The following is a 72,089-nucleotide window of genomic DNA, read 5'->3' on the forward strand; positions in this document are numbered from 1 at the left end:
ATATGTTTAGAAACATGCACCAATGTCCTATTATATGGTTAAAATAGGCTACTTTTAAATAATGCTTGAAATTTATAATTTACGGTAAAGTACAGTACTTCAGCATAAAATTGTCGTACCTTTCTTACCTTATTATTTTTATAGATAGTGCGCACAAACAATTTCACATAACACTGAAAAAAAATGCTTCATAGGCCTATTCATAATTCTACCAGTAAATTTTAGTTCAAATTTACTTTTTAGTTCAAATTTACTAAACATTGTTCACGTCCACAATGCCATTTAACATTCAAACAAATCATTTCTTCTTCAACACTGTCAACTCCGTAAAGCATGCATGATGATGCTTGTCGGAAACAACATTATTATACTGAAAGTCAGCAGAAACATGATATTTGGCCAGATCGACGGCAGATATTTAATATCAATCTAGGCTTCAGCTCATAATTACGTCAAATTAATCCACCTGCAGTCGATTCAAATCCGACACTGCTATAATGTCGGCGCGTTTAGACTTATTAATGCTACTGCCGTACTATTTTATTAGAAAGTACTTTCATTGTCGAATATAGCCCATAAGGAAGTTAGCAGATCTCTGACTCGTATTACTTTGACATAAGCGCGCAGTACTTGAAACCTAGAGCCGAAGATTACAAATTATGACTTTGCATGGCAAGCGTAGCGACCATATTGATTTCTTTTATCCCTTTGAAGCATATTTTTTATATTAGTCAGCAACATACTGAATGAAGAAATCTTTTGTACAACGGGACGAATTAATCTTTAATTCGATTTCAGATGAACATTATAAGTTCCAAAATAATTTTGTTCCTTCAGTAAATGTCGTAAAAAATTGTGTGCGACAGTGTTAGTTCGTATCTCGTACAATTAGTCAAATAGTTATATGCGTAATTTTTTTTAATTTGTACCGTACTTGGAAAATCGGAACACAAAAGTTAGCAAATGTGATCATGTAGTACGTATGCAATTGAATAGAAAAAATACCCACTCACCATGCACATTGACATACAATAGAATACTCGTAGTACAATCCTGCATGTTCTTGCACCGGAAGACAATATCTTGAGAATCTGATTTTTAAGTATTGGCGTTTGCATTAGTTGCACACTGTGCTCAAATATAGCATTCAAAGAAAAAGGAAGATTATGTTCAAAAATATTCAAAGCCATGGAAGAAAATCCATTGTTGAATTTTAAGTTAATATTTCATATCGACTTATGTTACAGAGTTGATATTTATATGTTGTGTAGTACAAAAATAATTATTTAATTTCTTATGTACAAGGATTTGTAATTATTGAAATAAGATATTTATTTGAAAGCTACATATCATTGAAACTGCTTTATAAATAAATTTATAGGCCTAAAAATAGTAATCTAAGTTAAAACATATATTATTTTAAATTAATGATTTAATTTCTTTTGATTCCTTATAATTCGTCCTCGCATTTCGAACTGGTTGGATCCTTATCCATCGCGACAACAATGTGTTCCATTTGTTATTCATAGCTTAGACTACGTGACTAGCAATTATTGCGTGTAATATTTAATATAAAATAAAATATAATTAAGAAGACATAAATGTATAATATAAAAGAAATGAAAATCATTTGTAACAAAAGCATAAATTTAGATTGAGGAAATTAACTCTGTTTTATTGCAGACCAGTGTTGCCAACAGTGCGATCTGGATCGTACAGGTACGATAATTTGGTGATATGTACGTTCGTACAATCCAGCGCACGGCTAGTACGCAAAATGTACGTTCGTAACGGCATATATGAAAAACATGTGAAAAAGAGGTTTTTTTTTTTTAACTTTTTAGAATATACGACATTTGGAATTTTACATGCGTATACTTTTCTGCAGTATTACATTTCACTTATTCATTGTAGTTTCTGCGTGTAGGACTTCTGCGCTACAAGCGCAGTAGGCCTACAGTCCATTGGCGCAACACAGATTTCTATAAACAATGCTCTTTATGTCTGCCCAGATCTAGGCGATTTTCGTAGACTATTATTATAGTGATGCGTTAGAAAATCAAGTAGGCCTATTACTTGTGGCTATTGAAAAATGATGCGGACAAAGATCCTTCCTTCATTTAATTACAGTATTCCAAACGTCTTAGAGATAATTATATTCTGTCCAGTTCTCTCAAACGTCTCAACATAATTACTAAGTTAGTTGCCAGTATTGTTTTGGGAACCCTGGAACGGAAAAAGAAAATAAACATATTTGCTATACACGGTATACAAACAAAGGAACCGCGAACTGTCTGTAACATTATACCCTCGTGCTATTCTCGTGTTTTGTGGTTGTGCACGAGTAGTAAGAAATCAGGTGTCATTGTGATAAGTTCTGACGTGAAACAGTGGCAATGGAATCAGACATAATGATAGTGATCCTCATAGGGTATACTTCCAAAAAATATACTTCCGATGTAGGACTTAAATATAGAAGAGGAAAAAAGATTATATAGATAATTATAGTAAACTGCTCTTAAATTTACTTAAAGATTGGTTCTGCGGTGATGAAACGAACTGTGAAAGGGCTAGTTATAGGTTCTGGTTATTCTATTGCTGTTCCTTTTGAGGAGGAAGATTATGCCTTCCATTTGTTAGCATTGTCATAAGGTAAGCAGAAAACAGAGTGCTTAAAAATCATTTTGTGCGAGATCGTGCGTATTTGCTTGCTTTCCGCACAAAACCAATACGCGGTAAGTGTGAAATACCACATTCAGTATTCCCAACGTAACACACGTAACAATTTCCCTCTTCTTACCGTTTAAGTGCCATATTTATTTTACTGCTTTAGGCTTTTAACATATTATTTTTAGAGACGTTTAACATAGTAATAATTATAAATTGGAAACTTACCACTGCAATTTCACCTAAATTGCACTGTTAATTATTGTTTTTAAATATTTGCAAAAATTTACTAACTCTACAACGCCACAAAAGTTACTGCATTTGTAATGCAAGTAACATTAAGGAAGCCGTGAAAAAATCAACAAGAATCCAGATGCCGATGTTATTACTGCAATATGTTATATAAATAATATTGTTAAAATATTAAATTGAAAAATAAATCATTACATAACCTTACCGTTTGTTTTAAGTTCGCATTTATAGACTGGGGGAAAAAAAGACAGACGTATATCACGGCCTGCTGGAATATAGTAAACACAGAAAAAATTTTATAGCAACAATGTTGAAGATAGATATTTTAGTTTTTAAAAGTTGCCGTCATTGAACAGAATCCAAGATGGAGATTTCATTGCAACTAATTAGAAATTCCTCTTTCAGGTATGTAATAAACGATCTTCGCACAAAATAATGTACGATACACGAGCGGTATGTTTGTTTTCATGTTCTCGGAAATTAAAAGAGCTCAACTACGTTTCGCTTTTTCAATCTTTTCCTCGAACATGAAAACATCAACATACCGCTCTTGTAACGCATATTACTATTACGCATCCATATTTAATTTTTAGCAGTTATTTCCTTATAGGAATTAAAAAATTGTTTAAATAGGAAATTGTCAAAGCGGTTTAGGTAAAATAATCCAAACAGCCTAGTTTTATTTGTGGTGTACGACTCTCCAATGAAAATTACGTAATTTGGAATCACTTGTGCGATCCAGTCAAGCCGCAGGGTTGGCAACGTTGCTGCAGACACTATTGCTGTGTAGGCCTTGACTTAACCAAGACAAGGAGAACACATGTGCAATGCGACGACGGGCGGGAAGGAGCGTCATAATATAATACGAATAATAGAACAAGTGAGAAAACATGCTTACAAGATGCCATATCCGCCGAAGTGAGATGCATGATCATGATATTCATTTTTCAATTACACAACACAGTAGTTTCACTAAAATTAATTTTAAAAATAATTCTTAATGAAGTAGTTTAGAAAACATCCCCAAAAAAACACTCTGAAATTTATCTTTCCCCTGAAAATCTCCGAAACATTTTTATCCCCCCAACCCTCAACCTGGAAAAGTGTTTTCCCCCAAATTTGGGGGGGGGACCCCAAGTTGGCAACATTGCTCTAGGGCTCTCGATCCAACGGAACATTCCAGCGAAAATTCTGATACAAGTTGAAAGGATACCAATGAGAAGGCCGTGAGGCAATAGTCTCTGGGCAGGTACACTGACGTTCAAAGGTATCCGACCTACGATTTTGTGATCGTGTAAGCGAACTTTCCAACCACGGGATAAGTCAGAACTAGAGACATGAAAAAAAAAAAATGACAAACTTTGAAACAGTTCAGCTAGTTCTCATTAGGTGGCATCATTGTTGGAACGGTTAAAATGTGTCAGAGAAAATAATTATTATCATAATTGAGGCATGTAGTTGCAAAATCAGATACATCACTTTTTTTTCGAAAATGAGTTAATGTTATATTTCGTATCTTCATATGATTCTACAACTGCTATAGCACTGTTATGCTCCAAAGCCAGATATATCACATGAATTTGTATGATGAAAGAATAATATTGGTTGCAAATCCTTGGTTCCTTGCAGACGTTTTTCCTTGATCGTGAAAATTATGTTTTAGTTATGTATCTGATTCTGCAACTAAACGCCTCAATTGACAATAACAACTGTTTCCAGTTAAACGCAGTGTTATTTCCACACCTGTGGAATAACTGTTAGCGCGCCTAGCCGCGAAACTAGGTGGCCCGGGTTCATTTCCCAGTCGGAGCAAGTTATCTGATTGAGGTTTTTTCCGGGGTTTTCCCTCAACCCAATATGTGCCAGCAACTATCGGTGCTGGACCCCGGACTCATTTCACCGGCATTATCACATTCATATCACTCAGACGCTAAATAACCTAAGATGTTGATAAAGCGTCGTAAAATAAACTACTAAAAAAACCAGTGTTATTTTACAATCGGTTGAGTGGGATGAAAAAGTGAATTCCATAATGCGGGAACATTTTATCTACAATTGGCAACAGCGACTATTATCTTCGCTATCTATTAGAAGCAATAACTAAAGAATCCACATTTACACCAACAAATTAACGATTACCATCGATTAGTCGGACCAGATAGCGTTGAACGTCAGTGTACCTAAAATCATGCCAATGGAAGATCATGACAACCTGGTGGTGCCATCTAACTCGGTAAAAGAGAAACCCAGGTGGCCTCAGTGTATTTGAACTGCAGAGTGAGGGAATTTTCATTTTTCACTCTAATCCATTCAATGTTACTCTATTTTATCAAAACACTCTGGTCAAGGATGATCAGAGTGTTTTGATAAAATAGATACCATATAAAATAAATGAAATAGATACCATATTGAAGTCTTTCATTCATTACAGTGTCCATTTCTGTGAATCAAACAAAATCCACTTTTCTCATATATTTTTTGCCTCAGTAGTGACCAACTCGTGCTCTTTGTGCAAGAGCAAAGAGCAGTGTTCGCTGCACACGAGCAGTTCGTCCGAATGCTTGTAATGTTAACGTTGCTCTTTGTACTCATGAGTGCACACACTGCTTCGTAAGAACTGCTGAGTTGGTCACCATTGGAATATCTGAATCTATTTTACTGGCCTTACCAATTCCATGTCTCCATTTAGCAGAGGTCTATTAAATATTAATTTATTTAGTATTTATTTAGTCGCGTACAAAGCCACATTCACGCACACACAATTTGTTTTTAAATATTTGTACGTTATTATAGATTACAATTTAATCAAAATATTTTGTTAATCACTTCTCAAAATATTCTTACGAACCAAGCGTGAAATCTTTCAAAATATAACTCTCTAAGAATAAATATATCAGAATCTCCTAGACTGTGTGTTTCTTTTGATGGATCCATAGTTTTGAAAATCGTTTCCCATACAATGTTACCACAGACTCTAGTTTGCATTTGTCTGCAGACAATCTTGAACCTAGACTAGTTTTCCTCAAACTGCTCTCTTGAAAGTAATTCTAATATTGCTATTGGATAGAAGTGCTAAACAATGAAATTATGTCTTTTTTACATTTTTGTTGCCGTGTAAAATTTTTGAACGTTTCATTTTGGATTTTCGTAGAAGGAGAATGAGTGTGTGGATAAGATTCAGTATAGTTCTGATAGATGGTGAATGTACTTATATAAACTGAGAGAAACTGTAAGTCGTTAATATTAAAAATCACTACATACGGCATTTGGTAGATTATATTACTGACATTTTTCGTTATGTTCGGGGTTGGTGCTAAAATGTTGGTATCGGGCAGCACATAGACCATATAATAAAATATCCCTGGCCGCACTAGGACATGTTTATACCATTAACTCCTCGTCTGGGCCACATCTGGTCTCTCAGCGTTAATTTGTAGATGTTTTTAACAGAGAAAAAGAGTTTAGGAACTATTCCGTAAAAAGTTAGCCTACAGTACTGTACTATAACCGATTGGATTAATTTCTAGAAGAGTTGTACTAAACTCCCTTATGATCTAACATGACTGTAGTGAAAGAAGTCGCATATTACTGGTAATCTGCTAAAGAGTATGCTTTACGATAACATAAAAGCTTTTTTTCCTTGATTGTTAGTATTTTCACCTGATGAAAGTATATTTCAAAATAGTACTGAAATGATTGGGTGGCATCATACAGTGTTTAAGACGAGTATATACAGAATGTTAATGAAAAACAAAGTATTGTTTCTACTGAGAACAGAGGCATGGTGGGCGTATAGTCTGAGACAGGAATCCTGTGGTCACCGACTTATAAGTTTCTGGCACAGAGCTTTAATCTAAAAATAAATTTTGTACTTATGAAAATAGTAAAGCGAAATAGGGTTATGGGTATAATTTGTATTAGATTGAGTACATATTATTTTCTCAGTGATAGAGAGAAACGTATTTGGTAATAACCCATTAACAGTTTTTTCATTATTGAGCATTATAATCAGCAAAAGTTATAGACTCTATATAATTAGAAATGATTGCACGTCATTGCATTAGTGTTGTAATAGGGATTTATTTGTTAACAATTGATGCGATAATATTTTTTTTATTGTTGCGAGGTATTTTTTATAATAAGTGATAGCTTTGTCATTTAGTTAGAGAGTGATAATAAAACGATTGTAAATAGGTAGTTAAAATTTGGTCATATTTTAGCGTCAATAATTTTCCTCTTTCCTGCGTACGCTATTTATTACGTACTGTACATTTAACCGAAATAACCTACGAGAAGAGTTTAAGAAATTATTGCCGACAGTGCCTAAATGTAACACCTGATACAGCACCAAATAACGGTACGTGAATTTTACTTTTTGAATATATTACACAACAAAAGTCATGAAAATATTTTTAAGAAATAATAAATATTGTAAGTACTTGTAGTCGAATTGTAATTATATTTTAAAAAGTGTATAAGTCAAAGACAATAGAAATAGGGAGGTTATTACTTTATTTATTTTAAATAGCAACCTGTGGATGTTCCAACATTTACAACAAAGATAATTGATTCGTGTGATCTTGTTAAGACGACTTTTAACGTGAAAAGTTATTATGAAATGAATAAAATTTTACGAAAACATCAACATCTGTCGTTACTTCCATAGCAACGCAATGATATAGTACTTCACACTACTCTGATTTCACTTTCTAAGAAACGGGTATGGTGTTTGCTAGAGGGATAATCTTACTGTCTTGCATGAATTATATGTCTTACTTCTCTTATAAATAGATCCATACTAACGGCTTTCCATCGAACCAATTCGGGTGAAACACAATAGTTCCACTGAAATACAAGTATTTCTTTCTTGAATAAATGCAGGAAAATAAGAATTAATAACGTAACACATAAATTGCATTAACTGTATTTCAGCTTTCATTCATATTCACAATCTTTATAAATGAGCACAAACTCCATAAAAATCTAAAACTTTTCACGCAATTACAGGAATTCTATAAATCGCCTGTCACTAATTTAATTAAATTCTATTGGGAAAATATAACAATACGAAGGAAGTACATTTTTTGACGTACAATTCACTGAAATCTCAAATACACTATTGGGGTCGTTGTGAGGAACAGGGAGGGTTTTAAGAGTAACTGGAAAGATAGATCTTCAATTCACTTTGCCACAAAGGTCAACATTAATACTATGTTCTGAAGAAGTTCTTAGACTACAAAATTGATTTTCTATGATGTAACGCTAGATTAATAAGACATTAACAACAATATTAGCGTATTTTCAATTGAAATAATTTTCACATAATACGAACGAAGGAATTATATTATATTATATTATATTATATTATATTATATTATATTATATTATATTATATTATATTATATTATATTATATTATATTATATTATTAAACTGTTACAATACACGAGTGCTAGTACTAATTGAAAGCAACACCGGTGTACGAGGCCACCCAATCCTTGAGAACGGCTACATTAGTGTATACACCAGGAAGTTCCCAAAGTCCACAACCAAATCCCCATGACACAATTCCAACCTGCTTGCCCTCCCGGGCAAGAGGACCACCAGAATCGCTTTGGCAGGAATCTTTGCCTCCATTGGGTACTCCTGCACAGATCATGCGAGGTGTTATACCACCAAGAAGAACGTACTTAAGATTACACACTTCAGAATCGGTAATATTAATCTCCACTTGATGGAGCTGGGATGGTGAAGGACCACCTGATATGAGAGTTCCCCACCCGCTGACGACAACGGATGCTCCCGTAGGTGGCGCTACTGAAGTTAATGATATGGGCTGCATGGACACACTGTATACGAAAGACTGTGATACCTGAAACATAACTTTCTCATTACTCACATAAAAAATCATGCCTCCCTTAAAAAGAATTTATAGCCCACAATCTTATTTTTTTTATTAACAGTGAACTGTAATTCATGTCAATAACGTCAGGGAGTTAATCTTCGACATTAACTCGAACAGAAAAGTTTAATACAATCTTTGCTCGATTTTTGCTTACGTTTCTAAAAATAATTATTTTGAAATGAATCTTTATATCAAATGTCCAATATCCACAGTTAATTTAAAAGACCAATGAATTCTGATAATAAATTACATACTCTAAGAATTTCAGTGTTGTCCCTCAAATTTGCAGAAATTTGATTCGAACAAATGTAAATTTTCATTCCTCAGGTCAATTCTAAATTGTACGGAACCGTGATAACCCTGTAAATGCTTTTTGCCTGAGGTCAACAGATATATGTACAGCTCGCGTGTATGTATCTAAGCGATGGAAGAGAGTACAAAATCTGTGAACAAAATACAAACACAAACAATTGCGTTTAAAGACAGCTTTGAAAATGTACTTTTTTAAATAAATTTATGATTAACTACTTTAAAACTGAAGTAGAAGGCAACTATTTCAAATTATTCGAAGGAAAATGCTGTTTGCAAATTTTTAGTAGGTTATTTTGCGACGCTGTATCAACATCTCAGGTTATTTAGCGTCTGAATGAAATGAATGTGATAATGCCGGTGAAAATGAGTCCAGGGTCCAGCACCGATAGTTACCCAGCATTTGCTCATATTGGGTTGAGTGAAAACCCCAGAAAAAACCTCAACCAGGTAACTTGCCTCGACCGGGAATCGAATCCGGGCCACCTGGCTTCACAGCCAGACGCACTAGCCGTTACTCCACAGGTGTGGACATGTTTGCAAATTCTCTCTATAGCTTGAAAAAAAAATAAAATAAACAGCATACCATATATAGTATTGATCACAACATCTATACTAATAACCAGGGAAAGGATTTATATGTAAATACATATTTACTTATAAAGCTAATATAATTTATATTTTGCATTATCTTTATGTTTCACAATGTGTAGGGTTGAAAAATCCTACTTTTATTTTCCATATTTTTCCATATTTTAGAGTTTAGTACATATTTTCGTTAATTTCCATATATTTTCCATATTTCATATAAAACAGTCCATATTATATTAGGTTTAACAATAAAACAAAACAAAATTCCATTAACTTTTAAAAATACATTTCAACAATAGAGATTTAAACACATGTTCAGTAATCCCTTTAACATCAGAGTTATTTGAAAATTAGCAGTCCTATCAACAATGGGAAAGTAAGTTACAAAACTGTATTAATTTAATTTAAAATTTTTAACAGACTTCAGTTGTGCAGCTCAACAGTTAAATGCCAGTCAGAGTACACATAGGTTCAGTTTTGTAAATCATACTATAAAGACGGTAAATATGCCAAAAGTACGTCATTCAGTCAATTTAAAATCAAAACTAACAAGTTACATTTCAGAATTTAAAGAAGATGGTTTATCAACTGACAATAAAATATTATTTTGTAATTTGTGTCAGTGTGCAGTATCATCTACACAAAAGTTCCTGGTGCAACAACACATTACAACTAGTAAACATCAGGCCAACAAACAACTAAATTCCAAGCAGAGACAATTGTTTTTAACACAACCAACAACATCGAATGTAAGATCTGAGTTTAACATCGACCTGTGCCGTTCTCTCATCTCTGCTGATATTCCTCTCTACAAACTAAAGAATAAGGTCTTCAGGGAATTCCTTGAAAAATATACTCAACATACAATCCCGGATGAGTCAACACTTAGGAAGACGTATGCTCCATCCATCTACGATGAGACAATACAGAAGATAAGAGATGAAATTAAAGATAGTTCAATTTGGGTTTCCATTGATGAGACTCCCGACAAAGAAGGTAGACTTGTTGGTAATGTAGTTATCGGTTTGTTAAGTGAACAATATTCTGAACGAATTCTTTTACATTGTGATGTTCTAGAAAAGTGCAATAACAAAACTATAGTTAAACTGTTCAACGAAGCTATGGGTATCCTGTGGCCAAAGGGTATTATGTACGATAATGTGTTATTCTTTATTAGCCATGCTGCCCCTTATATGGTCAAAGCTGGACAAGCATTATCTGTTGTATATCCTAAATTGACTCATTTTACTTGTGTGGCGCATGCATTTCATCGTGTGGCAGAAGTGGTCAGAGACAATTTCCCTAAAGTAGATTTGTTGATTTCATCAGTGAAAAAAGTATTTCTCAAAGCTCCCAGTAGAGTTAACGTGTTGAAAGAAATGTACCCTGAAATTCCATTGCCACCAAAGCCAATTTTAACTAGATGGGGTACATGGCTAGAAGCAGTTGAATATTATGCCGAACATATAGACTCTATTAACAATGTTCTCCTTGCATTGGACTCTGAAGATGCAGTCTCAATTGATACTGCGAAAACAGTTACCTGTGACATAAGTGTGAAGAATGACTTAGCTCACATTCAGCATACATTTTCATGCATCATAAAAACGCTCAAAAGTCTCCAAAATAGGCACCTTTCACTATCTGAAAGTTTTGAAATTATAAATAGTACTGTGGAACAACTGAATCGTGGTAGAGGTAAAGTTGCAGATGCAGTAAGAGCTAAGGTGGACACTGTACTTTCAAAAAACCCTGGATATGAAGAACTAGAAAAGGTTGTTGCTGTGATGAGTGGTGAATCAACAGTGAAGATTAACTTGGACTTATCCCCAGCAGACATTGTGAAATTGAATTATGTACCAGTTACTTCTTGTGACGTCGAACGCTCTTTTAGTCAGTATAAATCTATCCTCAGAGACAATAGAAGAAGATTCACTTTTCAGCACTTGAAAGAAATGTTTGTAACCTATTGTTATGGTAACAGACAATAAAAATTGTGTTTTGTTGAAACTACATTGGAAGATAAGGTACGTCCATTATATTTTTTGTTTAGTTTGATTAAAATGTACCAATATTTAACGTACATAGTCATTTTTTTATAATTTTAAGTCCATATTTAATTCCATATTTTGGTAAAAATCCATATTTAATTCCATATTTTGGTAAAAATAACTACATATATATTTACATATTTCATATATTTTTAGTCCATATAAATCCGTTCCCTGCTAATAACAAATCTGTAACCGAAATTTTTCTGGTAATTTTCGCTTTTTCAAAAATAATTGGTGTTAACATGTATAATTATTCATCCTGAGACCGAAAATCGCTTTTTTGAAAAGTTTGTTTGTATGTCTGTCTGCCTGTCTGGATGTTTGTTGCCTTTTCACGCGATAATGGCTGAACGGATTTCGATGAAAATTGAAATAAAGATTAAGTTCTTTGTAACTTAGATTTTAGGGTATATGGCATTCAAAATACTTTATGTAAAGGGGCCTGAATTAAATAAATCGAAATATCTTGCTTATTATTGTTTTTTCTTTTTTTTTGTGAAAAATGTTACATAGCAAAAATTTCTTTGAATAATGATTTCCGATAAGTTTATTCTATGTAAAATTCTGATAGGACTGATATTTAAAATAACAATACAATACATTTTCACCGCCGCCTCAGATTATAGCGTCGTTGTTCTTGCAATAACTCCTATGTGCAAAATATAAAATTTTTGAGTAGGATGAAAAAACACATTTATTCATTCCATGGCAATGGTACATAGGAAATCTTGAATTCTTACATTTTCGAAAGAAAGAAATATAATTACATAACACTACATATGCTGTATCACTAGTTAAGTTATTTGAAGTGTTCAGAACCATAGTGGGCCAAGCGCCATTTACTGAAGACATAGAAAACAAGGGTTAAAATTAAGTTATTACCATAATTCAATGGAAACATATAGCAAGTAATATAAAGTATACACATTCAAACTAAATGATATGTCAATCTTCATTAAACTATGGTTGCATGTAATAACAAATAAGAAGCATGTTAAAGGAATTGTCATTGCACCAAATGAGTGGTCTCTGGACCAAAATGATCGCATTTTAATTATTTAAATACAATTTAAATTAAGTAACACATTAAACGATTTATCCTTCTATCAAACATTAATGTTCCCTGGACCAAATGTCCTATTTTAATTATGTAATTACTTTATATTTACTTCTGACAGGTGCAGCGGAGCGCACGGGTACGGCTAGTTAACAATAAAGCCGACACGGTAGTCTGGTGGCTTGGGCGCTGGACTTATAATCCTATGGACTCGGGTTCGATCTCCGGCATATTTCAGATTTATAACTTCTGTTGAGCCATCTCGTGGTCCAGATAACACAGGGGCAACCTCCGGTCCCCCTCTAGCATTCCAACAAATCTCCACAATCATCTCATTTCATCGCAAATGTAGCGTAGACTAGCCTCGTATGGCGCACCCTCGACTACGTCTCTGTCGGTAAATTGGTCTAAATAACCGGCTTCATATGAGTGAATGACGAATAGTCAAGTACCCGCCATTAGTAAAAACATTAAAAACAATATAAATGACAAAGGCCTTCCACTTCCCTAGTGAAAACGAGTTCGGTGAAAGGACTATTCATTGAAACACAACAGACTAGGCATTCATTTTCTGATTACAAAGTTGTAAGATGACTTTATTTTAATTTTATTTTATTTTTATTTTAGTAGGTTATTTTACGACGCTTTATCAACAGCTTAGGTCATTTAGCGTCTGAATGAGATGAAGGTGATAATGCCAGTGAAATGAGTCCGGGGTCCAACACCGAAAGTTACCCAGCATTTGCTCATTGTGCGATGACACAACTCGCGTGTTTAAAATTTCACGTTTATCTGAGAAATTATCTTAAACAGAGTAAAATGATATTTGACTTTTTCTTTTGCTCCCTACTACAGAAATAATTCACCAAAATTAATGACATGACTTACAGTTCACCCCATATACTAATGTCAGTCACTTGTTTGAGCTGAAACAATGAGCGATTTGAAGTCGGTAATCTTACTGTGGCTGAAAACTAACAATATCATCAAGATCAACTTTTACATATGTAGTCCTCTCGATCCAAGATCTGGGGGAATAGCTCGTTGAGAAAGAAAACTGAAGTCTGACATTCATTGATTATCACTAATGAAATAATCATGTACGATTAAAATACTAAAATGCGCACCTTAATGAGAGCGATGTCATAGTCATAATTTTGGTACTGGGGATGGATAATTACTTGTTCAACGGAGTGAACAGTACCACCTTCCTCCCTGATGCTCGAACCTACACGAATGGTCATTTCATCCATTTCCTTCCTGTTTACAGAGAGAAGGCGTACAATATAGCTGAACTATGGCCATAACGAAACACTTAGATTAGAAACATTTGCTGCTGGAGGACATGGGTACTCACCCACTCACACAATGACCCGCAGTTAAAACAAAGTCAGGACTAATGATGGAGCCTCCGCACCAATGGACAGATGCGAGTTGCATTGATACCTGCGAAAGAGGATATCTGATTATTCTACAGTCAGATGATGTCTACTTCGAACACTGTCGGTGATTACCGAATGTACTTCAAAGACTTTAATGAGTAGGTATTACATACCTGGTACGGGAAATCTGTGATATTTGCAGGCGAGCCACCGACGATTCTACCGTCCAATGTGGGCCTCCAACCTCGAGGCACAACGGCTATACATTCATGGAAAGGTAAAAAATTAAATGCCGCGTAATATGTTATAATAAAATTATTTATTTTGTTATTATTCTTATTAGATACATTTACTTACCCAGACTGTAGGCCAAAAGCGACGCGAACGCAACAATGCTCTTCATGTTGTTTACTTGAAGAGAAACTGTTTAATATGCGGCAGTCATGTAACCTATCTGATATTTATAGCCGGTTAATGCTAATCAGTAGCAAATAGCATTATCTTATTTTCAATATTCAGAAACATCGCCAGAGTGTTGAAAAATGCATCTATATCTGCATATAGTGATATCTCTACGTCCTGAACAAATATAAGTAGGACTAATAATGAATTCTCTCAACTAAAGAAAAGAAATTTGATGTCATACTCTTCTGATAGAGATCTATCACGTGTATTTCACGGCGAAAATGTTTTCAAACACTTCAACAGGCATTAATCGAATGAAATGAATTATTTACGAGTTGCACATTGTTTTCTTTCGAATTGATGTAACTGAAGATAAGTAACGATTGGTTGCTCCTCCACTAGATGATTAATTAATAATTAGTGACTTTTTATAATAACAAAAAATTATAGTTCACAAATATTGTTGTCAACCTAGCCTAGTCCTATTGTATAATACAACTGAATCGTGTATTTAAGGAAGGAACTAAGTAGAAAAATGTTATTTTTTATTTTCACCTAAATTACCTAGTATGACCCTATGCTTTGGTATAAAAAAATGTCACCCTTCTCTTTACGGATGAAGTAGGATAATAATAATAGTAGTAATAATAATAATAATGATAATAATAATAATAATTTCAAGGCTAAAACAGACGCATCTTTCTGAGAGCGCAGTCACATGGACTACCTTCGCGACCGCCAGCAATGTGTATACCATGACAAGTGGTCTTGACATGCCTCACTTTGACTACTGTGACGTTTCATATAGCGACATAAGTGCTGAACTTTCTCAAAAACTTTAACGTGTCCATAATGTCTGCGTCAGATTTATTTTCAATATCCGCCGACATAATCATATAGCGGAATATTTTCTACGACTCTCCTGCCTCGGCTTAAAGATAGACGTTTAGTACATTCCCTTTGCCTGCTGTATCGAATTTTACATGATTCCACACCCAACTACCTTACCTCTCGGTTTACTCTCCTAGCTTCACATCATAATTGTAATACATATTCACAGCACATTCTGTTGTTATCAATACTACGTCATCAGACACCTCTCTACTCAAGTACTTTCTCATTAGCCATGGCCCGTATTTCATTGGCAAATATTGGCAAATATTGACTCCTCTGATCAGAAAAACGTATCATCTTTACGAAAACTCCTACGAGACAAAGAATTTGATTCCTGGTGTACGTTGACTCAGAAAGGAAAGGGAGTCATTCTATATAAAGAATACACCTGGTAATAAATGGCTATCTAAACCGAATGGATTGACCAACAGCGAATGGAAGGACGCTATTAAGGTGACTGCCAAAGTATGTCCAGTACGTGCTCTACCAGGTAGGTCTTAGAATGGAACCCACTGCCGACATTGTCGGAGTGAGAAAGAAACAATTGCTCACATTCTGGGAGCCTGTCCTCATGGAGAACTACTGAGGAATAGTCGTCACCACAAGATTCGATCCCTCCTAGCATCGGCCCTACGAGGAAAAAACTACCAAGTAGAAGAGGAGGTCCATGGTTTGTCCACAAATGGGTCTTCAAGGCGCATTGACATCATCGCTATCCCGACAAGATCACCAAGCGGATTCATAATTGATCCAACTGTAAGATGGAAATGTACGAAAATCAACCTACTGAGGTACATCAGGAAAAATGCGACATATACGACCCCACTATACCATATTATAAGGAAAAATATCATCTAACGTCGATCGAAGTTATTGGATTACTGATTGGGGCTAGAGGAACCATCACAAAAACATTGTAAGCAGTTTGGTCTAGGACAAACTCTTGTCACTGAAGTATCTATGTCTACAGTGAAGGGATCTATAAAAATCTGGGACAACAAATGAAATAACAATAGGTCTACATAACCTCTTTTAAACTAGTGGCGTAAGAGCAAATATATAAATATATTGAATGTAATTTAATGTGGTTATTCCCAATTTAATTTCCAGGTTTCCAAATGAAACGTCAAAAAGAGATTTAAGGGAAGCATGGAATAAGGCATTAAGAAGAGAAGGATGGCAGCCAACGAAATATTCAGCAGTCAGCTCCAGAATTTTCGTCCTGAAGATATATACTTTCAAGACTGAGAGATGGAGTAATTCCTTCAGAGTTTCTGTCATTTCCGAAATACTTGCAAACTAGCCCAAAACTTTCTCGAAAACCTACACAATATTGTGCACATTCAACCAATATAATGGAAGAAACATCTAGTACAAGTAGGGATGATTATAATGAATCATTAGAACACAATACACATTTGGAGCAAACAGTGCAGTTGTCAGATAATTGTGACAATGATATGTTGAATAACAATGACCTCAGACCTCGTAAAAGAATGTTGGAACATAAATTAAACGAATGTAATAAAAGTTTAATTAGTGCTAAGAAAAAAATTAAGGTGTTGCAACAGAAAGTGAGGAGGCAGAATAATTTTACAATTAAAAGTAATAGTGAAATAATTGCTTATCTAGTGGAGAAGAAACTTCTAACAGAAAGTGCAGTAGACTTCTTAGAAAAAAGTTTACCCCATGGTGTTTACAGTTTTGTGAAGAGAGCAGTTCAGGAACATGATAATCAAAATAATGCAAGTAATGTGTATGATGTTGACTTGCGTTCATTTGCATTAACTTTACATTATTACTCGCCTAAAGCTTATGAATATGTTAGGTCTATCTTCAACAACGCTTTACCAAGTCCACGGACAATACGAGCGTGGTATATGAAAGTTCACTGTGAACCAGGTTTCAGTCAAGAGTGTTTTTGTGCTATTGAAATGATGCGAAGTTAAGAGACATTGTTCGTAGTGTTTGTATTTCAATTGATGAAATGAGTCGGGTGAACATAAAGACTTTGATGGGGTTAAGGTAATTGGATATGTTGATATAGGAACAGAAATTGAAGATGACAGTTTGCCAACAGCAAAAATGGCATGTGTTGTTATGTGTACTTGTGTTAATATGTCATGGAAAATTCCATGTGGATATTTTTTTATTCCTTGTCTCTCTGGTAATGAACGAGCCAATATTATTACACATGCTATTCAGAAGTTGAGTGAGCTGGGAGTAGATATTGTAGCTGTTACATTTGATGGGGCACCTAGTAATGTTGCAATGGCAAATGCTTTGGGCGCAAATGTGAAAGATGTAAGCAATCCTAAAGTTAGCTTTCCATATCCATGTGAAGATGGTGAAGAGATACAGATTATTTTGGACGCATTTCATATGCTAAAGCTTATACGCAATTGCCTTGCACAAAAAAATAATAATAATTCATGCCAATGGTAGACCCATAAAATGGGCATAGGTTGACGCTTTGTCTGACTTACAGTGTAATGAGGGCTTACATCTAGCCAATAAAGTAAGTAGTAAGCATGTTATTTGGCAGCAACAGAAAATTAAGGTTAGGCTCGCAGCACAAACTTTTAGTAGATCTGTAGCTAATGCAATTGAAAATTGTGGTAAGGTATTAAATCTTGAACAGTTTGAGGGCTGTGAAGAAACTGTTGTTTATATTGATACTGCATTTGATATTCTAAATTTATCCAATTGCTTTGGCAGGGATTCAAAAGCTCCGCTCAGGAACTCAAATGAAGGACTATGGAGGCCTTTCATTGCTGAAGTAATATCATACCTAGATTCTTTGTCTATCAATCAGTCCATGAGGCAATCTGTTCTCCTCTGCAATAGAAAAATGGGTTTCTTTGGCTTCAAGGTATCTCTACTCAGTGTTCAAAATATGTTTGATAAGTACATTTCTAATGATGATGCAAGATACCTTCTAACTTACAAACTGAGCCAAGATCATCTTGATTTTTTTTTTTTTTTTTTGGTTTAATTAGGCAGCGAGGTGGATGGAATAACAATCCTACCTGTCGTCAGTTTAAATCTGCCTTCAGAATATTAATAATTAGGAATGAAATAAAAGACAGTAAGTCTGGTAATTGTGTAGGCCAGAATGAAGTTAATATATTGCATTTAATTAGCACTTCTACTGCTAGGGCCCGTCAATTCATTACATTCCTTGTGTGGCTTCTCTGTCATTGTATGCAGAAAATGTAATTGAGTACATTGCAGGGTATGTTGTTAAAGGTGTACTTAGAGTTCTCCTTTGTGAACCATGTAAAAATGCCTTGGTCTCTAACAAATTGTGGGATTTTGTTAAATTTAAGGTTGAGGGAGGGCTTATCAATCCATCTCCAGATGTTGTAAAAATATGTAAATTGACTGGAAGATTATTCAGAGACAGTATGTCATCAAATTTAAACATTTTGATTCAGACAAACATTTCCGTGCGTATAGCAAATCAAGCAATGGAACTTGGCATTTTTGACTCACTAAAAGGCCATGTATTAGATCTGGATCCATGTAATACACGTAAATGACACTAAATATCGACTTACTGACGAGAAAATTACGATCACTGCAACTATCAGAAAGCACAGTTTCTTGGTTTTCCTTTTATCTCAGCGAACGTCAGCAGTGCGTTTCCATTGGAAGTCGAACATCCTCATGGCGTATCGTTGATTCTGGAATCACACAGGGATCTGTTCTATCACCACTACTATTAATTATTTACGTAAATGACATCCCCTCGACTCTACAGCGCTGTTAGCATCACTTTTACGCGGACGATTTACAAATCTATAACCATACAACCCCTGACTCACTCAATGACGCAATACACAATCTTAACGAGGACCTTGAATATATATCTGATGGGCCAGAATGTTTGGTTTGACTCTCAATGCAAGAAAATCACAAGCAATCCTAGTAGGACATCAACATTACTCCTGCTTTTCCAGTCAAGTTAAACGACACAATAATCTATTTTGCTTCCTGTGTTAAAAACCTTGGAGTTTACTTTGATTCGCATTTAAACTGGAATAACCAAGTAACCCATATTACCAAAAAAGTGCTTTCCATCCAACATTCCCTAAACAGCATTCGAAAATTCTTCCCGCTATCACTCAAGAAAATACTAGTGGAAACACTTGTAATGTCCCACTTCGATTATTGTGATTTTCTACTGACTGACCTCAATGTCAACCAGTCGCAAAAATTTCAATAACGTGTTCATAATTCTTGTGCTCGCTTCGTCTGCGATGTCCGTCGCGCTGACCACATTATCCCATACTTCCAAACTCTAAACTGGCTACGGCTTAACGAACGTAGAAATTTTCATTCTCTTGTTTTCCTTTTCCAAGTTCTTCACACTTCTACACCTACCTACCTTGCCTCCCGTTTCAGTCACTTGTCATCATATCATAATCTCTTCACACGCACGCAAAATAGCCGCATACTAGCCATACCAACACATAAGACATCATCGTATTCATCATCATACACAATCTTGCTCTCTCGCTTGTGGAATACCCTACCCAGTGACATCAGAGACTGTCGGAATTTAGTAGCGTTCAAAAGCAAAATTATTAAGCATTTTCTTATTACGTAGAGTAGGTTTAATTTTTACTTAATTAATTAAAAAAAAATGTTTCTCTCTTTTTAACTTTTACAATAAACTGTCTAGCTTTTATTAATCAGTTAATCTTTCAGTGCTTTGATTTATATTGTATTTATAAATGTAATATTAATTGTAATTATAATTGTAATTGTATTCTTAATGTTGTAGATGTAATTCCCTGGTAGAGGGGAAGAGAAGGCCTGATGGCCTTATCACTACCAGGTTAAATAGATAAATAGATAAATAAATAAATAAATAAATAAATAAATAAATAAATAAATAAATAAATAAATAAATAAATAAATGTAAGTAACCTTGTTAAAGTCCTATGCAGCAGTATCTGAAAATTCGCATTCATTATCGTGCTCGTGAAGAAAACAGATGTAATACTGAGATGTATTACTTATAATAGGTTAGCTATATTTAATCATTTGTGATAAGTAAAAAATTGTACACTGGTCATAATAAATAATAGCATCATTGCATGGCATTGTGAAATTTAATTTTGAATTAAAAATGCTTCAAATGGTATGTACTGTATTGTGTTTCATTGCCATGCCCACTTTCTTTCCTTTCATACAAAGCATCGTAATCTAGGTGATCGCAATATGGCGGCGAAGCGTACTCTTTGGCTTCAGTTCCTCGCCTACCGTTGCCGATCTAAATACTATATATCTGTGGTCTATTCACTATCCGCCTTCGCGCGTGTTCCAAAGAAACGCCGTAAGTCAGTGACTTAGTTCTATTCTTCATCACATAAAGCTCTGATAGCCTTCGATTCTAAAAGCCTAAGGTAACTTTAGTTAGAAATACAGTATCTTTGTAGGACAGAATTAGACTGTTGCGGAATTTTGTAATAATTTGTTTCACGTGACCAAGTTCTCTATTATTATTATTATTATTATTATTATTATTATTATTATTATTATTATTATTATTATTATTATTATTATTATTATTATTCGGCTTCTAGTCGTCATGAAGAGCAGTCGACTTTTTGTGTAGCTCCGCTGTTTTCACAGTGTTTAGTTGTTACTACATTCGTCTGTGTCCTCATTTAAGGCGCTTAGTTAACTGCGTACAATGCCGCCTAGTAAAGATACATGTTCTAAATGTAGCGCTGCTTTCTTCGGCAGACAAAAGTTCCTAAAGTGTGTTGGGCCTTGTGGCCTAAGATTTCATCTTGATTGTTTAAATATGAGTGAAGTGGAATACGATTTTTTCATGAAGGGAGGTATTTCCTCCTTCAAGTGTGATGAGTGTACCAGTGCTGCGAAGGCGGTTCATGGTGATAACACTCCTGTGAAACCGACCAAGAAGACCGATAAGAAGATCATCTCGCCTACTAGAGAACTTGAACTACCTAATTTACAAAGTAAGGAATCTCTCTCTGTTCAAATAGAGACGGTACGATTGAATGGTGAATCCATTCTAGATACTTTAACAGTTATTCTGGAGCATGTTAAAAATCTTGAAAAAGAAATGGGTGAATTAAAGAGCGAGAATACTGCCCTCAAATTACAAATGGCCGAGATTTTGGTAAAAAATTCCTGTCCTTGTAAGCCTGATCAGATTGTCCCAAAATTGGGTCAACAGTCCACTGTTCACCCGGTTACTAAATCCTACAGTAGTGTTTTGTCTGACACTGTTAATTCTCGCAATCATGCGAAGTCTGCACCGAGTACTTCATTTGCTCTTACTCATCATAACAGTAATGAGGTAATCTCTGCTGTCGTACGCACAGACGATAGCACTGTTGCGTTATCAAATAACGTAGACTCCGATGGTTTTCAAACTGTCACTCGCAAAAAATTTAAGAAACGAGATCCTAAAGTTGGCACTCTAACTAATAGCAACTTAGAAATGGCTCCAGAGAGAATCAGAACCAAATCTCTTTTTGTTTCTAGATTTAGTTCTAATGTAAACGAGAATAATATTAAGGATTCACTCTTTCATCAACGTAAATTAAGGTCTCTCGAAATAACTAAATTGAAAACAAAATACCAGTCGTATTCCTCTTTTCATATCTCAGTTGATGAGAGGGATTTCGAGTTAATTAATAATTCTGATGTTTGGCCTGCGGGATGCCTCATTGCACCCTTTTTTGGTAAACTTAAACCTGAGCAGCATTTTGCTCCACCAGGTACTTCAGTTGATTCTAGGGTTAATGCCTCTTAATATTATTCTCTAACTCTCAATGCACAGTTCTAATAATCATCTTGAGATATTTTACCAAAATGTTCGTGGTCTTAATACAAAAATTGATGAAATTTTTCAAAATGTAGTAAGTAATAATGATATCATTATCTGTCTTACTGAAACATGGTTATCTGAATCAGTATTAAATACAAACTTATTCCCTAACAATTATACTGTGTTTCGAGCAGACAGAACGTATGAGGACACCAATAAAAAAAGAGGTGGGGGTGTCCTAACAGCGATTAACAACCAGTTACCTTTTACCTGTCGGCGATATGATTTAGAAATTATTAATGAATGTGTTTGGATTGAAATTAAAATGGCTGATGGTATTAATTTATTAATTGGAAATCATTACTTCCCACCTGATTTCGGTCATAATCACTTAAAATCTTACCTCAATTTTCTTGAAAAAAAACTTGATACTCATAATTTTAGAATAGTAATTATTGGTGATTTCAATTGTCCTGGTATGGATTGGTCAACTGGTTTTAATCTTAATGATATTCATTACTACTCTAAAATCAAGTCCAGTGATTTATATTCCTCGTCTTGCCTTTTGGGATTAAACCAAATTAATTTTACTGTCTCAAATAAAAATCTACTTGATCTTGTCTTTACTAATATTATTAATAGTACAGTAAAACTAGCCAATCATTCTCTAGTTTTGGAGGATTCTTATCATCCATCTATCTCCATTAATCTTGAAGTGTATTTGTCGCTACCTGATCACTGCCAATCTAGTACCTTCATAAATTATTCTCAAGGTGATTACTTGAAACTCTATTCCACTCTATACAATCATGATTGGAATTCCATATATCAAACTACTGATGTTAACGTTGCTGCTAACGCGTTATCCCAGATTATGAACAAAGCTATTTCTCTTGCTGTTCCTGTCACTTTCGTAAAAAAATCGCACTATCCTAAATGGTTTTCAAATACCTTGCGTATACTTATTAGGAAAAAGAACAAAGCACATAGAAATTTTAAGAAATTCAAAACTGATCACCATTATCAAATTTTTTCCAATTACAGAAAACAAGTTAAAGCTATGATTAAATCTGACAAGTTTAAATGGTTACAATCCATTGATGAAAATTTGAAGAATGAACCTAAGAAATTTTGGAAATACGTAGAATCTTTTCGTAAATCCAATAATTATCCCACCGAATTATTAATAAATGGGATTCACATTACTGATCAGCAAGAAATTGCTAATGCATTTGCTAATCAATTCAAATCGATTCAAAAACAGCCTAATTCTAATCTCTGTTTGTTGGAGTATAATTCTACTGACTTCTTATCCTTACCTAAAATTACAGTTGAAGACGTTTCATTAGCCATAAAAAAGCTTAAACCTAATAAATCAAAGGGCACTGATGGCATTCCTAATTTTATTATTAAGGGATGTTCTAATATTCTAATACCCGTTTTAACCTTTATATTTAATTTAAGTTTATTAACCGGTACATACCCTATGCTGTGGAAAGAAGCATCCGTTATTCCTATCTTTAAGAATGGTAAAAAAAATGTTGTTTCCAATTATAGACCTATTTCAATATTAAACAATTTCTCAAAAATTTTTGAAAAAATAATCCACAAACATGTTTCATTTTATGTTAAGAATAAAATTAATTCAGCACAACACGGTTTTACTAAAGGTAAATCAACAACTACAAACTTAGTATCCTACCTTAATCTTGTTATGCCTGTTGTTGAAACCCAAGGTCAAATTGACTCAATTTATATCGACTTTAGCAAAGCGTTTGATGTTGTACCTCACAATATTCTGATAAATAAATTAAAAAACTTTGGTCTCTCTTCTAACTACGTGAGCTGGTTTGAAAACTATTTAACTAATAGACAATGTTGTGTTCGTCTTGGTGATTCTCTCTCGGACCCATTTAATTGTTTATGTGGAGTTCCCCAAGGATCTACATTGGGCCCTCTATTATTTTTATTATTTATTGATGACATATGTAAAAGAATAAGTTCAAACTACCTGTTATTTGCTGATGATCTCAAAATCTTTCGCTCAATAAATAGTTCTGCCGATTGCCAAACTCTTCAAAATGATATTAACTCCATTGAACTTTGGTCTGACATTAATGGAATGAAAATTAATGAAACAAAAACTTTTGTCATTTCGTACTCTCGAAAAACTACTTCCATAAAATTTAATTATTCTCTTAATAACGCCTGTATTATTAGGAAAAATTCTATAAAATATCTTGGTGTACTACTCGATTCTAAATTATACTTTCACGATCATGTTCAATATATTTATAATCATTCAATAAGAATGCTTGGTTTAATAAGGTCTATAACTTATTCTTTTTCTACTCCTGAGTCACTATTAATTCTATACTTTACTTTGGTTCGCTCTAAACTTGAATATGCATCTGTAGCCTGGAATTCCATTACTTCAACCGATTCGGTTAAATTGGAAAATATTCAAAGAAAATTTATTTCCCTATGTGCTTTTCGATATATACCCAATTCCACTGACTTTAACTATGATATTACCTGTAAATATTTTAACTGTTGTAGCCTTTATGCTAGACGTCTAAATCTTGATTATCAATTTTTTTGCAAAGTTATCAAGGGTGATATTGATTGTGAGTCTATCATAAACAATATCAGCCTTCGTATTCCTACAAAAGGTTTAAGATTTCAAAAAATTTTTTATAACCGAAATTCAAAATCACTTTCTCCAGTCTGTAGATGCATAAAATATGCCAATTTGCATGGGCACAATTTAGATCCTTTTAAGGTTTAGTTTCGTTTTGATTATTAGTTTTTACTGTTTGTACACAATTGTATTCATGTATGTTTTTGTTATTTATGATATTATTTATTTTTGTTTTGCACCTTTGTATCTTCTGTTTGTGTATTGTGCTGAACTATAATTGGCCTCTGGCTGTTGTTCAGCACACAAATATTAATAATAAATAAATAAGTAATAAATAAATAAATAAATTATTATTATTATTATTATTATTATTATTGTTATTATTATTATTACTGTTACCATTATTGTTATTATTATTATAATTATTATTATTATTATCATAGTTACTATTATTATTGTTATTATTATTAGAAATATTATTATTATTTTTTTTTTTAATATTTTACTTAATCAATTATATGGTACGTTTTCGCTATGTAGTCTCTTATGCCTTTTATCCCGTCTATATTCTTGTATTTATATAGCCTACTGTACATTATACTTCAAGTGATTTCGTTATCATCCAAATTGCTTATATTCTTATTATGTTTTCTATGCGTCTATAATTGGTACATGTAAACGTCGAATTTATCTCTAGTAATTTCCATGTTATATAAGTTGTATATCCCCCTTGTTTTATATTATGCAATTAATCTTGATTATATTTAAATTGTTTACTTTATTTCATGTAATTACTTAAGCGTCTACTTTTGTGTTGTTTGTTCTATTTATGTATTTAATGTATATGATTAAATATTGGTTGAGTGGAAGAGAAGGCTTTATGGCCTTAAATTTGCCAGACAAAATGAAGCTATTAATACATATAGCACGCAATGAGAGTTACCGTATCATGCTATCATAAGAAAGTGTCTAGGTCTGGGAGCATCAAAGTGATTTAAGATTACACACTCACAGATTCACGCAAGTAAAACATAGTGAATATTACGGCCTTCTCTTATACTCAAGCAGGATTAAAACTTGCTTACATACGTAGTTGAACAACAATTGGATCGGAATTATGTAATTACATACTGATACGATTTAGGTACATAATGAGATCGAAGGAGATAGTTATATAAAAATTTACCTCATAAAATAAAAATAAACATAGTGGAATACATATTAATGTTGTTAGAATCAAATAAGAATAACACAAAAACAGAAGCCGATAATTCAATAAAAATGTACACAGTAAAAATAAAAATAAACACATTGGAATACATATTAATATTAGGTTACAAGTAAGTAGGATTCACATAATTAAACTAAAAACCGACAATTGAATAAAAAGTACACAATAAAATAATAGACTAATAATAATGAAAGAAAACACAGTAGGATACATTTATTGGTGTTAAGTGATAAATAAACAACATTTACATGATTACACAATAGAAAAAGGAACAAACTATAAAAATACAGTGGAATACATTGCATTAAATATTTGCAACGCGTTAGGTCTGACAACTCATCATAAGATTTTTTTCTAATTTACATTTAAAATAAATTAAAGTTCGGCAGCCCTTGACTTCAGGCGGCAGAGAATTCCAGTGGCGAGAAGTATCAACAGTGAAATATGAATAATAAAGAGATGATGTGTGGAGTGATATTTCTAGCATGTTATCATATTGTGACCGATTATTTAAGTTATGATAACGAGAAAGATTGTGGAATTGGACAAATAAGTAAGAGGGAGCAGAGGTGCGCAAAATTCGGTATAAGAGAGAAAGGGAATGTAACTTTCTCCTCTCATTTAACCTGAGCCACGATAATTTATCGAAAGAAGGCGAAATGTGATCGTAGTAGCGGACATTACAAATGAAGCGAACACACGCATTATGAACATGTTGCAGTTTATGGGATGAATCCACCCTGAAATCACTGAATAAACCGTCAGAATAATCGAAATGTGGGATAATAAGAGTCTGTACAAGCGTCTGCTTTAATTTAGCTGGATAGTGGTACAATCTTTTTAATGAGTGAAGAGTGGAAAATACTTTCTTGCATATGTGTTTGATATGCGTATCCCAGGTAAGGTTAGGTTCAAAATTAACTCTCAGGTTTTTTACAGTTGAACTGAATGGAATGATCGCTTTATTCAGAGTCACAGGAGGAAAGTTCAGCTTATTAATATCGGGGATTAATCTTTTATTCGAAAATAAGATAGCCTGTGATTTATCTGTACTTAAGTCCGAATTGTTCAGACCAAGATGAAACAGATTCGAGATCATTATTGAGTCTATCAATACGGTCACTTAGTCTATCAGGACTGGCGGAAATGTATAATTGAACGTCATCTGCATAAATATGATATTTGCAATGTTTAAATGACTTAGCGATATCGTTAATATAGAGACAGAAAAGCAGTGGACCCAATACCGAAACCTAGGGAAATTCTGACTCTACTGTCTGCCAGGAGGAGAACCGATTATTGAAGACAACACGCTGCTGGCGGCCAGTGAGGTAGGAGTGCATCCAGGTGATAACGCTGTCAGAAAAATTTAGTAGTAGATCCATGTCAACAGAGTTAAAGGCTTTGCTATAATCCAATAAAATTAATATTGTTGCTAGTCGTATATCCATAGCCTCTCGTATATCTCAGTTAAATTCAATAAAGCAGTGGGAGTGCTATGCCCTCTTCTGAATCCAGATTGGAAGGGGTAGGTAATATTAAATTCAATCAGATATTTGCTTAATTGCTTATGGAGAATACGTTCAAGAGCCTTTGATAGAACAGGAAGAATGCAGATTGGCCGATAGTCTTTAGGAGATATAGGTGTGTTTACTTTAGGTACTGGAAGCACTAAAGCCGTTTTCCAGAGATTTGGGTAGGTAGAAGTAATGATAGAAGAATTAAACATGTGTGTTATCACAGGAAGCACGATATCGATTAATTTATTGACGAAAACAATGTTTATGTTGTCAGAGCCTTGTGCTGTAGATCTAATGTTTTTGACAGCCTGCCTAAATTCAGTGTCTGTAATATCAGAGAAGAAAAATTTTTCGCGAGTAGGAAGAAGATTGGTTAAGAGAGTATTCATGGTGTTAAGGTTTTGTTGTTTATCAGGTTGTGAGGTGGGTGGTGAAGTAAAATACTGATTAAATTTATCAAGTGATATGTTTGGGATTTCAGTTTTTGCGGTTTTTCTTCTTAGTCCCATGTCACGTAAATGCTTCGAAAGATACCGTGGGGAAATGGAGTGGTCGACAAGACTGAGAGCATGACGGCGTTTGACATTTCTAATGTTTTGCGTTGTTCTGTTCCTAATTTTTTTTATAGCTGTAAAAATTTTCCTCAGATTTATTGTGTCTATATTTCCTGTAGGCAGCATCACGTGACGTCATGAGGTTACGTATGTTATCAGTCATCTATTCAGCAGGACGATGAGTGGCACGCTTGTTCCTTAATGGTGCATGTTTATCAAATATTTGTATCATCATGTTATTAAAAACGATCAATTTTTCATCAACAGTGACTAAGTTAAATATTGTGTGCCATGGCAATTCCATGACGCCGGAAATTAATCGATCGTTTTCGACATGTTTTAGATCTCTGTATGTAATGGATTTCGCTGCAGCTTTCGGGCACTGAAGAGAATACTCTACGAATATTAAGTCGTGTGCGGAAATTCCAGGAACAGGCAACTGCCATGAAATTACAATTCTGTTAGAATTGTTTGTAATAATTAGATCTATTAGGGCTTCAGTAATAGCTATATGATAGGTGGGGTTAAGGGGGAGAATTTTTAAGTTAAATGCTTCCAACTTGTTACACAGTTGTTTAGTCCCATTTGATTAGGAGCTAGAAGATTGGTGTTGAAATCACCGAAAACTAGAACGTGTTCATATTGCGGCAAAAGATTAGTTAGTGGACTTTGTAGATCAGATAAATGGCCAGCTTTGCGGGGTTTATAAACAACGGCTACAAGACATTTCTGTAGGTTTGCTTGTATTTCGATGAATATGTATTCGGGATGTACAGGATCGCCTTGGGATTGTAGAAGAACTTTCGGCTTCAGGTCATTCCTAATATAAGCGCATACTCCACCCCCTCGCTTATATAATCTGTCATTTCTGCATAGAGTGTAAGAATTTAAATGGACAATAGAGGACGGGAGAGAGGGCTTAAGCCATGATTCACTGACAAGAATACAATGAAGGTCTTGGTTAGAGAAAATTGAAGGTACTTCTTTATAATGAGATAACACACTTTGAGCGTTTATATGTGCTATTTTCAGAGACGTGAGCTGGAGTGAGAAAAACTGCTTCAACAGCTGTCACGTAGGTTTAGCTGGGGTTGAAGGAGGTGGCGAAGTTGCATGGACAGGTTGCACTGCGGATGTAGTGCGGGGAAAGTTTGTTCGTGCATTGACCTTGCCTTCAGTCTTCGGGTTTTCCCTCAATTTTGAAGAAATTTGACTTGCATTGATATCTTCAATGCACTTTAGTGAAATGGTACATGGAGTCCATCGTCTCGAATTTATATTTTCCCAAAAAATCTGTAAACTTTGCATTTTGTACTTGCAGTGAAGGATCTACCATTGGGTAGCGAACTATGATTAAATAAATCACTCCAGCGAACAACAATATTTCATTACAAATATTTCCATGTGTTGTATTGCATATGTCATATATCTGTCTAAGCTCATATTATTTCATAGCCTAAGTCATAATTAAATATTCTCAAGTGCGTGTTGTAAAGTTTAAGAAACTATTAACACGCAACTGTGATACTAAAATTACTTACACTCTGCTCGTGAAATAAAATATGTAAAGCTAACGTAAATAATATGCTTTATGCCAAGATTAAAAGAATTATCGCACACCGTAACATCGTGGTCTAAGTTTCAAGGCATTAGGCCTGCACTCGCATTTTCGAGCTCTCATGAAGAGAGACTGTTCTTCGTAAAATTTTTTCCAGTGTATGGGACCGGTTTCCACTTAATATCATTATGAATTTAGGAATATAAGACAGGTAGCGAAATCTGGTATATAAAATTACAGTAATTTTAAATGCAGAAACATTATCCCGCTGACAATTCGTTACTGCAGTTCTGCGTTGATGGTCTTACACCCTGCTGAGCAATGTACACTTGAGGTCAACAGATTTCTTGTCGAAATTAGGCCTTCATGAGGTGTCTCAGTAAGATTTTAATTTTGATTTTAATCAAGTGAAGTAAGGTAAGTATTACATATTACATTCTTTATTTATCAGACATGAAGAATGATTACAATAAATTAATAAATAGTACCATTAATTTCATATGATTTCCAACAGCTGTGTCCATGTTTAAGATTAGTATGAGGCGATACCGGTTTGCGACAGGACCCAGTCCTTGAGTACAGCCACATCAGCATAAACTCCAGGATATCCTTTGAGCGCACACTCGAGTCCCCACGATACAATTCCCACTTGTTTGCCCTCGGACACAAGAGGACCACCTGAATCGCCCTGGCAGGAATCCTTGCCTCCTTGGGGCACTCCAGCGCAGATCATACGACGTGTGATACCCCCATACAGCTGGTAATCGGAATTACATTCGTTGAAGTCGATGATGTTGACCTGCACTTGTTGCAGCTGGGTTGGAGAACCACCACCTGAAGAGAGATCTCCCCATCCGCTGACGATGACGGGTGTTCCGGTAGCTGGTGCGACTGAAGTCAATGATATGGGCTGTACTGAATCGCTGTACACGAAAGGTTGCGAAACCTGAAAAGTGAATGGAATATTCTATTATGAGTCCAGCTTTACGTTAGTAGTCATATTCCCTTTGCCACTGCATCATTACCGCAGTGACGAGTAAAAACATTCGACGAGGATTCGTATTATCATTAACACCAAGAACATGAAGCAGCACCAAAATCGCCCAAATCGCTCGCACCACACCACAATACTAGGGGATTCTTTCTCACATAGAACGAAAATTGAGTATATTTTGTTGCATAGACTAGAGTAGTTTACAAGTACGCACCTTGATCAGAGCGACGTCGTAGTCTCTATTGTAGTATTGAGGATGGATGATAACTTGTGCAACGGAATGAACCGATCCACCTTTCTCCTTGGTGCTCGAACCTACACGAATGCTCAGATTATTCATTGCTTTCCTGTAATATGAAGAAATAAACATAAATTTACATTTGTTCTATGACTAGGGGAAATTGTACATAGATTTAAAATTGACCTCGATTCTGGCATTTGAGTACTCACCCACTCACGCAATGGGCCGCAAGTAGAACGAAGTCGGGGCTAATAATGGAACCTCCGCACCAATGGCCGTATGGAGCCAGTTGCATTGATACCTGTGAAAGAAAGAGCGATATCTCGTTACACACGAGTAAACTCGACGTAAGTACACTTCCATTGCGTTGAGTAATAATTAATACCTGATAGGGAAAGTTTGTAATGTCTGCAGGCTCGCCACCAACAATTCGACCGTCCGTCGAGGGCCTCATACTCAGTGGTATGGCACCTATAAATACAGAAAAGAACGTTAATATGATACCTGGACAATTTCTGTAGTTTGCATTGTCGCTTCTCTCTATTAGTAACTAATAAAGTAAAGTACCATGACTGCATGCCAGAAGCGAAACTAACACAACGATGCTGATCATGTTGGTTGTTATGGAGAGGTAGATGTGTAACAGTTCTCGTATCTTATTCACTATTTATATCCGTCGCTTCACTGTAATCAGTTGTGAATGGAGTTATGTAACTACGGGATTTCGCGATGCCTAGTGACGAATTAATAATATTCTCCCAAATTTCCCAAGATCTATTCTCGTCGTATAATGAAGGAAATAAACAATCTGACAGTGATTGCTAAAACAGATTAAGTATTTCCCAACTATAAGTAGTGAGTAATATAATTACATTTTTATACATGCTCTGTAATGAGCGATCTTATCTTATAATTCATCTCTTCGACAAGATGAATGTAAGGGACCGTTGGCACCATTTATGGATTTTCCTATATGAACGGAATATTATTCGGTACTTGTGAATTGTTATTTATGGAGAAGCAATATGATTTTGTTCAAGGTTTTGAATATTTTCGAGTTACAGTATTCAGAGTATTTTGTATTTAAGTAATTGATTAACTAGCGGACTTACTCGTGTTTATTATGTAAGTTTGTGCGGCTTACAGCTGTTTCGGTGCTTTATCACCATCCTCAGAGCCTATTTTCTATTTCTTCCTTTTGGAGGTCATACTTCTCCAACCTAATTTTTTCCGTACTGTCATTGTAATCTCTTTCATAATTCCATATTGGAACCATCCATCAGGTTTTAATTTAATACTTCTTCTTTCCTTTGTTTCTGTAATCGTTGTGATATAATCATCTCTTTTGTGCCACCAGGCATCCTTTATTTAAATTTTTGTATTCAATATCCTTCCTTCAGAATTGGAAAACGTTGGTATTGGAGAAGTTTTACTCAAACGTTTTCGTTCATACTATCAAAGAGTAATGGAACGGAGAAAAATTCTCTCCGGCGCCGGGACTTGAACCCGGGTTTTCAACTCTACGTGCTGATGCTTTATCCACTAAGCCACACCGGATACCACCCCGGCGTCGGACAGAATCGTCTCAGATTAAGCTCCAACTCTTGGGTTCCCTCTAGTGGCCGCCCTCTGCACCACACCATAGATGTCTATGAGCGTAGGACCGAAGTCCACACGTGTGCTGAGGTGACTAGTTGGCAGGGATCCGACGGAATAAGCGCCGTCTTAAATCACGAAGTGATTTACGCATATCATATACGTTATTTTAATGTACCGAAGTACATATGAAATTTCTATGCAGATATTCTGCGTCATCATACTATGAAAGAGTAATGGAACGGAGAAAAATTCTCTCCGGCGCCGGGATTTGAACCCGGGTTTTCAACTCTACGTGCTGACGCTTTATCCACTAAGCCACACCGGATACCACCCCGCTGTCGGACAGAATCGTTTCAGATTAAGCTCCAACTCTTGGGTTCCCTCTAGTGGCCGCCCTCTGCACTACGTCATAGATGTCTATGAACGTAGGACCGAAGTCCACACATGTGCTGAGGTGCACTCGTTATGAGTGACTAGTTGGCCGGGATCCGACGGAATAAGCGCCGTCTTAAATCACGAAGTGATTTATGCATATCATATACGTTATTTTAATTTACCGAATTACATATGATATTTCCATGCAGATATTCTGCGTCAACATACTATGAAAGAGTAATGGAATGGAGAAAAATTCTCTCCGGCGCCGGGATTTGAACCCGGGTTTTCAGCTCTACGTGCTGATGCTTTATCCACTAAGCCACACCGGATATCACCCCGGCGTCGGACAGAATCGTCTCAGATTAAGCTCCAACTCTTGGGTTCCCTCTAGTAGTCGCCCTCTGCACTACGTCATAGATGTCTATGAACATAGGACCGAAGTCCACACATGTGCTGAGGTGCACTCGTTATGAGTGACTAGTTGGCCGGGATCCGACGGAATAAGCGCCGTCTTAAATCACGAAGTGATTTATGCATATCATATACGTTATTTTAATTTACCGAATTACATATGATATTTCCATGCGGATATTCTGCGTCAACATACTATGAAAGAGTAATGGAATGGAGAAAAATTCTCTCCGGCGCCGGGATTTGAACCCGGGTTTTCAGCTCTACGTGCTGATGCTTTATCCACTAAGCCACACCGGATATCACCCCGGCGTCGGACAGAATCGTCTCAGATTAAGCTCCAACTCTTGGGTTCCCTCTAGTAGTCGCCCTCTGCACTACGTCATAGATGTCTATGAACATAGGACCGAAGTCCACACATGTGCTGAGGTGCAATCGTTATGAGTGACTAGTTGGCCGGGATCCGACGGAATAAGCGCCCAAGTGATTTACGCATATCATATACGTTATTTTAATGTACCGAAGTACATATGATATTTCCATGCAGATATTCTGCGTCATCATACTATGAAAGCCAACTAGTCACTCATAACGAGTGCACCTCAGCACGTGTGTGGACTTCGGTCCTACGTTCATAGACATCTATGACGTAGTGCAGAGGGGGGCCACTAGAGGTAACCCAAGAGTTGGAGCTTAATCTGAGACGATTCTGTCCGACGGCGGGGTGGTATCCGGTGTGGCTTAGTGGATAAAGCATCAGCACGTAGAGCTGAAAACCCGGGTTCAAATCCCGGCGCCGGAGAGAATTTTTCTCCGTTCCATTACTCTTTCATAGTATGTTGACGCAGAATATCTGCATGGAAATATCATATGTACTTCGGTACATTAAAATAACGTATATGATATGCGTAAATCACTTCGTGATTTAAGGCGGCGCTTATTCCGTCGGATCCCGGCCAACTAGTCACTCATAACGAGTTCACCTCAGCACATGTGTGGACTTCGGTCCTACGTTCATAGACATCTATGACGTAGTGCAGAGGGCGGCCGCTAGAGGGAACCCAAGAGTTGGAGCTTCATCTGAGACGATTCTGTCCGACGCCGGGGTGGTATCCGGTGTGGCTTAGTGGATAAAGCGTCAGCACGTAGAGTTGAAAACCCGGGTTCAAATCCCGGCGCCGGAGAGAATTTTTCTCCGTTCCATTACTCTTTCATAGTATGATGACGCAGAATATCTGCATGGAAATATCATATGTACTTCGGTACATTAAAATAACGTATATGATATGTTACGACGGCGCTTATTCCGTCGGATCCCGGCCAACTAGTCACTCATAACGAGTGCACCTCAGCACATGTGTGGACTTCGGTCCTACGTTCATGGACATCTATGACGTAGTGCAGAGGGCGGCCACTAGAGGGAACCCAAGAGTTGGAGCTTAATCTGAGACGATTCTGTCCGACGCCGGGGTGATATCCGGTGTGGCTTAGTGGATAAAGCATCAGCACGTAGAGCTGAAAACCCGGGTTCAAATCCCGGCGCCGGAGAGAATTTTTCTTAGTTCCATTACTCTTTCATAGTATGATGACGCAGAATATCTGCATGGAAATATCATATATACTTCGGTACATTAAAATAACGTTTTCGTTCATGTTTAGAAAATAGATGTCAAAAAGTCAATTGAGAATTAGGCTATGTAAGCAATTGTAAATTGCCCGATATTGGTATTTCACAACGTACAGTAATAAGACCAAACTAAGTTTTAATGTGTAGATATATTAATGATTTGTTGACAATTGATCTCAAGAAATATCGTGGTAATAAATTTTCTTTTGCAGATGTTACTGTACTAACATTTAATGGGGAAAATGAGGATAAAACTGATTTAAATGATAGAAATGGAACCAACGATGTGAAAAATTGGATTGACTCTAATCTCGTATATTCCATTATCTTTAACAATGAAAGGTTTTCCTCCACCTATAAATGATTATCACTTATTAATACAAAATACTTCATGTAATGAAATAATAAATAATTACTTTATTTTCTCACATCTAACACCTTCCACACAAGTTAAATATTTAGGAATTATAGTTGTACTGACTTTGCTACTAGCTAAATAAAAATCTATAATATACACCGTGAGTCGTAATTTAGTCCTGGGATTTGGTAAGCCGTAACAATGTAATGGTTATATATACAACAATGTAATGCATTTTGTTTGAAAGAGAATGTTTCAAATATTGCTCTGTAACACACTAATAGAACAATATGTTCTTGCGGCATTGAAAGAAAAAAATTGAAATTATCGGCTACAATCAGGATTTGAACAGAATCCGAAAAGCATTACTCCTTTGTAGAGCTCGCAATAATGAATTCTATTACAACGGTGCAGCGTCTTTTTCGTGCTAGATTTCATAAGAATGCACATACATACGAAAAAAAAAATACGCGAGTGGTACGTAATATTCGAAAACTAAAGATGTTCGTGCACGCCTAAACGCCATGGGCGACGAGGTCCATGTGTCGAAACAATCGATCCAGTGAAAGATGCTTTTCAAAGTAGCTACATGAAGAAGTTAACGATTGGACGTGCATCTAATGACTATTGACCAATTTATTCTCACTTAGCCTCCTAGCTTACCAGACTTAACTCCCTTGGATTTTTGCTGTGGAGATTTGTTCAAGACTCTACTGTATGTGTCGCCCTTGTTCCGAGACATAGCCTACAACAAAAGAAATTTCGTAACCGCAATCGTAGAGGTGGACATGTCAATGCTGCAATGGGTGTGGGTTGAATTAGACTACAGGAGAGACATATGCCATATCACGAGGGGCGGTCATAGTGAACATTTGTGAGGTATTTTACAAAATTATGTACTTTTTTGACTTGCCGTTCACTATTTTACCCTATCCTCAATTATTGTTCTGCAGTGATATCACGAAATCTCAACTTTTTGTAATCGCTATGTTGACTATGTAGCTGGCTACTTAAATCTTTCTGGTTCTGAGTTTAGACGGCCGTGAAATCGTGATATTTTAACTTTTCTAACTTGAGATATTTATTTAATATAAATTTGTACCATCGTAGAAAAACATTTATGATACACAATCATAAATTTATCATTTTGGTCATCATATGTTGGTCTAGTTTCACAAACTTTACATTCATGCCGAAAAGATAACCTTTAAGAACTTGTACACTAAAAAACAATTATATACATGTTTCAGTAGATCGAAATAACTTAATGTTGACAGTGACGTATTGAGGCTGAAATAACAAATGCTGAGATGGAATCTAAGGCCTGCGCCATAATTGTGTGGTCTAAGGAGCAATATCTTCGACTAGAGTTACAGAATGAATTCTGATTCTAGTCTTTTGGAAGAAGTAATTCTAATGAATTTTCCGCCTAAGTATAGGCCGGTCTCCACGTAGCACCGTGAATAATTTTTAAAGCTACATTAGGTACAGCGAAATCCGACTTTTAAGCGAGCTATAACGGACAGGGGGATTATGTTCTAACCACACGTTACCCTGTATTGTTTGGGTAAACGTTCAACTTTGCTGAATCCCTCTATGGACTCATTACAACGCGCATCACAAAATGCTAATTTCACAATTCATTACGCAGTCGGGAAATTCTTAATCAGATTTAGCAATCACTCTCAGAGGAGAAACTTCCAAATGTTTATTTCCTTCATATGCGAAGAGAATAGATAATGGGAATTTTGCGAGAATATTATTAATTCCCCACTTGCCATCGCGAATTCCCGTAGTTAGATAACTCCATTCACAACTGATTACAGTGAAGCGACGGATATAAATAGGGGATAAGATACGAGAACTGTTACACATCTACCTCTCCATAACAACCAACATGATCAGCATCGTTGTGTTAGTTTCGCTTCTGGCATGCAGTCATGGTACTTTACTTTATTAGTTACTAATAGAGAGAAGCGACAATGCAAACTACAGAATATTGTCCAGGTTTCATATTAACGTTCTTTTCTGTATTTATAGGTGCCATACCACTGAGTATGAGGCCCTCGACAGACGGTCGAATTGTTGGTGGCGAGCCTGCAAACATCACAAACTTCCCTTATCAGGTAAGGCTACTAATTATTACTCACATCTTAAACGCAATGGAAGTGTACTTACGTCGAGTTTACTCGTGTGTAACGAGATATCGCTCTTTCTTTCACAGGTATCAATGCAACTGGCTCCATACGGCCATTGGTGCGGAGGTTCCATTATTAGTCCCGATTTCGTTTTACTTGCAGCGCATTGCGTGAGTGGGTGAGTACGCAAATGAAAGAAATCTAGGTCAATTTTAAATCTATGTGGAGTGGATCGGGGAAAGATGCCTTACGATTTCTGTGATTGAAAATTTAAGATACTGTTGTTTTGGTTTTGAATTTCATATTGAAATATCAAAGTCAGGAAGGTATTTTGAAACTATATTTTTAGTACAAAACGGAAAACATTAATTATCTTATTTATAGATACAGGTTTTATTATAACTGGACTGTAGACATCTTTCCCCGATAGTCGGGTAAGATGGCAAATGCAATTAACAGATTTACTAATATATGTATTTTACCTAAACTTGATTTGATACACGTATATAACAAAAATAACTTAATCTGAAGGTCATGAACACTTTCTCAGTCGTTTATCTCTATTTAGCAACATAGTCATTGCACAGATTATATTGCCATGTGCAAGAATCGAGAAATTACTTGTTCCACACAATGAATTCAATCCAGTAAATTTTTATCATTATTCTTTATTAGGCGGCGTTTAAGGGTACGGTAAGGAATCCCGTATGATTGCTATGCTCTAAAACAGTTCATACCCCCTGTTCTAACATGTTCCATCGCAAGTTGAAAATTATACTAAATCCACTGACCACTATCAGAGACCTTACGTAATGTTTACGCATTTCCTGAAATATACAAAATAAATAAAACTCTTGCAACAAGTTGCCATCTTACCCCAAAAGAAAGTAAGCATTTTCCCAAGTATCGGGGTAAGATGCCTATTGCTGTGACGTAGCCTAAGATGGCGGAACAAGGTCGTTAGTTGTAAACAACACAAACTTCAGAATCTTTACTACTATATCCATTGCAAAGGTTTGACAGTTATTACGAATTAAAGGAAGTATTAAAACTTTAACATAACTGTGCAATTATTTTATAGTAGAAAATGAGCTGTTTTCTTATTTTTCTTCTTTTCACAACAAAAACAAGTGACAAAATGAGATAGCTTCCAATTTACAGACATTCAACTGTCTCAGTGATCATGAAGACATGCGCGTGACGTTCTCTCTTGCAAGAATGTGAAACTAGAAAGAAGTAAGCACCTCCCCCCGATAGTCATCTCCTCCAGATTCACTCTACAATTTCCCAAGTCATAGAACAAATGTAAATTTATGTTTATTTCTTCATATTACAGGAAAGCAATGAATAATCTGAGCATTCGTGTAGGTTCGAGCACCAAGGAGAAAGGTGGATCGGTTCATTCCGTTGCACAAGTTATCATCCATCCTCAATACTACAATAGAGACTACGACGTCGCTCTGATCAAGGTGCGTACTTGTAAACTACTCTAGTCTATGCAACAAAATATACTCAATTTTCGTTCTATGTGAGAAAGAATCCCCTAGTATTGTGGTGTGGTGCGAGCGATTTGGGCGATTTTGGTGCTGCTTCATGTTCTTGGTGTTAATGATAATACGAATCCTCGTCGAATGTTTTTACTCGTCACTGCGGTAATGATGCAGTGGCAAAGGGAATATGACTACTAACGTAAAGCTGGACTCATAATAGAATATTCCATTCACTTTTCAGGTTTCGCAACCTTTCGTGTACAGCGATTCAGTACAGCCCATATCATTGACTTCAGTCGCACCAGCTACCGGAACACCCGTCATCGTCAGCGGATGGGGAGATCTCTCTTCAGGTGGTGGTTCTCCAACCCAGCTGCAACAAGTGCAGGTCAACATCATCGACTTCAACGAATGTAATTCCGATTACCAGCTGTATGGGGGTATCACACGTCGTATGATCTGCGCTGGAGTGCCCCAAGGAGGCAAGGATTCCTGCCAGGGCGATTCAGGTGGTCCTCTTGTGTCCGAGGGCAAACAAGTGGGAATTGTATCGTGGGGACTCGAGTGTGCGCTCAAAGGATATCCTGGAGTTTATGCTGATGTGGCTGTACTCAAGGACTGGGTCCTGTCGCAAACCGGTATCGCCTCATACTAATCTTAAACATGGACACAGCTGTTGGAAATCATATGAAATTAATGGTACTATTTATTAATTTATTGTAATCATTCTTCATGTCTGATAAATAAAGAATGTAATATGTAATACTTACCTTACTTCACTTGATTAAAATCAAAATTAAAATCTTACTGAGACACCTCATGAAGGCCTAATTCCGACCAGTAAACTGTTGACCTCATGTGTACATTGTTCAGCAGAGTGATAGATCTTCCAAGCAGAACTGGGTTAACGTGTTGTCAGCATGATAATGCCTCTGGTTTTTCTCTAGGAGATTTCGCTACCTATCGTAAGGCCCAAATTGTTACAATGTTGGGTGGGCATCGTTTCCAAACTTTTGCCGAAATTTGACAAGTAAGTAATATTCTCATGATCACAAATTCTGCAACGCGAATGCTCTTCATGATATCTTACACCATAATGTATTGTAGAGAAAGGGACATGCTTTGGAGATAGAATGATTTTCTTTTTTTTTTTCACAAGAACTTGAAATATTAAGTAGGCCTACTGTAATTCCGCTTGTCCACATCATTACTTTTCATTATAAATAAGAAAGAATTCAGTAATGTCAGGAGCGAAATCTGTCACATTTAGCACATATTGCAATGTTAAGTAGAAGACCGAATATGTAAGGAAATATGTTAGCTATGAAAGTAGTGACAGGTGTTGCATGACTACATTTTAGTTCTTTTCTGGTTATTTTTTAATGATCTTAAATTATATTTGATTTAAAATGTTGGATTATGAGGATTAAATGATATTACATAAGATAATACTTTGATGTAAACTATCTAATGATGCTATGTTTTGATTGTGCTGATTATAACTTATTGCTTGGAGTACATATTTTATTTATTTATATCTAAATTGGCTACTGTGGAATTTACGAACTAGCTATTTTCTATTACATGTTACAATGTAGTATTATTACCTTCTTTACTTTCAATGAAAAATGCAGATGTCAGAAATATTTGTTATTGGGACAAAAACCCATTATTCTTTCTCAAGTTTAAAAATCAAATTCTCAACAGCAATAATCCAATTACATCCAACGAAATAATTTGATAGAGATCTCAGAGAGAGGCAGATTAGTTGAAATACGCTATATCCCATCAAAAAAATAAACCTTTAACTCGTCACGCCTCCGGGGAATATTCCTGTCCTTGTGTGGGTGTTATGTTTCGTCGATTATCTTTTGTTTGTCGCAATCTCATACGAAGGTAAGAACCATAGATTTATACCCCTTGTTTTATTGGTGGTTAATCATTCCTAATTCCGGGACTTCATTCAGAAATTATGATTTCCACGCTACAATTATTAGGGACCATACTTTGTCCCAGGAGGCTACAAGATTAAGTAGTTCTGGTGTTTTGAAGTATACGACGACGCACGTGCTCTAGCAAGCGATTCAATGCTCACGCGATTCTTGTTTCTTCAAGTGGGACAGTACAAAACTTGAACCACTGTAACAAAATTATACTTTAATTATTTACATTATGTACATTAGAATACGCTATTTTTGCTATTTATACTATAATGAAGAATGTATGCCTACATTGATCCAATATTATTTACACTATTATGGTCGATTCACACTATACGTATATTACGTAATCTTTCTGGTTAGGGTATATCAGTTATCCGTAAATGATATTTACTAGTGTTTTAATGAATATATACACGCTTCACGTTGCGTATGCCTTCAGTAAGCCTTCCATTTACATTCAGGATTATATCACACCAATGTTTATGTGCACTAAAAAACGTTTCGGTTTCGTCTCAATTGCAACTGGAAGTTCTGTGTGTTGGTTTGTTTTAAACAATGTGTGATACTATTACGTTTGTTTTACATTTATAGCTTCTCTGAAAGTTGTGGTTTGATGTTGAAGTTGTTCTTCGATATTGGAAAGCAAATAAGAAAAATGATATTTGAACATTCGAAAATACTGAACAAATTTTGTATCATGTATTATCTCTTTGAATAAAGTAAAATATTCTTCATCTGTATTTCGTTATTTTAACATATCATGAATCCATTTTGTTCTTTTCTTCTTTCGTTTAGTCCTACGTTCCTCCTCGTCTAAAATAATAACACATATCATAAAATTTTTTGTTGACTACATATTTTTTTCTTGAGAAGTGTACAGGTTCACGGTTTTGAATGTACTGAAATAGAATGTAAGTGTGAATACAGCACATTTTAATGGAAAAGATACAGAATGTAAACGGAAAGATTACGTAATGTGTAGTGTGAATCGACTTTTATGCTTTATACACAGTGTTGTGTATTGGAATGCAATATATTTTATTTCATATTACTATAGCCTACTTATTTTGTAAATTGTGTACAATAGTGTAAATAATGTTTGATCAATATAAGCCTTCATTCCTTGTGATAGTGTAATAGTGAAAATAGCGTGCTTTAGTGTACATATTGTGAAGGACTGTCACACATTGACTACTTTCTAAAGTCGATTGTCAGAAAGACTGATTTCCGTCTCTAGACTGTGATCTTTCTTCAAATATTGTTTTTGTACAAAATATGTATTTTTAATTTATAAATTTTCCTTCGTTAAGTTAATCATTCTTTCAATTCACACTGTCTTATTTAACATTGAATTGTAATTGTTTAACATTTAGAATTACATGTAGCTAAACAGATCTACATTTTGCTCTTATTATGATTAAATTTTAAAATTTATATATCTTCTCACCATTCGTGAGCTGCCACAAGGGACAAAGAGTACTTAACCATAGAAATTTTTACAAGTTCATGAAAAACCATTGATTTTGTTTTAACAATGAAATTCCTACAAGTACATAACTGCAAATATATATATATATTTTTTTTTTGAGATTAGTGAAAATATACCTATTTTTAGAAAGGTAAGTGTTACAAAAAAGTAAAGAATGCTACTGAACTTAGTTTGATTTCGAATATAGGTGATTCTTCAGGAGAGCAATTGATCCTTTCAATGCCGCTAAGGTTACATTCGGAATAATAGATGTAGGTATTCTTCCAAGGCTCTTACTATTATAATTATTGCTATCATCATGACATTATTATTATTATTATTATTATTATTATTATTCCACTTTTCTGTAATAATGTTATTTATAATTGGTGTGCATTTTTATACCGGTTAAGTGGAAGAGAAGGTTTTATGGCCTTATCTCTGCCAGTACCAGAAAAACTAAGTCAAATGAAAAATAATTTAAGTTCCAGGAAAGGTCATCGTAGTATCAGTCTTTATCGGTTGAATGCATTCTCCGAGGTCTAGTTTTGGATCGTGAACAGAACGTCAACTGCAGCACAAACAAGATGCAAGTGATTCCTGATAGTACCTGTACAAGCGTCAAACATGATTTCACGTCAATATAGTCTATGAATAACTAACCTTATCTCTATACGCCCTAGGACAATACGATCCCTAGTCATCACAATAGCAGCAATGTTTTTATCTACCAATTCTGAATGTGTTAGTTTTGAAACTGATAGACGTATAATAATAAAACAAATTGTTAAATAGGATAAAACCACTCTGAAATATTATTGATACAATATTGTGTTGTTAGTGGTAATTACATTATCTGTAATTTATTTAGAAATAAAATACTAGCATATATATAAGGTAAATTGTGTGACGAAACAGAAATAAAAGAAAATAAAATAAAACAAATGTGTGTTAGTATTATATTTTTTTACCACAAAAACCTATAATGGAAAGTTAAAATTTGTTATCTCAATTACAAATTATTTTATTATTTCTTGAACCTAAATAGATGTACGTGTTAAAATAAAATATTAACAATATTTTGAGTTTATAATTTTTTCAGAAGCAGATTTTTGGGTATTGCGTTGTGTGCTGAAACTTTGTTTAATACATTGTCATCTTAACTTAATTAAATTGTTTTATTTTGTCGTGGTTTGCAAGTTAAGAGTATTTAATCAGATAGTTCAAATAGTCTTATTTTTACTATTGCAACACATCTTTCAATTGTGTAATCGAAAACCTTCGTAAACAACACCAGAAGTGCGCCGTTAAATTCAATATTCGTTCAACAGCAATAATAACAAAATTAACGAACTCGGCACAACATTATGACAAGCTAAGTACCAAATTTTTTTTTGTCACTTTAACCTACATCTTTAAAAAGTTGTCGTGTTTATAATCAATTACTTCAAATTAATGCGGAATTCCTATATAAAAGTGTCATATCAACACAAAGTGTCAACGTATTCATTATCATTCACAATCTTGCTATCGCGCTTGTGTGATATTCTACCCAGTGACATAAAATATTGTTTGAATTTAACAGTATTAAAAAACAAGCTTAGTAAACATCGTGATACTTAATGAAGCACAATGCAATACACTGGAAATATTTCGAAATTCTTACGGTTTTGTTTCTCTTGAAAATTGTAGAATCTGTTACTTCCCTCTTTTACATATATTTTTAGTATTTCTTCTTTAATCACTGAAATATATTATGTGTCAACACATTACGTTAGTACATGTTTGTGCTCATTGCAATTTTATCTTTGTGCTTGTAATTTCTGCCCTCCTTTTGCATTTTTGCATTTGTGCTTTTTTGCATTTGTATTTGTAAATTCATTTCTTTTTCTTATTTACTTCTTCTCTCTGCATTTGATTTTATAGCTTATATGTATTCTACTGGTTTGGAGAGAAGGCTTGACGGCTTCGACTCTACCAGTATGAATGACTAGATGAATGAATGGATGAATTACTAGATGAATGAATGAATGAATGAAATAATACATCTAGCGACAAGTTTTGATTACGAGTACAAACGAAATGAAGCAATAGTTAGTGAACTCAAAATAATTCCTAATGGTGCAAATCTCTTGACTATACCTGACAACATTGGTTATAACACATAAATAAAATGCGACGTTTCAGGATACCAAAACAGGGACTACGACACATCTCCAGAGCAAGCTCATAATATATGTGAGTCGACCATTTCGAATGTGCTTTAAGACTGTAACAGGCCACTAGACCTATTACTTGATAGGCAAATTATAATAATAATAATAATAATGATGGTGGTGGTGATAATGATGATATGGTAGTGATGATTATAGTGATGATTATGATAATGATGATGATGATGATGATGATCTAGCGACCGTGGAAAGCCATTGGCGTAATGAAGCTTATTTGCTATGTGAATATAAAATTTTAAGATAGACTTTATAAACTACTTCACTTAGTTAAAGTAAAATCTTCATTTTCAAAAATGTGTGTCACATTACCTCGCAGCAAGGCCTGTAATTACAGTGAAATATGTTGACCAATTCACTCATACGAATTCTCTTGGATGCTTTGAATTTTTCACATTATAATTTCTTAACGAGGAACGATAAAACCAAAGTACAGTAGAGTGTCTCGTTTAGGTACAGTGAAAATGTAAACAAAGTGCAGGTAACGTGTGGGGGAGGACGAGCCGTATGATAAACACGAGGTATTTAGTTACAACATTTATGGCGGAGCATTAATAGAAATTACATTTTCCAAAAACACACAAAACAAAAGAACACAAATTGTATAACGTTTTCATATAGGCTACACATTTTAAGAAACAAGCAATTGTAACGTTGAAATAATTCAATATAACAAATAAAATTTTGCTACTTATATGATGTTGCTTTCAAGAGCATTTTTACTGTCATGAATGTCAGTCTCTATATGACTAACATAATATCGTCTTCTGTGGCCAAATTAACACTGTAATTATGTTCAGGAAATAGTGTTGTCACTTCAGACCAATATACTGCAGTTCTGTTAATTCGGCCACAGAAGACTGTGTTATTATCTTAGTCATACTTACTTACTTACTTACTGGCCTTTAAGGAACCCGGAGGTTCATTGCCGCCCTCACATAAGCCCGCCATAGGTCCCTATCCTGAGCAAGATCAATCCAGTCTCTATCATCATACCCTATCTCCCTCAAATTCATTTTAATATTATCTTCCCATCTACGTCTCCGCCTCTGAAATTCATGACGATAAAATTTTGTGCTTGAAAGCAACATCATATAAGTAGCAAAATTTGATTTGTTATATTGAATTATTTCAACGTTACAATTGCTTGTTTCTTAAAATGTGTATATGATAATGTTATGCTATTTGTGTTCTTTTGTTTTGTGTTTTTTGAAAATATAATTTCAATTAATACTTCGCCATAAATGCTGTAACTAAAACCTTGTGCATTCCTCGTACGGCTCGCCCTCCCTTCACACGTTACCTGCATTTTCTTTACGTTTTCACTGTGCCTAAACGAGACGCTCTACTGTACGAAAATTTATCTACTTTTATTAATGACTTATAAGGCGATGCAAGTATGTGATAAACACAGAGTGTCTGAATCAAGCAGTTCATAAATTGTTTTAGGCATCGCGCACTACACAAGGGTGGGACACTTTTAATCGTTGAAATTCTCTAATTCGGTGCGCTTGTATTTTAGTTTTAATAATGATGAAAATAGTGAAAATAATAAATAAACATAGACGGGTAGACTGATTAGTATAAATTGAATCATATGACGCGTTTCAGGAAAGAAATATTCCCTTCTAATACGCGGACCTCTCAAGGTAGTTCATGGCTCTCAGCTAGAGTAGTGGGTTCGATGAATATTTTGACTGCCAGTGAGGATTCGATCCCCGGTTCTTCTTTTCATACTGTTTAATTTCGAACTCCGATTCCAAGTGACTCTAGGACGTTCTAGTTAAAACTACTTTAAAACGGAAAATACTTATAACAGCTGGAATCCTGCCTTCGGTAATCATTCACGTTTCCAATCTCCGAAAGTGAAAGATAGCGCGGGAAGAATTGAATTATAAAATGTTCCAGCAAGCAGAATGCGTCAATGTGGTCTAACCCCATGCGGGTTGTCGTCGATCTGGTATGTCGTAGATCATATGCACTGTCATAGCCTGAATCCAACGTTTTTCTTGGCCTAGCCAGGTTGTGACTTTCTCATGGTAGTGTCGCTAGGAGTTGAAGCGTGCCATGGATTATTTTGCGAGACGAACAAAGAAATAGCAATTTCACCAGGTTGGGTCAGCAATGAACTAAACATTCAACGTAACAAGTAGAGAAAACATTTATATTTATTAACAGGCCAACATAAAAATTATTTCAACAATTACGTAATTGATATTCTAATTTAACGATAGTTAAGTAATGAGATCCCTTTTTGCCATCGCTTCATATATATAAATACAACTAATTTCATACTGATTCATTTACTAACGCCAACAAGTTCAGAATATCAGTTAAAATTACTTATATCTGAAAAATATGGTTCCGATGTGCACTTGTAACATAACTAAATACCAGCTACCACGGCAGAGACTGTATGAGTATTGGTTATAAATTTTGATAAACCGACCAAATTGATTTAAGTCAAAATTTGCCGTTGCCAAAACTACTAATTCGTTTTTATTTGTCTAAGGGGGACAGAGGTTATTACAGATCCAATATTCAGGCCCAGCTGGAGAGAATGAGGGCGACCAGCTCAATACTCCACCACATGTGAAGGAAACATCGCAAACCCGAGCTCTCGATGCACCACTTACAATAAAACGAGACATTTCACACTCATACCGTTATAGAGTGATATAATCAAAAGATATTTAAATGAATGAATGAGTTAATTTTGTTAAAATTCTAGTCGTCTGTTCTTTACAGAAAGATTTCTTCTTCCGTTCGTTAATTATTTCAAACGAAAGAAAACAAATTAATTTGAGAGACTGGAGATAACTTACACATTAAGAAATAATATCGGGATTATAAGAAGAACAAATGACTCAATAAAACACTATCCAATGATAAACGTGACTATAGCAAACGTTGGAAAGCCGAAAGAAAATTAATAATGAACAAATTGACTCTATATTTTTAACATGAAATTATCATAAGAAGACATTCACATGGACGCTAATACACATCCCTGATTCCCTCTGCGAACATATTGAATATCTCCCACACGATTGCACTAATATTGGGGTGCCTGAACAAAAATAAGCGGCTTACATTAGACACCTTGTATATTATTATTATTAATAATATTATTATTATTATTATTATTATTGTTATTATTATTATTATTATTATTATTATTATTATTATTTTATAACTGCAGAGTAACTTTCAAAGTCAAATAAAATATAATTATAGTTTTACCTTTTATTTTATACTGTGTTTTTAAGCTAGATTCAACCAATAATAACATTCCTGAAAAAAAAAATTATGTAGCATATTGTTAACTAATCAAGAAAGGCTAAACTTGCCTCAAGCAGACATGTCTGAAAGGCAGGTATTAACAGCGACTAAATTGTCACCTCTGCACGCAACGGATTTCTCCTCACACTATAGGCTTCAAGGATTTCTTTGTTTTACTCCTGCCTGCGCTGAGATATTAGATACCAGCAGATTTAGCCTAAGCACCAAAATTCTGGGAAAAGTTGGTGTGTATCATTCATCTTTGTGATGTGCAGTGAGTTATTGATAATGGCTTATTTTATGCTTCTGATTTTAGGCTCGGATCCCATTGGGTCGATTTTGCAACCTCCAATAGCAGCTAGTGTTTTGCAATTTTCGAACATGAGAGAGACAAACAAGACATTAAAAATTTCGTCTTAATTCACATGAAAAACTAATAGCAAGATATGTGCTAAAATTCGAAAGAGCTTAAAACTTGAGTGAAGGACAGCGAATATTTTTATAACAAGGTGGAACAAATACTACTGACTCGTTCTGCAAAGCGAACATCGGCGAATATCGAACTTCGCCGTACTCGGCAAACTTGAACCGAACACAGCGCTTGTAATGCACGACACTAATATCAGCCACTGTAGTAAACATTTATTTCCTATACCAGGACATTAAAATTCTAAAAAAATCTATGATGGGTTTGTTTATGTAATTACATTTATATATTAAAATAATGATGGTTATTGAGAATCTAAACAACTCAGTCCACAATTATTGTAAATAACGTTTTATAACAATTCTTATTTTGGCAAAATGCGGAGGCTGCATTATCAGCTCAGACATTTTAGTGATTATAAATCCTTGCTTAAAATGGTGAGTATCTCTTCCAGTAATCTGTACATTAGAAATAATGCCCTGAACTAATCTGTGTAAGAAGTTAGTTCCAAAATGTATGGGACACAATCAAAATGTTTCTGAAATAAAATACAACGAAACACGCAACAGAAATTTTATAAAACTATGACTATGCTTATCTTGATGTAGGATTTCGAAACAAGAAGAAACGTAGTCGGGATCAAAAGCAAAAAAGAGACAGAATGGATGAGATTGATGACATCAGCTGCAGGTGAATCATTAATGAATAAATATGTACAAAATTAAGAAAGATAAGAATTATTTTTTATCTAAGTGAAAGACTTTCTCAATATAAACAAAAGGGGAAAGACCATATAGACACAAGACTGTGAAAATGATTATTTCTGAAATAACCAAAACAAACTGGAAACATAGAACTGGAACAAGATGAAGAGAGCAAGTCAACCTAACAGAACAGAATGATGCTAGTAATTCAAACTTCCAATGTATTTTTCTGACATTTTACTTCATGTTACACGTATGGATTTACTGAGTTCCAAATACATGAGCGATAACTATGTCCTTACAATTTTAAAATGTTTTAACTTTAAATACCTAAATTAGCAGAAATAACAGACAATGCCTGATTTTATTTGGCGTTTCATTCAATAGAATAGTTAAGAAATAAAGATCCTCGGTACTACTATAATTCAGTGATTTCGTAAGTGACGGATAGACCTAATTTTTGGATGAAAAGTATAATACAAACAGAGTAAAAATTAATATTATAATATGAACAGAATTTTGGTAAACGCTTTTAAGTATACTTTTCCGTTGATCATTACAGCTGTTCCACAAGAATAATGTTTGCAAAAATTAAATTCACAGTTTCATTGCAAGTACAGTATAACGATTTAATCTACGACAATTATTACAAATGTTGAATAGATGCAAATTTTTATAACGAAATTTATGCAAAGTTCACAAAAGTTCACCGAAAAAGCTCAACAAAAGTTACATATATACATCCCAGTTCTATCTCCAACTATGATAGTGTCATAATTCGAAACATTCTTTGATAATACTGCCATTCAATATAATTTCAATTAGTTAGTTATTTATACCCCTGAATTTCTATAATAAATTTGCTCTTCTTGTAAGGTATAATAAATTTACAATATAGAGAAAGAAAATAATAATAGTAATAATAATAATAATAATTATAATAATTATAAACTCATTTTTGTGAGATTTGAAATCTTTAAAGTTGTAAACGATACAAATAACTATTTTTATATGTGATAGGGCAAAAGTGTACAAAATAACAAATACTACTAATAAAGTCTTCATGTAATGTAACAAAACACGTGTTTGAGGGATGGATAAGATAAACTATTCCATTATAATTTCAAGCTTAGGAGATGCAAAAGCCTTTGAATATGCAGAAAGCCGACGTTGTGGAAAGCGATCATACTTGAGCGTTTATCTTGCGACTGACGTCGTCTCTGCAGAGATTAAGTGAATATCGTCGTTGTTCCTGCAACAACTCCTATGTAAAAAATATGAAATTGTTCAGTAGAAAGAAAAACAAATGTATTCATTTTATGGCAGTAGTACATAGGAGACCGTGAATTCTTAAATTTTCGAAAAAAAATAAATATAAGTACATATTGGAGATTTTATTATTTCCTGTATCAATATTTAAGTTATTTAATAGAGCAAAGATATGAAAATCGATAAATGGGTCACATAGGAGTTATTGGTACAACGACGATATAATATCATAACGTCTCCAATAAGAATCAACAAAGTCCGCTCGTATCCGTTATTCAAATGCAAGTAACGTACCATCACTTAAAAATATTGTATTTCATACTATTGGTCATATTGATACTGGTTCACTTTTCTCCGGTGAATTTCTCAACGCTAAATTTTTTTCCAAATTTATATAAAGATAGAGACTACTAGAAATATTTTCTGGACTAAGCGTTACATTTTTAATAAAAATCATCTTTGATTTGTTTCAGTAAACTACTGTACACCTATGTAAATCTGGCTGCTTATATAATGACATGTTCTTTATATAGTCAAAATCACATCTGTAATAGAGGAATATGGCAAAGATACTGTATACTTCCCAAAGAATAATTAAGAATTTACGTATAAAAATTAATCTGAAATATTAATACTGTGCTCTATTAAATGGTGAATAGTAATAATTATATAAATTTTTATGAGTAGTATGTAATTATAACAATCATAACAGGAACAATGAAATGACAAAGATGTAGTAAAATAATAATGTACAGTAAGTAAATACATTTAACATAAACAGTTAAGACAGTACCAAACAAAAAGATACAAGACAAGGTTTTAATTGAGCAGTCTCTATTAAGTCAGAGAGAAATCTTTGGTTTAATTCTTGAGAAGGAGAATAATAATATTCAGTTAGAAAATGATTAGCCATGCAGTAATAATTGTTTCAGCATTGTTTAACAGTTAAAATTTCGACTCTTCTGCTCTTCTGTACTACGTATATGTAAATTTCAGTTAATAGTTTATTTACCCACGACAATCTTCAGTCTCATTATTATGATAAATACTAAATTTAATCTATTGTTTCATAAATTTCTTCTTACAATCATATCCCCAAATTTATTCTTACTTAAATATTCCTGCGTAAATGTTACCTAGTAGGCCTACGTCTTCAATTCTGTTCAAGTTTCAAACTAGACCTACATATTCATTCAATGGAGTCATGTTGTTTAGTCAACTGTCCGAAGACAGGTCTGAACCTCGTGGACACCAATAAGACATCAATAATGCGGTAACTAGGCCAGGATAAAAGGGATAGGGTTTCCAGTTTCTTTTCCCCTCCATTGCATACATCGCTGACTAGTTACATATTACATTAATCAGTCTAGAGTCATTTTAATTGCAAAAAAGTTAGTAACATTCAAGAAATAAACATTTATAAACGGTTTGCTTTCTACGAATTAATAAAACTATCCATACCTACAGATATATGCACTTAATTCCTTGTGGATATATTACATATTTTTTTTTATTAACGTTGGGTATATGACTGTTTCTCATTCACCCTTATGAAGCCGGTTATATCTAGACCAATTTCCCAACAGAATCGTTTCCCAGGATGCACCATAGGAGGCTCGCCAACGCTACACTCGCGTTGAGATGAAATACCACAGGACAACCGGAGGTACCGGAAAAAAAACCCCTGTGTTACCTGGACCACGGAATTGCACAACACAAGTTATAAGATAAGGATTTACTGGGGATTGCACCGGGGTTCGTAGGATTATATAATTTCAGCGCTCTAGCCACTGGACCACCGTGACGGCTTCTTTGTGGATTTATTTCACTGATGAGCAAATATGGAAAATGTTTAACAGCTCTAATGACAGTAATGTCATTAACAATCTGAAACCAGTTTGTTAGGAAAAGCATTTAAGCAAACACAGCATTCTCATAGTATTATAAATGGCTGTATAATCTCCAGATGTTCTTGGAATTAGCTAGAGACAACAAATAGGGCAATGAAACATTGGTCTAATAATTTTACAACACAGATTAATTTATTTATTAAATTCTCAATATGATTATAAAAAAATCGCAGATTTTACAATTTTAAATGTCAAGAACATAAAAATAATATTAATCACCAAGCTTACGTTCGGAGACAACTTAAGAATGAAGTGAAGTTAACAGTGCAACGGAGTATAGATGGAGTGAGGCGGCACAATGAGTTTTGTTTACTTGTGCTTTAGTGTACAATCCGGTTCGTGATCAGAGGTAAAGCATCTTCCGTCTCTCCCTACGAAACGAACTCAGGCCTATACAGTGCATTTTCAATTCATAGTGAACAGTTTTTTCGAACTAGTTGCAAGTATGTACTACATGGTTGTTCATTTTAACGCTAACGACTTCAATGTCGCCGAGGGATATGAAATCTTTTGAGGTATGTATCCTACTTCATTTTCCACCGTCACTAGATTGTACTATTAACAGTAGACTATAACGCATTGACGTCGTTGTTTACATTCACAGTATGTTTGTCTACTATGTTCAAGGAATTCTATAGTCAAGTTGTACGTACATTGGTTGCTAAAATGTCCCGCATCATAAGCTTGTTAATCACATATGCAAGCCGAAGTAAGCTCTGACTTCAATATTCACTGGCAACATGTAGAACACCGAAATAATTAAAAAAACGCTCTAGGACAGTGTTTCACAAAGTGTGGGTCGTAATCCCTCGGGGTCAACAACATAAACATAAATTCATGTTGTATTTAGAAACATAAATAACATTGAAAATAAAATAAAAATTGTCAGCATTTTTACATTAAAAAAAATAATTTGTCATAAATGATCCTGCTTTTGCGAAAGTAGTCTCTCAAACCAGACTCTATATTATATTGGATACTCACAGGTATGTCATTTTAAATTTCTAGGAGAATTCTCGCTTTTAATTTGATGGTTAATCATAGACTACAAACTCATTTTTCATAAACACGAGTATTCAACATTCTTTAAAAAAATCCAAGAGAAAGTTGCATTCTTTTGATTTCAAACTGTTCTACGCTGTGCAAGAAAAGTATACTTTCAAAACCACATCGGTAGGCATACATTTCATTCAGTCTTCCATTAACATTTTTTTTAAATTTCAGACAGTTGCTTTCAACGGATTCAGTACACTTCTATGACTGTCGTAGTTGTTTTGAGTTTCTTGCAGAAAACACTAAAAAGACTGTTATTTAAAGTTGTGCAAATTTAATTACATGTCCGCGAAAACAAACTCGGTATTTATCGTTTCATATGGTACGTAACTCAATTTTCCATAAGTTCTTCAATACACTGGAATGATTGAAATTTTTGCACGATCGAGTTTTATGTTGTATTTACAGCTATTGTTGTTAGGCATTGAAAGTTAGAATTCCCACACAGAAACTTGTTGCTAGGGAAACAATTCTTCATAAAAGAAAATCCGAGACACGACAGCCCATGAAGGACCATGAACGACTAGCCAGCTAGTGGCCTCACGTTCACATGCCGAAGCAGAGGTGGACGATCATCCAACCAGAATAGAGGTATCGTGTGGTTAGCACGACGATCCCCAGCCGTTATAGCTGGCTTTTGTAACCATATTTCGCTACCTATCGTACCTCCCCAAATTGGGCCTACATCATGTTGCTGGGTGGGTATCGGTTCCATACATTGGCCGAATTTTCATAAAAAATTTTCTTTTCCCATGAGGACTCCAACAAGCGCGCATTCCGTAACGCGATTCCTAGGCAGAATGCCTTAAACCATGACGTCAAGGCGCGGGACAATCATTAAAGAAAATCATTCCTCCATACTCTTCCCAATTCACTGTTCCCAATCCACTTTTCTAACATTTAATTTTTCACGAATTCGTATTTTTCCCAAAATATTTTTACCAATACATATTTTGTCCAAAACTAATTTTTCTCAATAACCTCGTTTCCTTTCTTCTATTGTTTTATTAGTTGTTACAAATTACTTTGCTAGGTCATCACCGCACAAATAAGTGAAGAGTGGCATAACCGTTTTATGAATTAGAAGTCTCAAACACCATCCATCAGGTTATACGCTCTTAAATGAATTCATTAAAGAACAAACTGATACGGAGACTGCGATTGCACAGATGGAATTAGGTCGGATGGTACGCAATAAATCCAAAAGTAGTAGCTCAAGCTCGTGTTCAAAATACTGTTAATGAGTATAACTTCTACAAAGATGAAGAAAGACTTGATCGCTATCTACGAGCATTAGGGCATAATTTTGTACTATAAAATCGTCAGAAAGTTGCAAACATAACATACCACAATCACTATTTCATTAGGGCACAATTTTGTACTACAAAATAAAATAATTTTCGGAAAGATATAAACACAAGCATACCACAATTATTTTATTTCGTAAATCTTCAACCCTGTATTGGGAAATCTACTACAAAAATTGTATAGGGAAATTTTGGGAATCAAATATATTGGGAGATAAGGGTAGTGGGAGTAAATGCTTTAGGAAATTTGTATTAGGAAATTAGGTTTTGGAAATAAGGTTTTTGGGAAATACACTTTTTGGGAAAAATGTTTCGAAAAAATATGGGGAAATAGAGAAAAATATACTGAAATAGAGCCATTACAACGTACTTATTGTTACTTAGTTACCGTTACTGTACAGTTTTGCGAAGGCTTAGGAATAATATTGCTCTAAATCTTCAATTCAAAATATAATGTATTTGTAACTTTAAAAATATGATCGTGCAAAAATGATGCACAATACATGTTTGTAAAGTGCATTAAAAAATCTCGGAAATTGAAAAACTCGCTCTGCTCGTTTTTCAAACTTATTCTTGATATTTTAGAAAGCAATTTCCAACCTTCTATCGGAATAAATTCAGACCAGAAACAAAGCTTCCTCATTAATCCGTCAATTTTATCTCTAGCAGTTGTTTGTGTTAACATCTTGTTCTTGCAAACTACTATTGAAAGTGTTTTAATGTTCCAAAAATATTAGAAGTTAGGTGGCATCCACTTGTTTTGAGCAAAATTATCGTTATTTTCGATGTTACAATGGGGTTAAATAGGCCCACTGAAACGATAGTGCAGTTGGGGGTCGTAAACAAATATCTCGCCGAAAAGTAGGTCGCGCCTTTATAACGTTTGGAACAAATGTTGGAGCGCGGCGAATTCGAAGATTACTGAGAGTGATACTTATAAACAAGCGCTGAGTATTAGAGTATTTTCCGGTGTTCTGCCCTTTTTCTCAAACTCACAGATTTTATTTTACCAGGACACTCCATTTCATTCTGCGTTTCGCCGAATTTCATACAATTTCATATAGCCTAATCGAAAAATGAGCAAAGGACGGTGTTCAAGCGTATATGATATCGAATGGAGATAGTCAATCAGATACGAGTGTAATTTACTGTTGTTTTTATATATCACGGTCACGCATTGCTGCCGAATGAAAGACATTTGATTGTTCTGATAGGATTGGCCTTTCAATCTTGTGACTACTATAGAATTTTCTGACAAATCTCCTAGGGGTTGAAAATGTGTCTATAAAAAATCAATAATTTTATCTCCTTCATCCGAAGGGCATTAGTAGGCCTGAATGATATAAGGTGTTGAATTTTGGGGGAAAATAACAACTTTATTTGATTTTAAATTTTACCCTTTCAATGAAGTATCCCCATAAAAAATTTGAGTGTAATTTTATTGTACAGCATCAGTACGTGTTTCTAATTCGCTAGTTTGTGAAAGCAGTTGCAGGCGTGGGATTTACTAAATTCTGATGTGTTAGACGTGACAGTACCAACAGTTTTCTTTCATATTTTTGAAGGAACTCACTATAATGTGCAATTTGTGTGTGGAATCTTGATTGATAGCCTAATACTCTAATAAAGTTTATACAAAGGACGGGGATCTCGTTTTTTTAAACAGAGCATTCAGAATTAATACCTACATACAACAGCGTACAACAGCGGGAAACTAAGCTCTCTGAGAAAGACTGTTCCCCGTCGATAGTTTATACTAATAACAAGTATTGCCAGCAGGTTTCCAACTTGTTGGAAGATCACGTTTCACAGGAACAATGATACTGTGTGAATTCTTAGCATTTTCAAGTGTTACAGATTCTTATTGCATTATAATTTCCGTTTTTGTGTTTCTTTAATTATATTGTAAATAGTTCTACATAGATCAGCGAAACTGTAGTTTGTAAATTTAATGTAACTTTTAAAAATTCAGCAATTACAATATAGATACCTTTTGAAATACTATACGGCTCATTATAAAGAAAACGACAAGAAAACTGGCAAAGTCGACCAACAGATAAAACGTAATTCAATGTTCTATTCATTGCTTAAGAAACTTGTGAATACACACAATCAAGTGCGACATAATATACTGTATATGTTTGATCTGAGTTCTTTCTTCGTAAATCAGTCTAGTATGTCATTTCTGGAACACTGGTTGTGTAAGCTTTCAAATCTTTCATATGACAGAAGGAGGAAGAACATATTATGGTAGATTACGTGTTGGATGTAATGATTTTTAACAGACGGCTCTATCTGTTCCCATCCCATAAAGAATATGCTCTGTGTGAATGTGACTATAACATTTGCGTTCTGAATGTGAATAATAAATATAAGTAAGAACCTACTGCGTACTGAATCTTTTTCTTTCTTTCGAAGTTTGGGAACTCATATTCTCCGTTCCGAAGGAAAGACTTAATTCGGTTCTGGTCTGCAGAAATAAATTGCGGAGAGAGACAAGGGTATCCATTGTCGCGTATGCAATTTGACATGTCTATTGACAGTGATTAATGGATGGAAAATCATTTAAATTTCAAATTTAGAGTAAATAATACCACATTTATGTTAGTTACTTCTTGATGATTAAGTGCTAATCGCAATCTCGGAAGAACAACTTTTAGATCGAGGTCATGAAAAATGTGTATCGGCTTGTAAGAATTGTTATAATATCACATCAAGTATGATTTCCTTTGGCGTTCGAGAAGAAGGAAGATGTCAGTGCAATTATGACACAGGCTGTTCACTTCTCTCAGACGGCAAGCTAGTTGGTAACACAATCAGGTATTACGTATCTGCGTGGAAGGAATGTCCTTCCATGTAATTTAAATGCGACTGCTTAAAAAGATCTGGATTTCCTCTATTGCTGGAATTCCTAAGAAGATATTTTTCCAATATACCAAGTATGTGTACATACAACTTTAAATAACTTATACCATGAGCCTGATATAAATCTATTGCAAACTAAATCGAACACAATCTTTATATTAATATTTTAAATTTTTATAGCTAAAGAGTTTCAATTTTATTATTAATTAGACCTACTTATCTACAGGTGTTTCTAATATACGGGGTATAATTTCAGGTATGTATTTCCCACATGTAGACAATCAAAATAGTTCATTACAAGATGTGTCCGGAAATGCTTCATTTCCGAGTTATGGCCTTCACAACATTAAAATTCACCGGAACGTTTTTCTTTCCGCAGGTCGTTGTCATTACAGAAGATGTTCAAAATGTCCACCTCCTGCTTGAATACAGACCTCACATCGATGTCTCATTGACCTGCGAACACGATCCCAAACTCCAGGAGTATTGCGTATGTCCTCAGAACATGCCACAATTCGATTCCGAAGGATTCCAAATCAGGCACCGGAGACGAATATACCAATGATGTTAAATGGCCCCACAAGTAGAAATCGAGAGGGTTCAGATCAGGTGAGAGTGGAGGCCAAGCAATTGGGCCACCTCTACCTATCCATCGATCATGAAATCTTCGATCCAAGTACCGGCGAGCCGTACGACTGAAGTGTGCAGGAGCGCCATCATGCAAGAAGTGAATGTGTTGACGATTGATCAGTGGAGTGAGTGTCTTCTAAAACATGAGGTATGGTGTTTTCCAGGAAGTTTGTCTACGCCTGCCCCGTAAGTCTGTTTACAAGTACGTACGTGGGGTCCAACTAATCGATCACCAATAATACCGGCCCACATGTTGAGGGAGAACCGCACCTGGTGATGAGATGGAACAGTTGCACGTGGGTTTTCATACGCCCATACATGCTGATTGTGGAAATTTGTTATGCCATCTCGTGTGAACTGTGCTTCATCTGTAAATAATACTAAGGCAGGAAAGTTCGGATTTACACCACACTGCTGCAAGAACCACTGACAGAACCTAACTCGTGCAGGGTAATCTGCTGGTGACAGGGCCTGTACACGTTGCAAATGATAAGGATACAATTGATACTCTTTCAACAGTCTCCAGACAGTCGTATGAGGAACATTGACTTGCAACGCTACCCTTCGTGTGCTGATAGGAGGAGTCATGTTCACAGCCTCCAGAATCTCCTCCTGTACTTCTGGAGTTGTAGATCTTGGTCGTCCCCTTCCCAAACCAGGAGAGTTAAATTTTCCATACTTGCACAGACGGTAATGGAGACGTACAAACGTCTTCCGATCTGTACATTGTCGCTGTGGGTACCTCTCCTGGTACAAACGACGAGCCAGCGCAGCATCGCCGTCCGCCTTACCGTACATGAAGTGTATCTCTGCCAGCTCTTGATTTGAATAGGCTACATGTCGCACAGTCTAACGCCTACACAACACTGAATGTAACATTCGCTTCGGAATGAACTGTCAGAGTGCCCTCTTAATGTCTCCTTTGACGGCAACGACCTGCGGAAAGAAAAACGTTCCGGTGAATTTCAATGTTGTGAAGGCCATAACTCGGAAATAAAGCATTTCCGGACACATGTCGTAATGAACTATTTTGATTGTCTACATGTGGGAAATACATACCTGAAATTATGCTTCGTATTTTTAAACACCCTGTATATTATTTAATATTGTGCTAAATATACAGTAAAATAATAGACAAATAATCTTACCTCCAAATTTCCAATAGAACCAAAATCCATTATTCCTCATAATACAAGTCATGAAGCACCGCTACAGAATGTAAAATTTATATCTAGAACATGTATCTAGAAACTCCACCGCTGAGGAGTAATGGTTAGCACGTGTGGCCGTAAAACTAACGGGCCCGAGTTCAAATCCTGGTTGGCATCAATTACCTGGTTGAGGTTTTTCCGTGGCTTGTCCTCAATCCATTAAGAGCAAATGAGTAACTTTCGGTGCTCGACCCCGTACTAATCTCGCTAGCATTAACGCATTCATCTAATTAAGGATGTAGATAAACATAGCAATTGATAACGTGTCGTAACATAACACATTAAAAACTTACAGGACATAGCTACATTCACGTCGGAAAGACGCCCACAGCCTAGACAGGTGCATACGTCACAGAAAATGCGAGATCATGAAGTCAGAAAATGTTTAGAGATAAATCGTTTTGATATCACATTGGCACCTGATATCAGTTTGTGATGGATATTTACCAAAATGGAATTTGATTAAATTGCAAAAGATATAGATCATTAATATATTGTATGAATTACTTTACAGGCCTTCCCTTATATATGTGCATATGTTTGCATGTATAAGTATTCATACGTGTACACTGAATGTGCATATGCAACACTACATGTAACACTACATGCATGTAAGAACGAATGTATGTTGTATAAGTACTCACTATGTAGAAATGGTTCCTTTGAAGAGCCCTTTATTTAAAACTTACGAATTGTAGCGTTCTGTATATCGGTATGTAAGTTTCGTCAGCAATCTGAAGGCTGATTTTAACCTCATAAATGACATCAATATGGCATCACATTAGCTACAAATTATAGACGAGCGATTATTAAATCAGAGACCTTCTTCATATCTTACTATTCTTTTACTTTCTCATTATACGAAGAATAAAGAAAAATTGTTTCCATATAGTGCAATTTCAGTTCCGAGATTTTCAGTAAAACACAGTTTTTATTACGTATGATACATAAAAATATGATTTCGGTCTTGTCATCGCTGTCTATCTGCTCTTGTACAGCTTCTGTCCTAGACTATTAATCGAATTATGTTCATATTCAGCATCATCAAAATGACGTACAGGAGGGAGGACTATGAGAATGTTAATTTCCCTTTCAATGAATGAATATCATTTACTACAAAATTATATTAAATAAATTAAAATTATTACATACATGAAACAATATTGAATATATTACATAGTAAAACAAGAAAAGAAAAATAAAATTGTTGTGTCACTATTTGAAATAACACACAACACCGATCCGCTGCAAGAAATTTCAGACGATTTTCTTAGTTAATTCGCTATTGGAGATACGACAAAAATGATTGTCTAAGAATGTTTAGTTTTTATATTTTAGAGTTGTTTCATTGAGAATTCTAAGTTTTACCTTTTATCGGTCAGATGTCTTTTTGAGTTGGTCGACTTTTGAGATTATAGAGAAATGTAGGAAAAAACTTATTCTAAGGATGATCGGTCACTAGTTCTAATTCTCTTTTACTTCTATGTCAATTCGCTCACACTAAACAAGGCTTTACAAAAGCTGAAATAAAAAGAAAACAAAAGAGTGTGCTTAAGATTTCATTATAAAGCAATAATAAATTTTCACATTTACACCATTTCCACTGAGGATCGTAAAGAAAATAGGTGTGGATTGGAAAGAGAGAATGTTGTTCAGTAATCTTTATATGAAACGAGTCAAATTCAGGATAAGAGAATAAATGTCAGAAGGAAGTGAAATCGGAAGAGGAGTAGCTACGTCAAGGATGCCCTTTATCACCTACACTGTTCAACATCTACTTGAAGAATTGTTTTCAGAACATGGGAGGAGTGACAGTAGGAGGAAGAAGAATAAAGTGCTTAAACTTTGCTGATGATATGGCGCTATTACCAGAAGAGGAGATGATACTAAAGAGTATGCTAATGGATCTAAATGACAGCTGTGAGCAGTATGGGGTGAAGATAAATGCATACAAGACGAAGATCATGATCATACGAAGAAAAATAAAGGAAAACTTGCGAATTTTAAATGAGACAGTAGAACAAGTGGACAGCTTGAAATACTTGGAGTGTACAATAAGCAGTAACATGAGCTGCTACCAGGAAATCAAAAGGGGGACGGCAATGGCCAAGGAAGCTTTTAATAGAAAACGGAGCATCTTGTGCGGACTTCTGGAAAAAGAACTTAGGATGAGACTAGTGAAGTAATTTGTATAGATTGTGGAATTATTTGGGGTAGAAACATGGACATTACAACGAAGTGAAGAGAAGCAAATAGAAGCATTTGAAATGTGGATTTGGAGAAGAATGGAACGTGTGAAGTGGACAGACAGAAAAAGAAATTAGGGCCTAAGCTGGTTGGGAAGAGTGGGTGAAGAAAGAATGATACTGAAACTGATCAGGAAGAGGAAAAGGAATTGGTAGGGTTACTGGTTGAGAAGAAATGCCTACTGAAAGATTCACTGGAAGGAATGGTGAACGGGAGAAGAGTTCGAGGTAGAAGAAGATATCAGATGATAGACGACATAAAGATATATGGATCATATGATGAGACTCAGAGGAGGACATAAAATGGAAAAGATTGAGAAAGCTGGTCTTGTAGTGAAGATCCGCCCTTGGGCAGAACACATGAAGCTTTTTCAAAGCTCATTTTCATTAAAAATATTGAGAGGATATAAATAAATCCGAACGTTGTGTGCAACAACTACTATATACTCTAAATAAAGTCATGAAATAAAATACGTACGATTGAGAAAGCTGGTCTTGTAGTGAAGATCCGCCCTTGGGCAGAACACATGAAGCTTTTTCAAAGCTCATTTTCATTAAAAATATTGAGAGGATATAAATAAATCCGAACGTCGTGTGCAACAACTACTATATACTCTAAATAAAGTCATGAAATAAAATACGTACGCTCTTCAACACTAGCCTAGTTTATTTTCGTCAAGGCACATTATATAGAATGAAACAAGACGTACCGCGTGGCAAGCTGCGAGAGACGAAATTCATGTTACACTGCTGTTTGCATGGTATCACGAGTGATGCCAGAGTAAACCTATAAATCTCTATTTTTTCTCTCTTGCACCTCGAACATAGATATTTCAGGTCAAAAGTATTAAAATACAGTAACTTATCTCTCATCCTGACAGTAGGGTAGGTGATTATTATTGGCTACTCACATACAGTACATACCTTCTAAGACATTTACCTATAAATGTACACCCCAAGTAATGGCGGACAGTGAGAAACCACGCGAGTGAGGCTCTTGACTAAACGGTGATTTTTAGCAGGTGAGTCTGTACACAGGCCAAATCTTTTTAGCACAGATTTATTTCTTTGTACTAAGCTTTACATTTGTCTTTACATTTCATCAACATGTCTCCCCGTGGCCCAAAAATCGAGGAAATTGAATCTACCGTGCAACGAGTGATGAAGGACGCGCTACGGGACATGCTACAAGACGCGGGCATGGTTCGAGTTCTCGCCGACACGATCAAGGACGCGGTGACGAGTGCAGTGGTGGTGGAACTCCAGAAAAATCTCGACTTCAACAAAGACTTAATTAGTGACTTCAAAAGTGCTCTGGAGCAAAAAGATCGTCGGATCGAGGAGCTAGAATACAAACTGGACGACTTAGAACAATACCAGCGACGCCAGTGTCTGCGTATTTTCGGTGTAGGTGAGAACAATGGTGAGGACACCGACGTGTTAGCGATTAGTGTGGCGGAGAAGGTAGGGGTGGACTTGAGTCTGGCAGACATTGATAGGAGCCATAGAGTTGGTAGGAGAGACGAGAATCGACCCAGACCAATAATTGTGAAATTCGCTAGTTACAGGAAGAGAAACGAGGTCTTCCGAAACAAAAAATTAAAAAATTCTGGCTGGACAATTCGTGAAGACTTGACGAAAACTCGCCACACCATCTTACGCGAAGCGATTACTAAGTTTGGACAAACCAGCGTGTGGACTCAAGACGGCGTCATCATTGTAAAAAGCGGCGACAAGAAAAGAAGGATCACCCATATGGCTGAGATACATAATTAGTAAGTCAAGGCAACTCCTCATAAGTTGTTTGTTGTATTAAGAAAGTAATAGTTTAATAATTTAATACTAATTATTTAATTATTGTAGTAATACTATATTTAGTTGCATTACATTACCTCAGTAAATTTAGTCTATTTTTAGTTAGGTTGACACTATTGCCTATATCGTCCCGCTTTCTGTGGCATACCCTCAGGCTGATGGCGCGTCTAGCCTCCCCGATCCTCCTCACTGTCGACAACCTGCTGTTCCCACAACTCTATCAACTTGTCTGTCATCCTCCCCAACCCCTCTATTGTCTACCTCTCAGCTGTTAAAGCAGTCTTTCTCACCTGACCCCAAATCTTTGAAAATAGCACATTTAAATTGTCAAAGCATTATTCCTCACTTCCAGGAATTGTCTTCTATTTTCACTAATATAGATGTCCAATGTATTCTTGTTACCGAGACGTGGCTAAAACCCTCATTGTCTTCCTCACTCGTTCACTTAAACGGCTATACGTTATGTAGAAATGATAGATTATTCAAACGAGGGGGTGGAGTTTGTGCATATATTAGGAATGATCTGCACCCTAAAATTATTCTAAAATCACAAGGCGATGCATTACGACCCGAATATTTGTTCGTAGAAATACAAGCAAGTCTTCATAAATGTCTCTTAGCAGTTATTTATAAGCCTCCCAAAGCTGGACATCTATCCGATTTAGAAAGCCCGTTAGCCGATCTTTTACCGCAATATGAACATGTCTTGGTTATGGGGGATTTCAATTTAAATCTTCTGGCAGTCAGATCAAATGGGACTAATCAACTCCGTAATTTGTTCGAAACTTTCAATCTAACAATTCTTCCACTCAATCCTACCCACCACACACCTACTTCCGATACTTTAATTGACCTAATCATTACGAATAATTCTGATAGAATTCTAACTTCAGGACAGTTACCAGTTCCGGGAATATCTGGTCATGATCTTATTTTTGCTGAGTACTCTCTTCAGTGCCCAAAAAATGCAGCTAAGGTAATTACTTACAGAGATCTAAAAGGCATTGACAAAGACCAACTAACTTCTGACGCCTTACAAATGCCATGCCATACTATTTTTAATTTAATCACAGTTGACGAAAAAGTTGCCACCTTTAATGACATGATAATACAATTATTCGACAAACTTGCACCTTTAAAGAAGAGACGAGTCATCCACCGACCCGTCCCATGGCTGAATGACAGTATTCGTAATCTTATGACGTCACGTGACGCTGCTTTCCGGAAGTACAGAAACAACAAATCTGCCGAAAACTTTAACAACTACAAAAAACTTAGAAACAAAACCACACAAAGCATTAGGAATGCTAAACGCCGTCACGCTCTGAGTCTCGTCGACCCGTCCATTCCCCGCGGTATCTTTGGAATAACTTACGTGATATGGGAGTAGGGAAGAAAGCATCAGAAGCTGAAGTTATAAACATACCACTTGATAAACTCAATGAATACTTTACCTCACCTCCCACTATACGACCCGAAAAGCAGTCAAAACTAAATACAATTAAAACTATCCTAGCTAATCCTCTTCCTTCTCGCGAAAAATTTTTCTTCTCGCACATTACTGATTCTGAAGTAAGAAGGGCTCTTAAAAGCATTAAATCTAATGCACAAGGCTCTGACAACATAAGCATATTCTTTATCAATAAGTTAGTTGATATCGTGCTTCCTGTAATAACCAATATTTTCAATTCTTCAGTTATCACGTCTGTTTATCCGCAACTCTGGAAAACAGCTTTGGTACGCCCACTTCCTAAAGTAAATTCACCAATTTCTGCAAAAGACTACAGGCCAATCTTCATTCTTCCCGTTTTATCGAAAGTCCTGGAACGCATCATTCATAAGCAGTTGTCAGACTACCTAATAGAATTTAATCTTTTAGACCCTTTACAATCAGGATTCAGAAATGGCCATAGCACTTCTACTGCTTTGTTGAATGTTACTGAGGACATACGCGCAGCCATGGATAAACGACAGGCTACTGTACTAGTTTTATTAGACTATAGCAAAGCCTTTGATTCTGTTGACTTCGATCTACTATTGACTAAACTACAAACGCTACACCTGTCTGATTGTGCTATCACCTGGATGTACTCCTACCTTACTGGCCGCCAGCAGCGTGTCATATCTAATAATCGTTTCTCATCCTGGCGTACTGTAGATACAGGAGTTCCTCAGGGATCAGTATTAGGCCCCTTGCTCTTCTCTATTTATATAAATGGAATTTCTAAATCCTTTAAGCACTGCAGATATCAAATATATGCAGACGACGTTCAATTGTATATTTCAGCCCGTCCTGATGCACTAAATGATAGCATTAATAGTCTTAATGAAGATCTTGATTCCATCACTTCCTGGTCTCAACAATTTGGGCTTAACCTAAACGCATGTAAATCACAGGCTAGTCTGTTCGCGAACCGTAGATTAATTCCTGAAGTCAACGACCTGAATATTCCACCTGTGAAACTGGATAAAACAATCATCCCGTTTAGTTTTACCGTAAAAAATCTCGGAGTGCATTTCGAATCTAATCTTAGTTGGGATACGCATATTAAATATACATGTAAGAAGGCATTCTCTATTCTCCATTCACTAAAAAGATTGTATCATTATCCATCTAAATTAAAACAGATACTGGTACAGACACTCATTCTACCTCACTTCGATTATTGCGACGTTTTGTTCAGTGATCTCAGGATTGATTCCGCCCAGAAACTACAGCGTGTTCATAACGCGTGCGTCCGCTTCATTTGTAATGTTCGATACTATGATCATATCTCACCTTCTTTCGAGAAGTTATCATGGCTTAGGTTACATGAGAGGAGAAATCTGCACTCACTTTCTCTCCTATATCGAATTATGCACACTTCATCCCCCTATTATTTATTCGCTCCTTTTCATACTCTCTCTCGCTATCATAATATTAATACTTGATCACAACGCCATAACACGCTAGAAATTCCACTTCACACATCATCTCTGTATTCCTCATCTTTCACTGTTGCTACCTCTCGTCACTGGAACTCTCTGCCGCCTGAAGTCAAGGGCTGCCGAACATTGAAATCTTTCAAATCCAAGTTAGAAAATTGTCTTATGACGAGTTGCCAAACTAACTTACTATTATGACAAGTGTTGTACTGCATGTTTCCACGTATTCACATTTTTTTTATGTTCTAGTGATATTTAACTTATTTTATATTTTTGTTTTCATATTTTCCGATAATGGTATATCTCTAATGTGATAAGTTGAGCTATATATAAACATAATTTTCCTTACTGTGTATACTTAAAAATATTGTATTCATTGTATGCTTTGTACTGCACGATTGTATTACTACTATTAGTATTATTATCATTATTATTATTAATATTATTATCATTATTATTATCATTACTATTCTTATTTATTATTATTATTATTATTATTATTATTATTATTATTATTATTATTATAAATAATTGTCTTATTTTTTTATACTTTGTAGGCCTCATTTATTTTTGACCTGCTGTTCACATTTTATTATGCTTTTTTTTTCTTTCTGTATGTTATATATTATGTCTGATTTCTTCTTACTTGTTGTTTACATTTTATTATTATTATCTTATTCAGTTTTGTGTGTACTTTGTAAATTTGTAGTGTTTCTATAACGCAGTTTTTACTCCTGGTTGAGTGTTAGAGAAGGCCGTATGGCCTTAACTCTGCCAGGTTAAATAAATAATTATTATTATTATTATTATTATTATTATTATTATTATTATTATTATTATTATTATTATTATTATTATTATTATAAACGCTCGAAGTTTACTTATTCTTTAAAAGAAAAACTGGATATTTTGAAGTTACTGGATGAAGGGGAAACTATTTCTGGTATCCCAAGAAGTACAATTCATGACTGAAAGCGTAATTGGGCTGCATTGGAAGAATATTGTGCATCCACGAGATCCAATGACAAGCGCCATACATTGAAACAGCCTAGTGTTTTCAAATACGATAAGGAACTGTTTCTATGGGTGCAAGAACAAAGGAGGAAAGCTACTCCAATATCTGGCCCGATTCTGAAAGAGAAAGCGTTCGATATGGATAAGGAACATGGAGGCGATAATTTCTCTGCTGGTGATGAGTGGTTGTCAATGTGGAGGAAAAAGTATGGCGTTCGTCCGCTTGAAATTTGTGGAGACAGGATGTCATCTGATACCGTTGCAGCTGAAGAATATAAAAGTACATTCCGAGATTTGATGAGTAAACTAGAATTATCTCGCCTGCAGATATACAATTGTTTAAATATCAAATGTCTACCGAAAAGAACTTTAGGATCCACATCATACAAAACTGCAACTAGTTTCAAAATCAAGAAGAACGTGTGACTGTATTAGCTTCCTCCAATGTATCAGGGGCAAATAAACTTCCCTTGATGTTAGTTGGGAAATCTGCTAAGCCTAGAGCATTGCAAAATCTGATGCATGATCAACCGGTCTATTATAGGAGCAAGAAAAAAGGCTGAATTTCCTCTGAGCTCTTTAACGAGTGGTTCCATACACAGTTTGTTCCCTCTGTAGTGAAATACTCTCCAACGAATGGTTTGTCCCCCAAAGCGATTTTTCTAATTGGCAATGCTCCATCACATGCATCACAAACGGAACTAATTTCAGAAGAAATTAGAGCTGTTTTTCTACCTCCAAATAGCACTGCTGTGATACAGCCTATGGATCAGGGAGTTTTACACAATTTCAAATGTCTTTATAACAAAAGTTAACCAAGCAACTTGTTAAAGCTGATGAAGACATTCATACCCGTTCAACTCAAAAAGATAGCGATGAAAGAGGTAATTTATTGGGCTAAAGAGTGTTAGAATTTAGTATCAAGCGCTGTGATTATACAATCATGGAAGTGTCTTTTACCGAACGACAATGATATGAATGCATCAGAGAATGATGGAAACTTGGGAGAAATTTCACATGCCGAAGGTTACTCAGCACTACAGACGGCTCTAGCTTATTTGCAGCAGCACAATGCTTCAGCCGAAGAACTGCAAACATTCAAGTGTTGGCGGGATCACACTGCTTCCCTTTGTAAACGAGAGACTCTCATTACGTTACACATTTCGTTTAAATATCATAAACGAATAATTATATTATTTTATGCACAAAGTTACTTCAGTGAATTGTGAAAGTATCTTTTTATTCCGTTTTATTTCCTGATGAGCGAAGAATGTTATTATTCTCTGGCATAGAGAACATTTACGTTGTGATCGAAATTTTCTTTCTTTAATTCTGTAAAGAACATACAGTATAGGTTTTTATGGGGCTCAAGCACAGCTATCTATTCTGTATGATAATTTCAATTGCCAGTTTAGTTTCATAAAGAAATAAGTTATTTTATACATAACAGATGCTCGTATATTGTTATGCAAGTATTCTTTACATTATAATTGGTTAAAATGTAACTAAGTTCATTTTGCTTTGTAGAAATGCATAATTTTCTCGAAATTTTTTCCAGACAATTCATGCGGTTTTATTTTTTCGGATGGAGAGCTTTAAGTTTAATCCGATTCTGTATATAAAATGTTTAAGAATATACTTATTGTAACTGTATTATTCAAATGTTCACAAATATTTTCTTATCATATTTACCCACATCAATTATGCAGACTATGCAAGGATAGTTAATTAAGTTCCTTACCACCCTGTAGTAAAGCGTGGCCTGTGAAATCACGTGAATGCCGGACGACGTAGCGGACGGATGACATAGCAACGGATCGCAGAAAAGTTACTGTAATTTCAAAATTTTTAAGAATTTCATTTGAATTTGTGCAAAACGAATAACACATATCTATGTAAACAGTACGTTTTTTTAAGTAAATAAAATGCCTTAATTGAGAGATTATAAAGAACGGCTTTCTGTGCAATCCAGAAATTAAGTTCATCATCTTGTTTTGGATTTTAATATATTTCGTATAATTTTCAGTAACAGATAGAGATAATAAACTAAGAACAGATTACAACATGATAAAAGAATAATATAGTTGCGAATATGTATGCTAATGATAAAATATGTAAATATCTGGAAACATTCATTCTTTCCACAAGTCAACTTGGAAATCTCTTTCTTTACGAGTAAAGCGTCGTAAGCAATTTTTAAAGTGAAACTCTGCGTTTTGCATTACGTCAACTATCCCATTTTCTCAAGTTACTCTTCGTCCCTCCAAGCATCGTGCGACAGTTTATAGGCTCTAAGAATGCGACCGAACTAAAAAAAAAAAAAAAAAAAACGAGTCGAGCACCAGCTTTGAAAGCCGGAGCTAGGATGGACACGCCTTCTCCACCATTAGCGACGGGCAGTGCTCCGGACGATGCAAGGTGTTGCGCGAGGAAATTGTGAATGTCTGGAAATAAGGATAGTTTTATCGAGCATATCTCGAACAAATGACCTCACATGATATTGCTTTTATCTTCAGAAAGACCTGCCCTGCCGCAAAATTTCTCCAGATTGTTTAGCATGACTTTTATTGAAACCAAGGATTTTTATTACTTCCAGTTTCGTGTAGAACTTGCAACATATCATATTGTTTTAAAGCAACATTTCTTAAATGACATGGTGTCATATGAATTGTTGCGAAAAAAAAAACAAATATTTTATATAAAAAGAATAAAATATATTTTCTCTGAAAGACAAAAACATACATTGAAAGCACATTAAATTTATTAGATAGGACACAATCCCATTAATTTTACTTATTTAAGTTTCATGCTGTTTCGCGACTAAGAGGTTTGAGAAACTCTATCTTAAACATCCTTGACGCTACATTTCTTCAGAAGTAATTCTAGTAACTCTATCTTAAACCCATTTTATGCAATTAGTGTCTGACTGGACGAAAGACAAGGGTTACTGGCTTTAGCTCTGCCAGATTAAATAAATAAATAATTATTAATTATTAGATTATGCTTGTTCTACTCTGATATTTTAACGACGCTGTATTAAATTCTAGGTTATTTAGCGTTGATGAAATTGGTATTTTGTAGTCTTTCTCCCACACTTTTTAATATGTGGATGACGTGATAAAGACATGGAAGCAAGAGATGAATCAAGGTATACAACTGAAGAGACATCAATATTTAAATGTGATTCTCTATGCTAACGATGTAGTAATAGTAAAAGATAAAGAAGAGAACCTCCAACGTTACGTTTATAAAATACATTTACAGTGAAACCTGTCTAAAGCGGCCATATGAAGTTACCTTGTAAAATGGCCGTCTTATCAGGTGGCCGCTTGATTAAGGTTGCGGTTTTTTATGAATCAGCATGAAAATACTGAATTTCATTGACTTTTTAGTACTGTGCGTGTACAATAATCGTGCATATTAATGTTAGCCTCTTCCATTCATTCAACTAACCTTTTCAAATCTCGCTTGTGGTACCTCAGTTTAAATGACTGGATAATATTTTGAGCAAGGGACTAGAGGTGTGATGTCGTATTTGGGGGAAGAAACACCAATTTAACGGATCATATTGCGATAAAGTTTTGTTAGGGAGGGCACTGAAAAAAAAAACCTGTTTCGTCAACAATGTAAATGTCTCTGAGTTCATATTCCGCAGGAATTGAAGGCAGTCTATTTTTTCCATTCTTCAATAACATGGGTTGCAATGTCACCTCCTTCACCAGATACAGAACGAAATGCAATGTTATGCCGTTTTCTAAAGCTTACATTGAGTTCTTTGGCAATTTCAAGAGCTTTCTCTTGAATCATAGGCCCATTTACTGACAATTTCTTCGCCCTCGCACACTTGGACCATTCGTAAACGAAATCATTCACATTACTAAACACAGATTCTCTCTTCCTTTTTTGGCCGCCACGCATATTTTTCTCCCATTATTTTAATATTTCATCTTTATTCTTAAATATAACGTTTATTTGTGTCCTTCCACATTTTCATATTTCTGCAATTTTTCTCGCAGATGTTCCCTTCTCACTTTCTTCAATCATTTTTCGTCTCATCTCTAAACTTAACAGCACTCTAGACTTATTGTTAGACATGATTTCTCTCTCAAACTAACTGCACAGTTCCTCTGAATCAACTGAATGAAAAGAAGAAAAATTCGTAAAAGCTGGTCCAAATAGAGAAGGATAGAAAGAGGAGAAAAAATAAATAAAAAAATTCGAATGGTTAACTATTGACCTAAAACATTCTGTGACATTTTCGATAGAAAAAGTCCGTGTTTCAACCCTTTAAAAACGGGTAAGAATTTATAGCTGTGCAGGCTCGGAGTGGAAAGTGACAAAAGAGTCATAAAACAGTAACCAACTAACCCCAAGGTATGGAGGGTGTACTGTTGTACACTTAGCTATTGTCCTCGTGACATTGCTTCCTGTCCTTAACCATCGAAAAAATAGATCAGACGGTATCCGTGAAAATATTTTTTGTTGGACAGTGACTGTTATAGTCAGGTTCCAATCCAAATAGACCCCGGCCGCTGGCCGGCGCATGAGGTGGCCGCTAAATAAAGAGAGAATTTGTATTGATCTTATGGAAAATCCAATTGGTTCCAGAGAAAATTGGCCTTTTGGCCAGGTGGCCGTTTAAATCAAGTGATCGCAAAGGCAGGTTTCACTGTATTGGGAAAGGAATATAGTGTAAACATATCCATAAAGAAAACTAAAA

The 72,089-nt window shown here is 35.2% G+C and overlaps 2 protein-coding genes across 2 annotated transcripts; one reads left to right on the top strand and one right to left on the bottom strand.

Annotated features, from left to right (window-relative positions):
* Positions 1-30,257: 30,257 nt before the first annotated feature.
* On the bottom strand, positions 30,258-31,697 carry LOC138698112 (trypsin-1-like). The gene is made up of 5 exons (XM_069823844.1): positions 31,636-31,697; positions 31,454-31,539; positions 31,278-31,369; positions 31,042-31,174; positions 30,258-30,779 (listed from the first exon to the last, which is right to left on the bottom strand). The coding sequence occupies exons 1-5, from the start codon at positions 31,679-31,681 to the stop codon at positions 30,366-30,368; spliced, it is 771 nt and encodes a 256-aa protein (XP_069679945.1). The 5' UTR covers positions 31,682-31,697; the 3' UTR covers positions 30,258-30,365.
* Positions 31,698-37,245: 5,548 nt separating this feature from the next.
* LOC138698113 (trypsin alpha-like) lies at positions 37,246-41,746 on the top strand. The gene is made up of 5 exons (XM_069823845.1): positions 37,246-37,384; positions 37,482-37,567; positions 37,666-37,757; positions 38,916-39,048; positions 39,311-41,746. Exons 1-5 carry the CDS (start codon positions 37,339-37,341, stop codon positions 39,722-39,724), a joined length of 771 nt encoding a protein of 256 aa, XP_069679946.1. The 5' UTR covers positions 37,246-37,338; the 3' UTR covers positions 39,725-41,746.
* The last annotated feature ends 30,343 nt before the right edge of the window (positions 41,747-72,089 follow it).

This window comes from Periplaneta americana, chromosome 4, assembly GCF_040183065.1.
Source record: "Periplaneta americana isolate PAMFEO1 chromosome 4, P.americana_PAMFEO1_priV1, whole genome shotgun sequence".
NCBI lineage: Eukaryota > Metazoa > Arthropoda > Insecta > Blattodea > Blattidae > Periplaneta > Periplaneta americana.

What these genes read in the sequence shown, in the direction of transcription:
- LOC138698112 (XM_069823844.1), bottom strand. Translation starts at nt 31,681, where the DNA reads ATGATCAGCATCGTTGTGTTAGTTTCGCTTCTGGCATGCAGTCATG. An exon ending in TTACAAACTTTCCCTATCAG is followed by an intron (nt 31,370 to 31,453) that starts GTATTAATTATT and finishes TTTCTTTCACAG; the next exon opens with GTATCAATGCAACTGGCTCC. An exon ending in GCGGCCCATTGCGTGAGTGG is followed by an intron (nt 31,175 to 31,277) that starts GTGAGTACTCAA and finishes TTCATATTACAG; the next exon opens with GAAAGCAATGAATAATCTGA.
- LOC138698113 (XM_069823845.1), top strand. Translation starts at nt 37,339, where the DNA reads ATGATCAGCATCGTTGTGTTAGTTTCGCTTCTGGCATGCAGTCATG. An exon ending in GCAGCGCATTGCGTGAGTGG is followed by an intron (nt 37,758 to 38,915) that starts GTGAGTACGCAA and finishes TTCATATTACAG; the next exon opens with GAAAGCAATGAATAATCTGA. An exon ending in ACGACGTCGCTCTGATCAAG is followed by an intron (nt 39,049 to 39,310) that starts GTGCGTACTTGT and finishes TTCACTTTTCAG; the next exon opens with GTTTCGCAACCTTTCGTGTA.